Raw genomic sequence first — 66,575 nt, 5'->3', positions numbered from 1 at the left:
CCCCACAGACCGGCTGGCTTGCTCCGGCCTGACCCTGGCTTGCCTGAGCCCACTTGCTCCCGATGCCAGCCAGTGCTGCTGCAGCTCGGTCTGGGGTTAGCCGTGACTGGTGCTGGGGGAGGGCAGCACAAGGGGTGCCATCGGAGAGACTGTGGGGCACCCCGAAACGTTCAGTGCCTCTTTGCCAAAGTCCCGTTCTGACGGGACAACCCGGGCTGTGCTGCCTGTCCCGGCTGTCTCCTCTGGCACGTCGTGTGGGAGCTGGCAGGAGAAACCTGCCGGCAGAGTCGTGTGTGCTGTGCCCATCGCTGGAGTGTCTCCGACCCGGCTTTGGGAGTGAGGTCCCAGGGCCATGCCCATGACCCCACGGTGCAGCTGGCACAAGAGCTGCCCCCTCCATCGCCTCTTGGGCTGTATCTGGGAATGGTGGGGGCTTGGGGGGGGCAGGTAGTGGAGGGACCAGCTCTGCAGCACAAGGGGACCTGCCCCAGATCATCCCAGATGCCAGTGGGCGAGCAGGGACCCAGCTTGCCCCAGTTCCCCAGCACAGGGTCCCCTGCGGGCAGAGAGCTGGATGTCCATCGGGCTCATCCCCGGAAAATGGGATCATCCTGCAGCCCTCCGTGGGAAGGTACCGGTGCCATTGCTCTGCGTGTAAAGGGCCTGTGATTTTCAAGAAAACTCATTTTGAAGCTGACTGGAGTCTGTCAGAGCAAATTAGTTGCAGTTTCAGCTAGCCACTTGTTTCTGGTTTAATCCTGGGAAAGCAACTGGGCTACAAATGTTTACCTTATGAGGTAAACCATCAATATCCTTGAAACTTTGATTAAAAAAAATACTGGACTAGAGCATCTTGTGGGTTTCTCTCTCTTTTTTTTTCCTGATTCGTTTCACAATATGCCAGAAGCATGGCTTGAGTTAGGGCTTTGGCAGGGGCTTTTATCATGATGGATATAGTGGAGGATAGAAAAGAAATTTGGTTATCAGAGGATGCCAGAACTCAACTTCCTAGCACATACATTTAATAATGCAAAAGTTCTCCTTTAAAGGTCTCCTTAGAACAAATTCTAGTCATCACAAAATCCATGGAGATAAATTAAATTACATTTTAATAGTGGAGAACTCATTCCTGGGCCAGGCGCAACAGTGAAAGTATGTTCTCTCTTAGACAAAAGTAGCCTCATCTCCCATCAAAATTCTGAATGTTACCATATGAAAAACTTAATTGGAAATGAAACCCTGAAGCTCCCAGGGCAGAGGCGCTGCGAGAGGCTGTCATGGCTGTGGTAGCTCTCTTGCCGACATACAGTCACTGCAGCGTTATTATTCTCCCTCCTTGTAAATGAAAAGGCATCTCCAAGAGAGAGCATCTAACGCAGATTTGCTGGAACTGCATCTGGAAGCAGCTGGCCACAGACAGTTTCGTCCAGCGTAACCTCAGCCCTTCCTCAGGGAGCAAAGCAGGGAGAAGCACCGCGCTGCCCGCGCGCCCCGAGCGCTTCAGAGCCCCAGCACGGCGCTGGCCCAGCCCGGCGGAGGCCTGGCCCAAGCGTTCTTGCCTTCGCCTGGGAGCGCTGTTTTCTGCTCTGCCATCTTTTAAAGCCAGGCTAAATCCCTTCTCTTCTTCACGCTGTCATCTTGAAGATATTTAAAACACATACAGACGCTTCCCGTGCAGACACGGATGTTTGAGGTGGACGGTGTGTGCAGTAAGTGCCGCAGTACGGGGTGATGCGGGGCGACGCGGGGTGATGTGGGGTCCAGGCTGGGCCAGCCTCGCCTCAAGGTCCTGCATGATGAGCACTTCCAAAAAACTGAAAGAAAGAGGGAAAAAAGGCAGAAAGAGAGAGAGGGAAGAGCGGCTGCAGCTCTTCTGCTCATCCCTCCTGCCGAGCTGTGGGCCAGTGGCTGGGGCTGGGCTTGCTCCGGCATGACGGGACATCCTGCCCTTCCCTTCCTCGTCTTCCCCTCATCCTCCCCAGCTCGGCCGCCCCCTTCCCCTCACCCCAGCTCCAGGAGCCCTCGTCCCCGCTCTCTGCCCTGCATCCTCCATCCCTGAAAGCAGGGCCCGGCCCCCCGCGCTGCCTGGCCTCCTCCCTGCAGCTCCCCACAGCGCGCGGGGCTGGGCCTTGCTCCACTCAATGTCTGTACAATTACCAAAATCCCTCGGCAGAATTAGCTCCTCGCAGAGCACTGCATTCAATTAATTATATAGTTTAAAACACAATACGTAGACGTATCCCATCCACACCAGCAAAGCTTTTTGGCTCCACTGGAAATCTCTGCAAAGCCGCAGCGCGGCGGAAGGCGAGTTGTGCGCGCAGGCCTGGCCCTGCTCCTCCAGCGCAGTCACGGGAGATGGATAGTCTTTAATTGTAATTGCACTAATTGTAGGTGTACTGCAAATGTCTCAAAGAACGCAGCGGAACAGGCACATTTCTACAGCTTTTGCTGCACAAGAATCCCCTCAACATGTGTTTTCAGCTGATTTATTGAGGTTGGTCTCAGTACAGATATTCCTGTCTGCCTGCCTGCGCCTGGACCTCCCCCGGCCCTTAGTGGGGACATGGGGACAGGCACTATTGACCCTTCAGTGCCACTTTGGTCCCACCTGCAGCACCAGGGTCAGTGCTGCAGCCCTTGGCGGGTCAGCGGGAACCTCCAGCTTGTGCCTGCAGGGTTCCCAAATCGCCCCAGGATCCCAAAACCGCCCCAGGGCCCCAAAACCACCCAAGGGTGCCCAAAGCACTGCAGGGTCCCTCCTGCCGGCAGCCTGCTCTCTGCCAAGGCACAGCTGGGGCAGCAAGGAGCCGAGCCAGCGGCTCAGCCTGTGCCGGCCCCCGAGCCAGCCCAGCCGGCCGTGGCACTGCTCTCGCTGCTGCAGGTTACTGACGGGGGGACTCGGGACTCCCGAGGTCACCAGCCCGTGTCCCCATGCAGGGATCGGAGCCCACAACAATTACAAGCTTCCTGCGTGTCCTTCCTCTGGGGTTTTGTCACACATGATGTCTCACATCTGGGATTCGACCGGTTGGTGGGGATGGTAGTGCTATTTCCATGTCAAGCTGTAGCTTTTTTACCCCCAGCCGTTTCAGGGCTTACAGCTATTGTGTGGTTTTTTTAATGTTGCAAGAATTTATATTGGGAAAAAAGTGCCTTTTTTTTTCTTTTCTCAATGCCTTGGGAAATGTCATCCAGCAGGAATGTTCCCAAGAGTTGCTCGTGGCTGAGAGGAGGATGGGCCTGAGCAGGGCCCCGCATGCCCAGTTCCTGTCCCCGTGCCCAGCCTCCCGGGACCGGCTCCTTTGGGCTGTGGCTCCCTCGGGCGCCCCATCCCTGCTCCCCAAACTCTGCCCCGTGCTCCCGGGGAAGTGGGACCAGCCTGGCTCCACAGCAGCACCAGCTCCTGCTCTGCTGCTGCTTGGCACAACAGCAGTGGAGGCAGAAGGGAGGGGACAGAAGCCTGGAGAGGGACAAACTGTTCACGGAGCTGCTCCTGCTGCAGAGCCTCTCAGTTTCGTGTCTTCTTGGCTGTGCCAGTGGCCTCTTGCACTTCCAGCTCTGGACGGAGTTACAAGAAACGCTGGAAGTCCCAGCCCTGTGGTGTGTCATCATTTAAACTTGTCTTTAATAGCGTCCCAAAGCAATTTACTTTTCCCGAACATCAAAGCCCCCGGAGCAATGCTGGGAGAGGCAGGGCTTCCCCGCGACTCCTGGTGGCTCCTGTGCCCACCTGCCCTGCCCCGCTCAGACCCCTCCTTGGCTGTGGCCGGCAGACAGGGCTGGTCGCCCCCTCACATACTGGCCCACAGAGAAGCCCCTGCTTCAGCCTGAGTGAGAAGTGCGATGTGTTTTGGAAATGGATTAGTGCTGTGCGATGGACTCGGGCTTTGCCTGGGTTTGGTGAAGGGCTGGACTTTCATCCTGGGGAGAGCAATGCACCTCGGGCGGGGCTGTGAGAGCAAGGGGAGGAAGAGCTGAGGCACTGCATGCAGGATGAGAAGGCAGATCTTCCCCACGAAAATACAAGTGAGGTTTCTATTGATTGCCCCACTGTGAAGGTGCTGGATGCCTCTTTCCAGGCTCAGCATCACATCACAGACCACTTCCCACGGCTCGTTATGGGACAGAAAAGGTTGCAGCACTGGGGGGATGGCTCTCAGATGGTGGCCTGTCCAAGGACCGACACAGGAACAGGGCAGGCGCCGGCTGATGGGAGCAGGCACAGCCTGGCTGCGACTGTCATGTATGGCCTGATGGCAACACACCTCAGAAATCCAGCCCCAGGAGCAGGCACCAAGGGAAAAAGAATAATGAGGGAAAAGTACTAGTGAGGAGATGCCAGTCTGCGTTTCCTTCTCTCCTGCCAGGATCCAGAGTGACCCTCCACCCTCTTGTGCGCCAGGGGAAGCCGGGGGATGCAAGTGGAGCAGCTCCTCAGTGGGACCCCACACCCAGGGTGCTCCCACCGTCCTCCCCAGATGCAGAAGTTTTGTAGAAGAAATCTTATAGAAAAAATTGTAGCAACTCCTGTCTCTACAAACACAGTGTCCTGCTGTCCCTGCCAGAGCTCAGTGCTGGTTTGCCTCAAGGAATCTGTGAGATCCGTCCTGCTGTGATCTGTAACAATATTGGGATTAAATTAGCTTCCCTGAGCTGCAGAGGGGTCAGTGTGTGAGGCCCCCTGGTTAATCCAGCAGGCCAAAGAGAACAGAAGCCTCCCTGCATTGGGAAAGGAAAACAACGGGGTCTGTTTGCAATCCGTGGAGCTAATTCAAACAGCATTCCTCAAACAACAGGGGAAAAGGGCCTTCGAAGCAAATGAGAAAGGAGCATTTTCCAACATGCGCATAATGTGGCTCCTTGGAAAGAGGTGAAATGTCCAGCCTGCACGGGGCACGGTGTCAGAAAACCTGGCAGGCATGGAAGAGATCCTGAAAAGCAGGGCAGCTCACCGGGGCGCACCGGAGAACTCTGCCTCCCTGCCCCGTGCTGGGTGGGCACGAAGCTATTTGGTGCTGCGGACCCCTCCTGACCTGTCCCCGGGGGCACGGGGGGGGCGGGCAGGCACCCAGCAGGCTGCCCGTGCCACGTCTGGGGTGGGATGGGGCGTGCTGATCTTGCTCTTTCTTCACCCACAAACAGTTTTACGCAGAAGTCATTTTCACGCTGCGCAGCTTGTGGCTGCTCAGCACCGAACCGGGGTGACCTCCCCGGCGACGCTCCGGGACGGGCACACGCTTCCCGGCACGGGCCGCTGCCCGGCTGCCCCCGCCGAGCAGAGCCGGCGATCAGCGCTGCCTGGCCGAGAGCCCAGGCGCGTTGCTCTGCCCTGGAAGAAGAGGCATGCCTGGGTGATCCTATCAGAAAGTCAGCTCCTCTTCCTCTGGCTCCTGCATCCCCCCGTGGAAGGCACGATCCTGCGTGCCCCTGCGCCTGACCCCCAGCGCGGCTTCTGCGGCCTGTGTCAGGAACTTGAGAGTTGTCTTTGCAACCAGAGCAGTTGTTTATGCAGTAAGTTAGGCACTTGGGATAACTGTATTACTGGGGACTGAGGACTGCAGGTGTTCAGATATTATTAAAAACAATCGCCCAGGCTATCAATCATTCTGCAGGAGATAAGCCTTCTGAGAAGCAGACCCCTGTGTCGAAGCAGGGTGCAGAGAAGCAGCACACCGCAGGTCGAGGCTAGGAGCGTCAGAGACAACTTCAGGACGTTCTTGCTTTCCTTCTGCTTCCTCGGCGAGCGTCTTTTTTGCTTTTTGCTTATGCTGAGATATTATCAAAAGCTGATGAGGCACCAGGGATGAGTAATGCACCCTCTGTGCCAGCTGAGAACTTGTAGGCACTGGTACCTGCCTCAGCACACAGGGTTAACGTCGAGGGCGCAGAGCCCTGGGTCTGACAGAAGCTGCGGTGCTCAGTGCCGGAGCTGTGGGGTGCAGACCTGCCGCCTGCATCCCAGGGCCCTCCCCACACCCCCCTGCCCTCAGCTGCACCCAGGGGCTGCGGGATGCAGCTCCTGGCAGGAGGCAGCTCAGCCCCAGCCTGGATGTCCCTGTGGTTCCTGGACAGGGTGGGCTTTCCATGGAGGAGAGGACTTTGCCCTGGCCAGGAGAGGCAGAGGGGGATGCAGGGTGGGAATCGGAGAGGGATGAACTCAGACAAAAAATGGCAGGTTTTTAATGGGGAGGGGAACCATGTGCTTGAACAGTGGGCTGGGGGATGCCAGGGAGTCGGCACTTCTTCTGCAGAAATGGGGGGGTGAGGCTCTGCCCTCGGCTTCGTGCAGAGCAGGACACGGCGCCTGGCTGGGGAAAGGCTGGAGCCGAACGGGCAGGGTCACCCAGGCCAGGTGCTGCGTAGTGCAGGATTGGCCCTGCCACTTGCTGTCCCACCTAAAGCGACCCAAACTCGTGAATTCAGGCGGCCTTTGTCTGCTTCAAGAACATCCTGATGCCCCTTTCCCCCCACAGTGCGTTCCCGAGGACGTGCCGCAGCACGGGACGATGCTCCCCTGGTGCTGGAGGAGCCCCGGCTGCCGGGCACCTGCTCGGTGAGGACTTCTGTGGGCAGCAGGGAAAATCTCCCAAGTCAGCAACTCTGCTTTCAATCTGGAGCCACTTGGTGTTTTTACCCTGCTAAAACGTGGAATTTCATGTCCTTTTGTACAAGAGAGAAACAGACTGTTTAGGATTAATTTAGGATCAGCCTCAACAGCCATTAGCTAAAGAAAACCAAAATGGTAAATTAGCTGTCTGTCAGAAGGGGAAGAAATGTGGGACTTGATGCTGGATTTATTGTGGAGAGTGTTAAGGCAGGATTTGGTGTGATTTACTGTCCTCTGCAGTGATACCTTCTAACACCAGGGAGCTGGCAAGCACGTCTCCTTCGCCTTCACTCAGATATGCCGCTCTGCTCGCTGGTTATTGACGTGTCCGGCAGCCCTGTTCTTGCAGCTGGGTTTGTCAGCGTTCCCATTAGAGAGCTCTGTCGTCGGGGTTTATTGCTCCGTTATAAACATTTGCTCCAGACTGAAACTTGATCTACAGCTGTCAACTGGAGTTGCAGTGCTCTGAGATTAGAAAGAAAAAGGTTTGGTTATTCAATGCAAGCATAAAACACAAGATCTTTGGTTCACTGCATTTTTCACTCTTACAGTCAACTAAGGGATTTTGTCCCAGAGCAACATTTGATGGTAGTTCAGAATTTCCTAGAATATAAAGTAAAAAAGCTCCAAATATAAATAGAAAAGGTCTTTAATATGGAGACTTGCAACAGCGACCACTTAGCATCTGCCCACCATTCAAACCACGTTCACTAGTGCTCCTGTGAGAGAGCGGGGATTTCCGAGGGTAACGTTAAAAGTAGGAAACCAGCGATGTTTAATGAGGTGCTAAAGAAAATTCAGGATGAATAAAACTTCCATGTACACGTCATTAACACAAACACAACGCAAAGGAAAAGCTGTGTAAAGGGTGAATTTTCCTTCTTGCCTGTTTTGGGTTATTTTGCACCTCTGTGTTCACACCTGCCCCCACACGAGCACTGTGCTGAGCAGATTGCAGCATGTGAAGACCACGGATCCGTGAGCCTCTCCAAACCCCCAGGTGTTGGGGGGCTGCTCTGTGCCTCATCCCATACCCTTGCCCTCCTCTTCCTCAGGACTGCCAGTTCCGTACCGAGTCCCACAAAGCGCTCTGGGGCTCGTGCCAGCGACCGCTGGGGATGCTCCAAGACCCGTCTTCAGTGGGGGCTCGTGGGTGGTGGAGTATTGAAGGGGACCTGCCCTGGCCCCCAGTGAGGGACCTGAGGGGGGCTCAGGAGCCACCGTAGGGCCTGTCACAGCCTTTGGAAGAGCCTGTGCCCTCTGGCTTCCAGCAAGGAGCCTGCAAGCTTGGGGAGGATCAAGTGAAGATACTGCTGCTCCTTGTTGCTTCAAGACTTTTATAAGCACCAGCATGTTGTCCTGTGATGCCTCTAGGAAGCTAAGGCAGAACTTTACTCATTACAGAAGAATTACGGCATCTGCTCGAGTGGATCTTACACCTAAAACAAATACTGAAACGTGTTCAGATGATTGGAGAAGTTGACCCTCAAAAGGGGGAAGGTAAAGATGGAGCATTCAGTGCATCTCCTTCTGCAGCTCCCTGGCTGCTGCCCATCGCAGGTCACTGGTTTGGCTTTATGGCCAAATAACCTTCATGGAGAGAGCTTAGAAGATATTGCCATTGATTTTGGCAGCACCCTGCAAATTACCTTCAGCCAGAGCAAGCCAGAGGTTATTGGACAAGGAAAGCGTTAGAGAGAGCCAAGCTTTCCGTCTGAGATTCCCAAGAGAGGGCAGGTGACTGTGAGGAAGCAGCAGCCTCCTCCCCAGCGGCAGAGGCCGAGAGCACCGGTGGCTCAGCAAAACAGGGAGACGACGTCCTACAACCCCGTGCCCTGAGGATGATGGTCTTAAATGGTGGGGAAGGGAGGATGGGGCAGACGTTGCCATTCTCCCCGCTGCACCCTTGTGTCCTCCCAAGCCCACCCTTGGGTGGGAGCGGGCCCCAGCCCCACAAAGCAGGAATGTGCCACCTGCCCGTGCTCCCCTGAGCCCCTGGGGCACCGAAGGGAAGCAACAACCCTCGCCAGGAGGCTTCCAGGGTGTGAGGGGTACGGCACACCAAGGGGCTGGCCACACTGCCGTGCCCCTGGGACGACCCACCGGGGCACCGGGGCTCTCGGCAGAGCCCCACGGCCACGGGCACCGCATCAGCCCTGCGAGAGCTGAGTCAGTCACGCATGGGGACCCACTGCTGCCCACCACATGGCACCGACGGCCGCTTGGGAAGCAGGCAGACACCCATTCCTGTTTATGGCTTGTGCAGAGAGACGCTGGTGCGGCGTCCAGCACCAGCCCCCCCCCCCGCTGAGCGCCAGGGGCACAAGAGGGGATGGGGGGCCCCTGCGCCTCCCCCTGGGCTCCCCTGGGGCTGGGGCACTTCTGCCACCTCCATGGGGGACGAGGAGGTTGGCACTGCCGAGTGCAGCTGGGTTGGACGGCTGGTGAGGGCGAGTTGCCGGATGCTGCCCAGGCCAGATCCTGCTCATCCCGGCAGGCGCGGTGGATCTCGGGGAAGGTGCCCCTGTGCACACACACGAAGCAGAGCTCTGTCCCGCGTCCCTCCTGGCCACCGCGGTTAAGGCGGAGAAGGGAAGGGGAGCTGCCGGGGGCACGGGGAGGGTCGCTCCGGGCTGCTCAGGTGTGATGGGGGCAGGTATCCCCGCACAGCCTCACCACAGCCGCGCCGTTCTCCTGAGCGAGAGCCTTCCCTCCTGCTGCACAGCCAGAGATGGAAAATCAACCAGGCTTTGGAGCTCTTCGCCTTAGTGCCTTCCCCCTCCAGAGGATAATAAGCTGCTTTTAATATTTGACATGTTTATTAACAGATGCAGTTGTGACAGCTGATGACTTCATATGCCAGTTACCACTGAAATGTTAGTAATAACTCGGAATTAACTGTCATAAATAAAAAAGACTACAAAGACAACTAGATGGTGTGTCACTCTGCAGTAATTTACTGAGACCCCGTTGGCTCTGGATGCAACGCTGGAAGGTCCTTTGTGGAGCTCCAGTCCGGGTTTTGCAACAGTCACAATATTTTGGCTGGATATTGTCTTAGGAGGTGGTACTAGTGGGGTGGAATTCCCTCATGCAGGAGTTTGCACTAGATGCCTTTACAAAGCTGGATACTCTGGTAATAATAATAATAAAAAGCCCCTACCCAGTGGATGGGGATGGAGTCTACGGCACTGAGACCAGGATTTATTAATGTGCAAATTGCTCTGATATGATCACATACTTTCTGCTTTGCATACGCAGGGAGCAGCGTGGGCTGATGGAGTATGAACTAGCCTGGGCGATCTTTACGAGCTGAAATCCTGCACATCACAGAAGGGTTTGTTTCTCTGCGCAAAACCTGGGAAGCTGTTAGAAACCTGCTTTAAAAAACAAGTGAACAAAATACCCAGACCCAAACGCACCAGACTTCTCCATGAACTCGCCATGAATATATTTTTCATTTTTTTTGACAGAAACGTTCATGTAACTTTCTCTGGAGGAACCGAGGATTTTTGTAGTTGGTCTTGTAGTATTTTAAAACTGAGAAACCAGTAGAGTCTTTTCAGCAGTGATGAGGGAGTGACAAGTCAGAGGTAAGGGTTTCAGAATGCATGTTTGTTTAGATGAAGCTTTTGCAATGTGGGCTGCTAATGAGGAACGCAAGCCTTGTCAGCATCCGACTTGCGGGTTTGCCTTGTGCAATGTGGATAATGAGTTCAGACAATGAAAGCTGTGAGAAATCACAGCACGATCTGTTGGGATCCCCGTCTCCCCCACCCCCAAGGTGCGTGGGGCTTTGCAGGGAAGCTGGGCTGCTGTGCGCGGTCCCCTGCCACTCTTTTACCTTCCCAGACCCGGGAAGCAGAGCTAGTCGCAATATTGATCCATTCGCTGGAGCTTGTTGCTGATACTGGAGCAGCCCCGGGGTCCCACCGGCCGCAGCGCAGACGCCGAGTGCTGCGCAGCGGGCTGCAGTGCCCTGCCTGCTTTCCCACTGACTTCCAGAGACAGGAGCGTGCCCGAGCTGAGCGATGAGGGGACGAGGCAGTTAAGCAGTTGCTGTCTCAGTATTGTGGTGGCTGTGCCTAACCCAGCCTCCTGCGGAGGACGGCACCCATGGGGGCACGGCAGACACCCGGAGGGCGCGGGGTAAGTACGTACTCCCTGGGTTTTCGGACAGGGGATCAGTGGGGAAATGGTTAACAGCAATCATGGTAATAATTAAAGGTCCGTGTTAACACCCAGTGCTGATGCACAGGGGAAGTGCTGCTGGATCTCGGAGCTGGGCTGCCGAGCCTGGGGGTTAGCGAGGGCTCGGTGCTCGCCGCAGCGTGCTCCCTTGGCCGGGCAGGGACGCGGCTCTCCAGCGAGGGTGAGGGTCAAGGTGACACTCCAGCCTCCGTCCTCCCGGTCCTCCGCACAGATTGAGCCGGGGTGCTGGGAGACGGGGGTGCAAGCAACTGGGGAACGGCCACCCCTGGACTGCTGGGATTTCTTGTAGGTTGAGGCACGTGCGTTCCCTTGAATGGCCCTGGGAATGCATTGGGGGGGGTTCAGGTGATGCGCTTTGGGTTTGAAGGGGTGTCTTACAGTAAGAGGCATTAAAACAGGGTAATACCGGCAGAAGCAAAACTTGCACGGCATGGCAGGCATGGAGCCTTCACTCTCCTCCACAGGGGTCAGTGGGTACCAGTGCAAAAAACCCTGTTACCTGAAGGTCTGTGAACCTGGGGCAGTGCTTACGGCGTTGTTTGTGGGGGCCAGATTTGTGCTGAGATCCCACGGGGACCCAGCACTTCCAGTAAAACATCTGCGTGGAGCGTTCTCCAGTTGGAATGATTTTGTCTGAAGGCCACCCACGACCCTGGAGCAGGTGAGCTCCTGACTGCCCGACCACCTCATCCCCGCTGCAGGGCCAGGGCCGCAGAGGCTGGGTGGGAGGACAGCGGCAGCGCTGCGGGCCTGGGAACGCCGGCGCTGCGACATGCCTGGAAACCACCCTGGAAAAAAGGCTCGTTTCAGCTGGATCAGCTCCCTGGCCCCAGTGCGGCTGCTGTGAGAGCAGCAGCACCACCCTGAGGGACACGGCAGGGAGCGAGCTGGGGTGCAGGGGCACCCACTCCCGGACTGCCAGGGCACCGATGTGACCCCCTGAGAGCAGCCGAAATAAACTGGCCATGCCGGTGTGCGTGGGCAGCAGCAAAGCAGAGCATAAACCCAACGTTTCCATCGCCTAAGCTAGACCTGAGCTGGCAGAGCACCTCTCTGCCTGCACTACAGGGCCATAAGACTGCACTGAACGCCAGAGCTGGGGGCCAGCTCAGCCCCCCGGCCTGTGGGGATGGCCCTGGAGAGGGAAAGCGGGGACCACGCAGCCGGGAGCGGCGGGGACTGGTTGGCAGAGACACCTTCCCCGGGGCTGCGTGAGGGCGACCTGTCGACTCCCTGAGGATGGAAGTGCCCATATTTGCCTGAGACTCTGGCACACACAGAGGCAGCCTTCCAGCCGCGCCCACCACCAACCTGCCTCCGAGGATGATCCTCTGGGGTTGCAGCTTCCCCCCACGCTCGCAAGGGCCGGCTGCAGGATGTCCTTTGCTGCAAACCACCCCAGACGGTGCCAGGCTCCGCAGAGCTCAGAGCTGGGTCCCCCTGTCCTGGTGGTGCAGGTTGCTGGCACCCCTCGAAAGGACAGAACTCACACGTGCTTGCACCGGGCTTGCAGCAACGCGGGTCTGGAGGCAGCTCAGGCCGCCCTCCCCGCTGCCTCCCGCCAGGCGAGCGCCCTGTCCTGCCCCATGGCCAAAGCCAAGGCTGCTGGTTCTTTCCCCCAGTTGTGTTTCCTTGTGCTGCTGAGGTCAGTGCTGCTCCTGGCTCTGCAGGGCTCAGGTTTCCCAGGCAGTGACGTTTCGGTGGGAGAGTCTGTGCACCGGGAATCCCTGCAGGAAGGTCACGCTTGGCAGATGCTTCCTTCGCACACGCCGAGCAGAAAACCCCAGGTGCTGTTTAGGGTCTTTGCCCCGGGCTTCGGCTCTGCAGTTGCCTGGAGAAGCTGATGAGCACAGCGGCTTGTGCCTCACTGGGCTCCTGTAAGCTCTGGGAATTGCTTTTAAAAAGCCTGCATTTAGAGTCAGTTGTGGAAGGTTGCTGGAAGCCTTTGTTTGGACACATTTACACTGAAATGAGGGGAACTGGGTATGGGCTGAACCTGTGCTGGCTGTGGAGGCTGAGAGCCTTCGCAGCCCTGGCTGTGCTTCCCGTTTTGCATCAGACCCCCCGCTCCCTGCTTGCTCCGGGTCTCCGGGAGCGGGGGCTGTACGCTAACACGGTGTGTGTCCGCCCTGCACCTCCCGGGGAATCTGCTGAGCACGTCCCTGCATGGCAATAGGGCCTTTAGTGTTGCTGAGGAGCCCTTTTGATGGAAGAGTGAGGTTTTCAGTGCCCTGGTCTGCGTTGCTCTGAAATGGACTGTTTTGCAATTCCTCATCTGAAATTTGCTTTGGTTGCTGCTGTTCTAGTGCCTTTTGTCCCTGGTTGGCATTTGCTAAGTGAGTTACTGAGCTGTAAAAGGTTTAAACCTACCTGAAGTTGTACCTCAGAGAAACAGATTTGCTTTTTCAGTGACCGCAGCTAAATCCCCGGCAGCTTCCCGGCCTGCGGTACCGGAGCTCTGCCTGCCGGGACGACTCCAGTGCATTTTCAGATGCTGCTCTGTTTTTGTGGAAAGCAGCACACACCGAGCCTGCAGTCGGCTTCAGGGCTTCACTGCTTCCTTCTCCTCCAGACCATGCCGCCTCTCTGTGCGAGCAAGAGGATAATGGAAATCCCCCAGTAAAAAATTTCCTGATGTTTTACAATGCTGAAGCACAAGCGCTCCTGGAGAGAGGCCTGTGGCACTGTTAGTCGCAGCATTACTTGGAGCAGCTACTGTGCCGGGCACTGCACGGGCGGGCGAGGACCAGGCGCGAGCGGAGCCGGGGGCTGGAGCTGGCGGGGAGGTTGGGGGGCTGCTGCGGCCAAGCCCCGGAGCAACCCCTCCGCCCGGCCGGGGCAAGGGGCGGCCGCGGGCAGGAGCCTCTCCTCGGCGTATTCCCCATTAGCGGGTCACAGCACGGCTCCGCAGATCCGGGGAATGCAGTGCAGAAGCTGGTGGAAGGAGTCAGACCTCAACAATGCTGTGGAGAACTCTGCTGCCAGATTGGTTTTTATTATTTTATTTTTTCAGTGAAGTTTATGGGTTAGGGATTTTACAGAACTTGGCACTCGGATATAATATCAAATGAAGACCTTCTGGTTCGGAAATTTGACTTAATGCAGCCTTCTTTTATTGCTTCAAGGATTAAGCAGAACAAAGTGGCTCTGCATGTGCATGTGCAGGGATGTTTGCTGGCTGGAGGCGCGTGAGACACCCTGTGGCAGTGGCGATGGCCAAGCCTGCGTGTGTGGGACCTTCCTCCATGGAGGGTTTCACCATGCTGCCCACGCGGCGTTAGCACGGCTCTGCCTTGCTGGCAGGAAAACACCCCTCGGGAGGACGGAGAGAGACTTTCCCAAAGAGAACAGGGGTCCCCAACCCCGCTGCCTGCAGCACCGCGCTGCCTCTCTTCTGCTGTGGGGCTGGCAGAGCAGGCAGGGAGCTCCGGCCGTGGGGGTCACCCAGCGCAGGCAGGACGGTGCGGGCAGAGCAGAGACATCGGGTTTGGGGAGCCCCAGCACCGTGGACACATCTCTGTGTGCCTGGAAAAATGCTACCGCAGGGCCAAACGAGCTGCCTGGAGTGCCCGGGCAGACGGGGTGTCTGGTCTTGCTGGTCCTGCAGCACCCCAGCTTGTGGGTGCTCTGCGGGTGCTCCTTGCAGCCCTCACCCACTGCCTCCTGCCCGGAGGGTGCCTGTGCAGAGGCAGCTGGCGCGGGGCAGGCGGCCGGCACCGAGCCGCTCTCCAGTGCTCCCCTCTTGGCCCCTTTCCTTGCTGCTGCCCGCCAAGGCCGGTGCTGGTGCTGGTCTGTGACCGTGCCTGGATGAGGCACTCGCCTCCCCGGGGCTGGTTCCTGCCACCCGCGTCTCCTGGCAGGCGCTGGGGCAGCGAGGGATGATTTGCACCTCAGAGCCCGCTGGCTCGGCCGCCTCGCCAGGCCGGGGAACTGCACAGCCACAGTGGGGACCCAGGGAAGGAGCCTTTGGCCAAGGGAGGATCAACGCGCCCGTGCGCTTCTTGTTTGAACGATGCTTCCTCCCCAGCTGGCGACACCCACCCGCAGAGGCTCAGCCGTGCCCAGGAGCAGCTCGGCCGCTCTCCAGGGCAGGGCTGGACCGGGGAGGGGGTGGCGGGCTCATGGTGGTGTCAGTGTCTCTGGGTGCAGGGTGCTGCGCCAGCATCGCCCCATCCTACCGCTGCTTGACGCTGGCCCCGGGGCTTGGGTGGGTGCCAGGGAGCGGTGCCACCCCCGGACGGGACGGCTGGTCCTGCTGCTGGTCTGCAGGAGCATGTCCCCTCACCCCGGCGTAGCCTCCTCTGTCTCCCCTCCGGTACCCACGGGGGTTTGTCACCCTGCAGCCTGGCTCTGGCTGGCTCCGATGCCAGGCAGCAGCTCATCGTGCCGGGAGCGACCACCGCACGCCCCACAGGCCCCACCTCGCGTGTGGCCCTGCTCTCCTTAGCAGCCCGCTCTCATCTCCTCCTCCTCTTCCTCCTCCCGCTCCCCTCCTGGTGCCTCCAATATCCGGGTGCCATTATCATTATTTGATGGGCTTGTTGAACCTTTACACAAAGGCAGGTTGGGGAATCTGCCAGCACTGTGGGGCTGGCTGCTGCCATAAACACCCCCCGCCCCGAGCTGACCTTTGCCTGCCCGGGGGCTGGGGAGAGCTCGGGGCGATTCACCCCCTGCACCTGAGCCTGCCGGGTGCGGGGCTGGGAGAGAAACCCAGGTGAAACCCTGCAAAACCGAGACTCTTCTTCCAGGCAAAGACATTCTGAAACCCGGTCTCCTTGCGTTATTGCCCCCCAGAACAGACTACCGAGGTGAAACGCAAATTCTCTGTCCAGCTGCAGCACCTGGACACCCACGTTCCCCGCGCTCATAGCTGGTGTCCAGCTGGCGGTTCCCGGGGGTTCGTTACTGCTGCCGCTGGAATCGCGCTTTGTCCTGCCTCCAGCCCTCGCACAAGCATCTGGTCCTTCTCTCCCAGGCTCAGTAAACCTTCGGAGAGCCCGTTTACATTACGGATAGCCTGATTCCTTCAGCAAGAGGCAATATATCAGCAATTTAGTTATTGTGCATTAGGTCTCGAATATCCCAGGGATATAACGTTGGTCTTTCTCACCTTGTGTGTAGGAGGACTAATGGTAAATTATCTGGATGGTTTACATTTTCTGGCTTGTATTGGAGCTCCCAAGGACCAATTTATCCTGACGGAATTGCAAACAAGGCTTACTGTCATCTCAGATGCAGGGGCCAGGTCTCTCCATAAATGAATTCAGAGCAATTCAGGTTACCCCAAATTCTTCCTGTCGATGGGATAATGGCATAAATCCTGCTAATGTTTAGACTGGAAATTGTTTGCAGCAACCTGAGCTTGACTGATGGCTGCAATAGCAGAAAGAATCATAATTTGTGTCCTGAGGTGAGGGTGGGCAGAGCTGGAAGCCCGGCGCTGCCGCTGCAGCCGCTGTGCCTGCGGGGAGGTTTGGAAACACGGGGATCGTGCCTGCGACCCACCTCGGCACCGGCCTTTCAGCACCCGGGATCCTGGTGGGTTTTCTGCACCGAGCGGGCAGCTGTAGCTGGAGGCCCAGGCTCTCTTTGGGCTAAAAAGCAAGGAAACGAGGAGGAAAAAGTGTCTGCTAGTCTGGTTTGTGTTGTGGCCTCACGGTTTCCCATGGCACTTCCCTGCCCTTGCACGGAACGAGCCCTGAGAGAAGGGGAGTGTGGCGGCGGCATGAGCTTCACGCTGGCTCTTGGCACGCCGGGGCTGTGTCTGCTCCCTCCCAACATCCCTGCTGCCGTCCCCGCACCGAGGGGACTTTGCCTAAATTGTGAGTGTTGTGTAAACACGGCGGGACGCAGAGCGGGTTCAGCGTGTACTTCCTGCGAACGCGCTTCACCTGCAAAGCCGCTGTAATTAAAAACAAGGGGCAGCCAGGCCGGGGCGGTGGCACTGTGCCCCCTCCGGCGCAGCTGGTGCTCAGCACTAATTTGGGGAGAGTTTGGGCCACGCTGTACCACCACTCACACCAGCTGCCATCCCCAGGGTGCTCCGGCGCGCCAGGCTGGGCCGTGCCGACTGTCTGGAGGGTCCCCCCTTGCCCAGCAGCCCGCGCTGCCTCACCCCGCGCAGGGCAGCCCCGTGCCGTGCCCAGGTCCCTGCCCACGAGCGCGGTGTGGAGGGGGGCTGCGGGGCCGGGGTGGGACCCCCGCTCTGCACAGCTCTCCGCTCTGGTAAACACTCCCAACAGCCCAGCTTAAGCACTTGACAGTGTTTATAAAGCAGCTTGCAGCAAACAGACTTGGAAGTGCAGAACAAGTTGGTGTTTACACAAGCGACTAATTATTTATTTGAAAATCCTGTGGATGAGCTGTGGGCTGTAACGACAAGCACATGGGGAGCGCTGTGCTCCTGCCCCAGCAGCGCTCGGCAGAGTCGCAGCAGGGACACGGTGAAAAGTTCAAAGCCATCGGGGTGGGAGGACGACGGCAGCGCTCGGCAGTGCCCGACGGCCCCCAGGCACGCGTGAGCCAAAGCTGCCCACGCCGGGGCACGTCTTGGTGTCGAGGCACGTGCTGCCGCGAGGCCCAGCAGTACCCGGCTCATGGCCGCTGGCTCAAGATGCTGCCAGGCCGCTGCCGCTGCTGTGGGCAGCCCTCTCCGCTCAGGTATTTTGCTGCCGTAGCCGTAACCACCCTACAGCTGGGCTGGAGTTGGGGGGCTGCTCTGGCCGGGGGCCCCTCGGCAGGTCCCCCACTCCACGGTGGGCATGGGGCCCCCCGGGGCCGTGTCCGTCCCACAGGCAGCGCACGGGCTGCGGCCGGGCTTCGTTCCAGCACCGTTGCCACTGGCCATTTGGGGCATCGGCGATTGCGCAGTTATTATAAAGGGATTAAAACCATTTTCTGTTTCATTTGACTTCACAGGGTGAATGTTGTCGCCTTTATTCCCACACAATGGCAGCCGTTGGCGGGGCTTCGCTCTGCCAGCTGCGGAGAGAAGAGCGTGGCCCTGGCAGTGCCAGAGCTCTTGGTGCAGCCCGGAGACCGCCCTTCCTGCACGCAGAAAACCACCTCCTGGGTCCCTTTGCTCTGCACAGCCCTGCCCGCGCCGCCTCTCCCCCGGAGCTGGGCCGGAGCAAGATGCTCTAGGGAGAGGATGGGGCATGTGGCAGCTCCCAGGCTGGTTGTGCCCGGGGCCCTGCACTGGGCTGCCATCCGGCAATTCCCTGCTGCACTGGGCTTCCCTTTGCTCTCCAAGTTCACGTAGAGCAATTGGTTTTGAGCCCAGTCCTGCCGGCATCGCTGTCTCGTCGCCCTGTCCTGCCACACACACTGGGCTTGGCGAGGGCAGCGCGGCCCTTACTGCCGCGCCCGCTGCCCAACGCTGGGCTTCCTCCAGTGGTGGGGCCGTGCGGGGACCCATGAGCCCTTCTTGGCACTGCCTCTGCCTGCGCAGGCAGCGCTGACCCTTCCCTGCCACTCTGGGCGAACTGGAGCTGGGAGGTTTGGAAATTCCCTCCGAGCAGAAACGCGGCGTTTTGGGCAGCTCGCAGGATGATCCCGCCCCGTCCCCAGACAGCCCCGTCTCCAGCTTGGGACTGCAGGCTCGCTTTCTGCTTGGCTCGACTACCAGCCCCAGAGGTGCCCACTTGATGGGAAACATCTTGTGCGCCTGGCAGCCCGCAGAGCCCATCTGCTACTCGAGGAGGGGCGGCCGAGGGGGACTGGCACTATTTTAAACAAGTTAGAGCTATAACCGTACGCAGCATCAGCAGATGGCAAAGCTGCGTTAGGCGTTTCTCTGTGCTAACTGTTATTAATCAATGCAGTGACTGGTGGATGAGGTTGGAGGTTGCCCCATGCCACCCCGGCTGCTGCTGGCTGCCTGCACCCCTGCTCAATTCGCCCCATGGCTTCCGCGCTCGCCCGCCGCGGTGCCGAGCCCAGCTGTTACGGGAGCCATGTCAACTGTCGAGTTAATCTGCTCTCCTCTTCCTTTGCAGTTCCTGCGAGTGCACTTGGAAGCTGCAAGCAGCTAACGCTCGCTGCCAGAGCCCCCCGATGGGACTAGAGCCAAGCTCCTGCGCTCCTCACGGGGATGAAGGTAGAGCCATGTTACCTGCTACCTAAGCTCGCTGTGGCTGATGTAGTTTGTGGATATGGTCCCGTACCAGGCTCCGCGCACAGACTCTCAGCTCTGATCCCGCCCGAGACGTTTTAGCGGCAGCAGAGAGACCCCCGGCTGTGGAGCGGGCTCCTCCGACCACCCTGCGACAGAGGGGCTGCAGCGCTGGAGAGTTACTATGCAGCTTGGACTGTTTGTGGTGGTGGTTTTTCTAAGCTCGATGGATCTAACAGGCAGCAGCAAAGTGGTGAAGGGCAAGAGGCAAAGACGAAGTATGTATGAAACGCTTTTCTTCTCTACTTCTCGTGATGCTGTACGGTTTGTGCAGATGGTGAATGTGTTTGCCAGCACAGAGAGCGGGACAGAGCCGGGGGTGCCCTGTGACGAGCACTGCCCTGTCCCTCTGGACCTGCCACAGCCCTGAGCCGCAGGCAGCTGCCCCCAGTAACCCTGCAGACAGCGCCGGGCAGGGACGGGGAGAGGCTGGGTGGGGGAAGATGGGCAGGGACCGGCCAGCCAGGGCTGCAGCCCTCGGGTAACCGGTGCCCACGGCAGCGCACGCGGCCGGAGGATTCCGCTGTGCGGAGCAGGACAGGGTCGGCCTCCCCCTGTCCCACAGCGCCTCGATGGCCGAGGCCCCTGCCCGCCTTCCCCCGCAGGCACCCAGCTGGTGTCCTGCCCTGCGCCCCGCAGCCCCCCGCCATCCCCTGCCGGGAGAAGGGAGCGGGCGAAGGAGGGGATGGGAGCATGCGGCTCCCACCCCACCGTCCTTCCCCCTGCAGCCGCCCTGTCCCACAGGACCCCTGGCAGGCTCTGCCCCGGGCAGCTGCTGCGGGGGTGCTGGGCCACGGGGCGACCCGAGGTGTGCAGGGTTTTAATTATCCCCCCGGCCCCGATGGTCCCCGGCCGCTCCCAGCTCGGGGCACACGCAGGGCAACCGGGCTGAGCTGGCACAAGAGCAGCCACATGGGTTTGCCCTCATTTATATAAGCTAGTTTTAGAACTGTTTTACATTAAAACTGTTTTAAATTAAATTATATAAAAATTATTTTTTATTAAAATTGGCACTGCTGAGCTCTGTGAGAACAAGGAAAACTTGATGTCATGGCTAATGCTACAAAGTGCAATTTCCAGCCAGGGCCCAGGTTACACCTTTGCCGTAGAGGCAGAGCTTGGCACCGCGGCCCAGCGCTGCCGGAGAGATGTGGTCGGATCCCCCCGGGCATCCCCAAAATGCCGAGGGGAGGTCCCAGTCCAGACCCAGCAAACCCTCCTGGCAGCTGGGCACTGAGGGTTCGCGGGGCTGGGGACCCCTCTGCTTCTGTTTCATTTTCTGTGGCAGTGCCCGTGGACCCAGCGATGGGGCTGGGACAGGCAGCCGGGGAGCTGCCGGGGTCTCGGGTCACTGTGAAGGGAGAGGAAAGTTTTCTTACCTCTGGGTCTGGCATGTGAACACTGTGGTGCTCTGTGCTTGCTTTTGAAGTGTAGTAAAGACAGTATTTAAAAGAATACATTTTTTAAATACACAGCTTTTCTATAAACAAGGACACTGCTTGCATAATAAACTAATAAAAATAACCTGCATTCTAGCCTGCAAAGAATGCTATTGGTTTCAAAACAAGCAGCATTTTATATGATAATTAAAAGCAGAAAACTCTCAAGACATGGGATTGAGTATTTTTCTTGGACTGAATTTAGGAGTTGAGAACACATCTCTATTTTGGGGGCAGTGAAATCTCCTGCACTGCCAGATATCGTTAACATAAGCGGGGTCAGAGCAAGATCTAGCTTGGGACGCAGCCTGGCTCAAGGCGCAGCGCAGAATCAGTCAGGTTTTGCTCCAGCACCACACAGCTCCGGTCCCCGCTTGCCCCGCAGCGTGGCTGTAGCTCGGCGGTGCGGCACCACCAGTGCCAGGAGGGGACACGGAGGGGCTGCCCCGGCCCACCCAGGCCTGTGTCTCTCGTGGGTGTCTGCCCAGTGCCGACGGACGGGGCAGGGGTGCTGGGGGCTGCTGGGGAGACGGGGCTGGGACTGGGTGCAGGGTTGGTGGGGGCTGCGACATCGGGCACGGGGCCACAACGCCCGGCCGGAGCGGTGCTGGGAGCCGCCGCCAGCGCGTCGGCTGGTCCCTGCCCTTCCTGCCGGTGCTGCCGGGGTCTGGGGCCGAAGCTGGTGCAGGCAGAGCCCGGCCATGCACACCAGCACTGACCGCTGCCTCTCTCCTGCTCTTCCAGTTAGCACCGAGCTGAGTCAGGGCTGTGCCAGAGGCTGTGACCTGTGCTCCGAGTTCAACGGGTGCCTGAGATGTTCCCCCAAACTCTTCATCCTTCTGGAGAGGAATGATATCCGGCAAATCGGGATCTGCCTACCATCTTGTCCGCTGGGATACTTCGGCCTTCGCAATACAGACATGAACAAGTGCATCAGTGAGTCCGTGGGGAGGGAGCGGGCGACGCGCGGGAGGGCGGCGGCGCTTGGTGGTGCTTGGCAGGCGATGGTGCCGCCTCCAGCCAGGCGAGAGGAGATGCTGTGGTTGCATCGAGGGGAGACGGCAGAGCTGAGCAGAGCAGCGACCTACCCAGGGAATAACCCTGTAATTTATGCTGCTGGTGGCTAACACACCTTGAGCACCCAGGCCGAGATGCTCCTTCCCTTGGAACAGCCACTAGATACTGCCCCAACAGCACCCTGAGAGGGTGGGTAAGCATCCAGTGCCCCCACACCAGCCCTTCCAGGCTGGTTTTGACTTGAGTTTTGGCCTTCCCGGTCTTTGAGAGCCTCTGCGGGTCTCTCGGTGCTGCGGGCAGGTGGTGGTAATGGACCAGTGGTCCCCTGAGGGCTGGGTTACCCCGTCACTGCATGCTCAGTGCCGCGTAACTTTGCTGTGGATGTGGCATCTTGTGGGACGTTTGGGAAGCTGTTACCTGGGCTGCCAGGCTGGGAGGAAGGAGGGGAAGGGAGATCCTTTTGGCTTTTAGGCACTGCTCACACGAGTGCCTTTTCTTTTCTCCTCTGCCGCTCACTGTAGCCAAGCAGGTCTCTGAACGAGATCCTTGGTCTGGGGCTGCCTCTTTCAGCCAGAGCACCAGAAAGAAGCTGGACATGGAAAAATGTGATCACTTCCCTGGCAGTTTCATGCAAACCACCCCCATGGCCAGATTTCTGTCTAACCCCGTTTCTTTGCAGCCCGTGCTGTAGCTGCAGCTGGAGCGGTTGATACGGGACTTTATTCCTTGCACTGTCCCACTTTGGCTGCCTGACGCTCAAGCTGAGCACCAGCCCAAACCTTTCGCACCCTGCGTGTGAGAGCTGCAGCACAGCGGCTCTGTCCTGTACCAGGGAACAGTGCAAAGACATCTGACTTCTGTCTAGCTGAGTAGCAGCTCCAGGCCGGGCAGAACATTCAGAGACTTGCCTTGGCTGTTGGCAGAGCCCTTGGAGCCAGGTGTGAACTTCAGTTAGCAGTGAAGCGCTTCCTGAGCCTTCTGCTCACGTCAGACTACATGACGGCTTTGTGTTTTTTTTTCCCCAGAATGCAAAATTGAGAACTGTGAGTCCTGTTTCAGTCGAAACTTTTGCACAAAATGTAAGGAAGGTTTGTATTTGCACAAAGGGAGATGTTACGTCACATGCCCCGAAGGCTACTCTGCTGCCAACGGCACCATGGAGTGCAGCAGTCCTGGTAAGCCACGCGCGGGCACCTTTCACTGAGCTGTTTGTGTGTCTGTCGGGTCCGGGCGCCTGTATTGCTGCAGTTTGGTTTAGAGGATAAAACAAACCCCTCAGATATGATGCCTCATCGTACCCGTGTCGAGTGGGTGACGGTGCAGGCCAGACCCAGCCCTTCAGAGGGCAGAGCCCTCTGGAAACCAGCCCAGACGGGGAGCAGCACCCCAGTGCTGCTGCTGCACGTTTGTGAAGTGTGAGTCAGTGCGCGGCATGGCCAGGAAGGAGGTGCCCTGAAAACTCAGGGAGCTGCTGGGGAAACGCAGGTACCCTTCAAGCCTAAAGTGGGGGAGAGGTGCGATGGGATGCAAGGGCTCTGTGAAGTCCTGAGGCAGCAACAGAGAAACAAGAATTACTGCTGGCCTCTCTCGTTATCTGGCAGCACAATGTGAAATGAGTGAGTGGGGGCCCTGGGGGCCCTGCTCCAAGAAGAGGAAGCTCTGTGGCTTCAAGAAGGGCAACGAAGACCGAACGCGGCGGATTCTGCAGGCTCCCTCCGGAGACGTGTCCCTGTGTCCTGCCACCACAGAGGTGCGGCGATGCACTGTGCAGAAGAGCCAGTGCCCTGAAGGTGAGCAGACCCGCAATGCCTTGCCCCCCAGCACCCTTTATTTGCCAGGCACAAGCATTCAGCCAAGTGTCCGGTACCACAAACGCGCCGCACATCTCACCACCCCTCTGCGGTGCAGGGGGCACGACGTGATGGCAGCTACCCTGGGGGGAAGCGGTACAGCCCCCCGGGGGGGTGGTGCTCCCCACAGCTCGCCGAGTGTCCCACGAGTTTCAGGCTTTTTAGCTTCTCTGGCCAGAGAGCAGCCGGGCAGCCGACGGTGCACACCCGTGTGTTGTGGCAGTGGGAGTCACCGTCGCCTCTACCAGAATGCTTAGGTCTGTGATTTTCCCAGGAATTCGAGTGTGTTCAGGATGAATGGTGGTTTGGTTATCCTCTGATGGGATGGACAAGGATTGCAGCTGGGTTGAGTGTTTTGAGCGAAACCGGTTCTGAGTGGTGACTAAGAGCGCAGGGATTAATCGGCCGGGCAGGGGGAGGCAGACAGGGCTGATCTGTTCCTCTGATGCACACAGCAGCCTGCGTTAGCTAAGGGGCTTGGTATGCAGCCGCCGAGAAATGCAAGTGTTAACACTTCTGCTGGAGACCGACAGCGACAAAGCTAAATCCAGATTTGAACCTTCTTCTCTGTTTATATTTAGGCAACAGCTCTCAGCGCGAAGCCCGTCCTGGCAGAGAGGGCAGCTCTCGGGCACCCCTGTGCGTGGGGAGGGGCACAGGCCCTTCAGGCCACCCCGGGGAGCAGCGGGCCGCGGGCCAGCTCGCTCTGCCGGAGAGCCTCACGGTGCCCCTTTGCTTTACTGCAGGGAAAAAGAAGAAAAAGGAAGAGCAAGGAAAGCAAGACAATGCGAATGGGAACAGAAATCAGAAAGACACCAAAGACGCTAAGTCTGGCACCAAGAAGAGGAAGAGCAAACAGAGAGGGGCCGCGGTCCCTGCGACGTCCGCTAGCCCTGCCCAGTAGCTGCCCCTTTACGTCACCTGAAGGCAAGACTTCATTGCTGCTATGTATATGAAAGCTTTATTGAACCAGAGCACTGCTACTCAACACATACACATGTCCAAAAAGACAGACATATACTCCCAGACTGACCCACAGACCCGACAGAAACCACATACACAATATTTAAGGAGGCTGCACACACACGCACCGCCCAGGATCGCAGAAGGACGCTGCCGAGAAGAGGAGCAGGAGCGCACATGGAGGGGAGCCCACCTCCCCAGGGCTCCGCGGGGGACCCTGCGGGGAGGAGAGGGGGAGTACGAGTCAGCAAAGGACCCAGACACGAGACTTCATGACCAAAGGCCTCAACCCGAGACCAGGTGCATGGCCCCAGCGCAGCACAGCTGCGGCCAGAGGGACGAGACCGGACCCGCATGGCCGCTTGCCCCGACCTGGGACCCGGACTCACACAAAGGCAGTGGCCTCTTTCTCTTCCCCCCACCCTTTATTTTGTGTTTTAAGCTGTATGACTTTATCATTGCGAATACATGTTAAACGTTTGTGGTAAGAGGTCAGTGGTATCTGCCCTGAATCTGCTTCAAAGAGTTATTTCAAATTAAAAAACAAAAAACAAAATGACAACCAGCTTCCTGAGTGTGTGGTTCATGCCTTGGCCCCTATGGAGGCTGGTGTCCCACAGGACAGAGACTCACTTGTGGAAGGGAAACTCACCAAAGCTTTAAGAAAATCCCAGAAAATGTTGCCAGCTGCACTGCAGCCACAAATCAGCTGTCCTGTGCTCACAGGACCCCAGCTGTGCTCTGCAGAGCCCCCGAGGAATTTCCCACTGAAGGATCCAGTTAACATGCAGCAGACTGAGAAAATGAGAGGTTACAACAAACCGCAGGTTGCCGAAACGTTGTGACTCCGCTCGTACAGTCACAGCTGCGGGACTCCATCCCGGGCCAGGGACACGCTCGTCCGTCCGCCCGGACGCTGCTCAGGCGCGTAGCAGGAGGGAAGGCAGGAGGGAGGGGGAAGGCACAGTTCGGGCTCTGCAGAAGAGAAGCAAACTTTTAAGTTTGGTAGAAACTACTGGTCTGCATGGCACCAACTGGAATTCCCCGGATTCAGCACGAGCCGACACCTGGGCGGAGGGACCAGGACAAGGACCGTGCGGGACGAGGACCCGGGGAGACCCACGCGGGGCACACGTGAGCGCTGCCTTCTCTGCACGGAGAGCTCTGCCCTCGGCAGCGTCACGAAGTGGCACACCCTCGGTGTCCCTTATATTTTAAAATGTGCGTCCTTGATATAAGTACGTGCAGACATTTAATTCCTCTAGAGTTCAGCAAAAGCCCCTGGTCCTGAGGGGCCAGGGGAGGTGCCGCGGCTCCCAGAGACATGCCCGGGGCCGATCAGCGACGTGCTGCTGAAGCCCGTAGCTCCCTGGTAAGGTGATGGGCAGGGAAAGGCTCACCCCAGAGCTAAACCTGGCGAATACGGTCTCTGCTGCGCTCGCTTTCGTTCCACCTTCCGTGCTCGGCGGTTTTGGCGGGCAGAGCGAGCCCGCGAGCGTGCGGGGACACCGCGGCAGAGCCCCCGGCTGCTCTGGTCCTCTCCTGCGAAGAGCCAGCGGCTCGCGGCACCCGCCCAGGACTCGGCTCCGCAGCGGAGACCTAAACCCTCCCCTCGCCCCGTCCGCTGGGGCTGCTGGGCCCAGCGCAGGACGTGGGAGCTGCACGGTTGTTCCAGCTCCGGGGCTGTACCAAGCTCTCCATGACTGCTCTGCTGGCAGCAAAACCTTTCAGCCCATCATCCACTTTGTGTTTAAGTAAACAAGAAGCCGTTACATCTTTTAAAGGGGATTCCATTTCAGCACAATGATAAATGACCAGCATACCAAGCAGAGAGAGAAAGAGGTTCTTAAAAGTCATCCTTCGAGTTGTTTATGGATCATGTTCAGACGATTCCTGAAAGCCTCCCAGCTGAAAGATCCGATCTCACTTTATTTTCTAGCCCCAGCTAGTCTGTGAGATAAGCACGTTGTTTGTGCCATGGCGTTGCATGTAAGCAGAACCGTTTTTCCCTTCCGCTTTTTAGCAGCAATAATCAGTAACCCTTTCGTGAACCTCAGCTTGCTAATTCATAAACGACTCCTTCCTCCCTCCTGCTGCAGTATCTCAGTCCAGTTCTCAACAAGGATTAGAGAAGAGAGAGAGTGCATTAGGAAGGTTTTCTACACGGAGGCTCCGTTAACTGACTGGATTCCCTACAGTAACTCACGGCAATATTAGCACAACTATTTCAAAACTAAACTGCATATAATAAATCAACACAACCTATTTTATAGAGCTCTCTAGAGTTTTTTAGAAAAACTGACAAACTTTTCTGTTGTAGCTTTTTCCCTTCTTTCTTCCTTTTCCATAGCAAAATGGAAGAAAAAGGGAGAAAGGCAAAGGCAAGTTTAAAATGCATGTTAAGAAAATCCAAGATTTTTCAGTATGGGTGATTTTAAAATTAAATTGTTTTAGAAAAATTAGGAGGAAAATATAAAAAAATAAATCCAATTTCTTTTCTTTTTTAAATCAGCTCGAGAACTGTGCTTATTCCCACTTCCAGAGAGCTGGTTCATTTATGAATTTAGAAACATTTTGCCTTTGACCAACGAGATTTGCATGCTGAGCTCAACCGTCCAGGCCGGAGATTTCCTTAGATAGGTTGCTGTCGTCCTCACTCACGTGCAGGTGAACGCTCTCTTTCAGCCCACCCAGTAACACCTGTTGTGGTGTTCGCTCCATGGCATCACTGTAAAATATGCTTCTTTAAACAAATAAACAAATAAATAAATGGGTTTGCTGAACAAGCTCTGTCTGCTTTATTCATGGGAACTGCAGTCAAATCCCAACTGACCCAAACTGTCGGGACCCCCCGAGCCTCTCCCCAGGAGCCCGACGGAGCCGGGTCGGGGCAGGAAACGCTGCGGCTGCAGCCCCTGCGCACATCCAGGTGCTGGGCTCCGACCTCCCAGCTGCTGGACGGACAGACAGACCGACCGAGCCTTGTCAGAAACTCCGCTGCATAGAGAACAGCTTCATTTTCACTGTTGGACAAACCGGTGGTTATTGTACTCAAAACCTGCAGGATAGTTTCTAGGCAGTTTACTCAGCTTTGGGGCAATTCATCCCACGTAATGGGGAACAAAGGGGAAGGAATAATGTATTAACAGCTTACAGTCGTCGGCTTGGAACTGTTTAATTTCGATCTCATTTGCTGAGATTTAGGAGCTAAAGCAGACAAATTTCACCAAACCCAGGTCGGTTGTATGATGTTCTTACCCCCTCTGTGTAATATAAATCTGTATTTTTCACCAGCCACAGGCAAGTTCAATGTGTGCACGCATACTCCTCAAACAATAATTTACTAGCTTTCTACCCCCGTGGAGATGGAGGCAATGTATATACTTTTTAGTTCATGTTTATGTTAAAATGATTTCTCACTCAGAAGAAATCTTAGCTTTGATTAAAGGAAATAGAGTAGGATGGTGAAACAGGTTATCCCTAATACTATCATTTGGATTACACTGTTTGAGAACACTAATAGGGATATTTTATATATATTTACAGATTTTTATTAAGTCAATAGTCTTTACAGAGAAAGATGTTAGGCATAACATTTTAAAAAAAACCCTCTATTAAAATTACAGAAATACCAGCTGTATTTACCCAGTCCCCATAAATAAATCACGCCGATGGCATTTATATACATGATAATATATTATACCCAAGTGAATGCCAAACCATAGGTTAGATGGAGCTGCTTGCCCGAATCTCCATGATTTTTGAAGAGCAGCAGGATCTTAGTGGAAAAGAGGCAGCCAGTAGATAATACACTGTTATTTACAGCACAGGCTAAAACGCCTGGTTAGAGCCTCATCCACCGTTCGCCACAGCCACGGCTGGCGACAAGCCCCGGCAGCTCCTGCGCCGCGCGGGACTAACACACCCGGCAGCACCTGCTGCTTTCCAGAGAAGTCACTTTCCACGACTATTCAAATCAAACCACAAAAGTAAAATGTCTGTACGCGACGCTTTAGCTCCCCGATTGCCAGCGAACACCCGACTCCTGCGAGGGAGCCCAGCGGGCGAAGCAGAGGCTGGCGAGGCCACGAGAGCGGCGCAGGGCCGAGGGCTCAGCGCTCCGGGCACGGCACGGCCCGCGCTCTCCCAGTCCCGTTTCACCTTTTTGCCTTTTTTGCCTGACTTCGATCTTCTCCTCCCTCCAGCTTTCCCCTGTTGCTTTCCGTCGCCATTTTGGGAACTCCAGATCCAAGGCACCGAGATCTGGGATCGCTTTGTTTTCTCCTGTTCAGGAGCCATCAAACCTGGAGCCTTTTGCCAAGGAGCCCTGCCTGCCTCTCTTGAAAGCTGGATCCCTGAACACCCACCCCTGAGGAACAGAGCTGGGAAAACTACCGGGTGATCAACCATCTACGGTATCTTCTGGCCGTGCCTGGGATGGTTTTGAAGGCCAGCTAAAAACCCACTGCTGTCCCTGTGCTCTGCAGGGAATTGCTGCAACGAGGAGAGTCAGATGGCTGATGTTGCCTTTATCCTGTCAAATAAAACAAAGTAGCTCAATACCGCACCGAAAAAGTGCTCTGAGTACAAGTCCAGTCTTGTTCTGAAGTCTTGGAAATCTATTTTTCCTTCATTTAATTGACAAAATCTGTAGATCATACAAGGAAGACAATCCCTGCCAAAAATCAAACATCACTAGTTTTTAATAATACAATGGGAATAACCCCTCAGAACATATGTAATTATGGCAATGAGTCATTCTGATGGCATCACGTAACCACATTCACTGGGATTTTGACAAGGAAGAGGCCACATAAAATTCAGAATGATTTCATTGCAGCAATGGTCAGGTTAGTCGTGTCGATGAAGCCGGGGCCATCTGGGGACGGGCCTGGCATCTGTCACCAACCCCCCTGTCCCGTCTGGTACACAGTATGGACAGCGGCCCGCTGCAGCCAATTTAAAAAGAAGGAATAAAGCTAAAAATTGAAACAGGAGGATGCATCAATAGCAGATGAAAAGCTTGTGAGTCATACAGAAACAAAAAATTAGTAGAATAAAAAATCTGAGTCGTATGTTATCAGATACACAAGTAAACAACCACAGCTACAGAGATACTGCAAGTTAAATACCAACCGTTAGCCCCAGTCATGTAATTTTGGTCAGGGAAAACATGAGAGAGAGGAGAGTGCAGCTGCAGGGATGAATCTGTTCCAGTGCGAATGCAATTCCCATATGTTATCAGCATAATCTTTTCTTACACAGGCTTGTAGCCGGCTCCGACTGGGACACCAGGGCTCCCCGTAAGCAAGGCCGGGGAAAGTGGTGCTGAGACCTCCCTGCTAAAGCTTTCGACGTGGGAATTCAACAATTAACTCTGAGGCATTACCAATAAAAGTTCTCCACGACATAACCTCATCTCTAAAGCTAGCTATTTCTATTCTTCCACAGAAAGAGGCAGCAATTTTCTGGACGCACTCCAAGGTATCTTGCTAACAATAAAAAGGGTGTTTTCTTAAGGAAAAGGAAGAAAGAGTGGGGGAGAGCAGAGCAAGTATTACTCAACTATTTAGTCTAAAAACTTGAAAATCAAAAGGATCTTCTGACAGATTGATATCAACCCTAATAGAAAACACACTTGTCCTGGGAAAACTCTTCTCCACAAGCCTCAAGTCTGATAGCTTAAACAATTATCTACAATTTGGGATTAATTTTTTATGCCCACATCAATGTGTATTTTTTAAATGCCCAAGGCATAGGTAATTCTATTAAGAGAAAAAACAGAAATCGTAGGCTTAGCCAAAACAGACTGAAAATTCAAGACCGCCTGCCATCTTACAAAACATCTCACCAGTCTTGACTCCTTAGGACATCGTTGTACAACAGGAACTCTGCACCACCTAAAAGCAAAATGCTGAAAATCATTAAAAGAGCAAAATCTCAGCAGCTCTGTTATTGTTCTGGGTTTAGAAGAGCATTAGCAGAACTAGAAGGAAACTGAACCAGCCGTGGAGACTCTGCTGCTAACGAGTCGTTAGAAACGATGGGCCAGATCTTTGTTCCCCAACGTGCTGACCAGTTTGGCCCCAGCCCAATCTCTGGTATCAATTAACACCGTTTCAGTGGAGCTTTGTTAATTCCCCCTAGGTGAGGATCCTTCCAATTTCTGTTAAAATCTGGCAATAACATGAACACAGGCTTAGTCTTTAGACATGTAATTTGCCTAAATTTGATTTAAGTTACTGCACTGTCCATGCAATTCTTTACATGCATATAAAAAAGCCAGTGTTGTTATTTCTAATTTTAAAAAGCCATTGCCAGTAACCCAGAAAAAACAACCCTGTGTGCCCGTGAAGGTCCCCCCAGCCCTGCCCCGCCGCACGGAGGACGCTCGGCAGCGCCGGTCCCCCGCCAGCAGCCCCGCGCCACCGGACCCGTGTGCTGAGCGCCCGCGTCCCTCTGCGGGTGGGACCCAGCGCCGCTGCCCAGCGCCCAGGGACTCCCATGATGTTCCTGTGAACAAACACCATTGCACAAACAATGCGGGCCCCTGTGCCAGCGCCCGCCCCGTGACAGCCTTCTCCTCCTTTGAACCGGGCTGCGGGCCCCGCGCGGCCCCGGGCGGCGGCCCCGTCCAGACACCGCCGGCTCGGGGCGGAGCGGGCGGCAGCGCGGTGGCCCGGGGGCAGGGGCCTGGCGGGGCCGGGCGCGCCCCGCGGCACAGGCCGCCCCGGCGGCGGCTCAGGGCGAGGCCCCGGGAGGCCCCGCGGGCGGGGGGGGCGGACCGGGGCGGCGGGGCCGGGCCAGCCCCGCGCGTTGCCATGGCGACTGGGGACGCGCGCGGGTGTCGAGGCAACCTGCTGCGCCTGCGCGGCCGGAAGCGGCTCAGAGGAAGTGCGTCACGCGCTGACCTCGCGCGCCGGAAGTACTTGTGCCGTCGCTTCCGGCCCGGCGTGCGGCGTGTGGTGGAGAGGCCTCTCGGCTCCTCCCGGTTCCTCCCGGCTCGCCCCGCGCAGGGGCCTCCGTTCGGCACGATGGTGAAGCCGCGCTACAAGGGCCGCAGCACCATCAACCCCTCCCGCGCCAGCACCAACCCCGGTACGTGCGAGGGCCGCGGGCCGGGCCGGGCCGGGCCGTAACGTGTCGGACCGGGCCGGGCCTGACGCTCTCTTGTCTCCGCAGATCGCGTGGGGGGCGCGGGAGGAAACAACATGCGGGACCGGGCCACCATCCGGCGCCTCAACATGTACCGGCAGAAGGAGCGGAGGTGAGCGCGGCTCGGCCCGCGGGAGGCGGCGGGGTCCCGGCCTGGCCGCGCCGTTACCGGTGCCGGCGGTGGCTCCGTGCGCCCGCCCGGGCGGAGGCGCTGGGTGGTTTCCCGCTGGCCAGGCCGGGATCGCGCCGGGCCGTGCCTGGGGAGACCCCGGAGCCCCGCGGCGCGGGGAGCCCGTTGGTCGGTGCAGGCCGGCAGCGTGGCCTCCGGTACCAGCGCGTTCAGCCTGCGGCAGGTGGCACCGCGCCGAGGGTAGCGGCCCTCGCTTTGGTGACGAAACGCCCGTTTATCGGCACGGAGCCGCGCTGTGCCTGTCCCCGGTACCACCGGGAGCTGGGCACCTTCCCCCGAGCTCCCAGCAGCCCAGCGTGGTGTAGCGGGGAGGGCAGCTGGAACACATGTGATGCAGAACAGCTCACGTGAGCTCCCTGGAATGCCGTGAACCCCAAAATGCCCAGAATTCCTTCATGTCCCACAACAGCATAACTCAAAAGCTCACCTCAATGTCTGAAGAACCCGACCTCCATGCAGCTTCTTCGCTGAGGGACACCCCTTCGCTCGCTCGAGGATCGCTGTGGAGCAGCTCCCACCTTGTAGACATCTGTCTCTGCCATGTTGTGGATGCCGCAGGGGTTTCTGAGAGTTCTGGTTCAGATTAGCAGTTTGGTTTTGTTTTGCCAGATTTCCCTTTGTTTTGAGAGCAGACTGGAGAATATGTATTTTGAAAAATTACTAAATTTAAGCCAGGTCTCAACTTGGAAATTACCTTCTGATGAGTGTTCTGCACCAACTGATGGGTAGAGCTGATTAAAAAGTTCCACGTGAACCCATGAGAGAAGAAGATGTTTGCAAGGAACTTGTACTTTGGTGCTTTTTGCACCCTGATAAGCCGTTCCTGGTCTGACATAGGCAGCCTTCGTCAGGGGCCTGGACAGGCTGGAATGAGATTGAGGAGTGTGCGCTGCCTGACAGCACTTCTGTTCCCGTGTTTCATTAATTAGTCGTTACAGGCAGTACTGTCGCTGGTAGCAATCTCAGGACACCAGTTCTAGGCGAAGGGTCTTTCTGGATTTTGTGTAGTGATCAAAAGTGCTAGAGGGGTGTGCGCTGCCCTTCTGTATTTACACGTGTCCTCATTTTCCACTTAGAAACAAGCATGGTAAAGTGATTAAGCCTCTACAGTATCAGTCAACGGTGGCACCAGGCACAGTTGCAAGAGTGGAACCAAATATTAAATGGTTTGGTGAGTTTTTCTTCAACTTTCAGTCTCAGCAAGCTTAGAAACTGTTGAACTTTGTGTATCTCTGGAGGGTGTTTATTTCAGAATTATGGTCTCAGATGCTGAAAATGAGGGTGAAGGACCCCAACCGTAGGCTCTGGGCTCGCCCTTCACACCTGCCTGTACTTTGGGTGTTTGCTTTCCGCACACTCCTCTAAGTGTGGTTATTCTGTCTCCTTTGGCCATTGCCTGGGGTTTGCCCATGTGCGCGTATGTTGTAGCCTATGTATGTTAAGTATCCTAGGGATACTTTTAAACTTTTCCTTAAGTGATGGGAAAGAAAGGGATTGGCTTGTTTATGCTAATTGGAGGTTTATCTCTAGTAAAATCCACTATTCTCTGTTACTGGTATTTTTGATTCTGGATGGAGTATTAATATTTTATTGGGGTACCCGGGGTGTTTGAAGCAGTTGAGATGAGGAATGGTTGGGCGCAGCATTTATTTTTACGTACAGGAAATACTCGTGTGATCAAGCAATCATCCCTACAGAAGTTTCAAGAAGAGATGGAAACTGTCATGAAAGATCCTTACAGAGTGGTCATGAAGCAAAGAAAGTTGCCGATGTCCCTTTTCTACGACCGGATTAAACCACACGTGGGTACCGCTGGCCCGTGCCGGGTGCAGGCCGGGTGCTGTGAATGTCGTTGACCCGCGGGCGGTCGCGCCGTTGCTGTCAGTCTGGTGAAATGTGTTCTAGAAGCATTGGGAGGGGCAGAAATTCTCATTTTCCCATAGGAAACTTACCCTAAAACGTCCCAGGTTAGCGTGCTGGCCTGGGATGACTGCAGCAGCTTGCCACCGTGTGTTCTAATGCTTCTGAGAGCTCGGGTGACAGAGGGACCTTTCTTGAGGACACCTCACACTGCAGACACTCGTGTGATGAATTTGAACTCAAATCTGTGCTTTTTATCTTGAATAATTAGTTCTTGTGCGTGCAGCCTGCATTTCTAGTACATCAAATTTTAGTTATTACCAGGTTTCTTTCATGATGTCTGAACTATTATTTTGGACTCTTGGTAGCTATTTCTTCATGTGGAAACTTCCCGGGTTTATGTCATAAAAATGTTACCTAAATTAAGGAAAAAGTTATAAGAAACATAAATGTGCACTACAAAAACAAATTACTTCTTTCAGCAATGAATTGTGTGCCGTTCCAAGAAAAGTTGGCATTCATTACAGGCTTTAAAATCTACAATTTTGATTATAATTACCCCTGACAAAAATCTGTGAATTTGGCGAGATTTGTTTACTTGTTAGAAAAATAAGAAATGATCAAAGATAGAAGCTAAATTTTCATCATTGTAGCTTTAATTACATTTGACATAATTTATGGTGAAGGAACTGAAGCATAGTTCTTTGGCAAGTGCAATGTGTTCTGTTGCTTATTAAATATCCACTCTCATGTTTCTCAAAGATTAAGCTGGAAAACTCAAACATTGTTAGGAAAGTGCCTGTAACTCTTGTCACAGGTTGCAGGGTTGTGTTGAGCTGAGCTCCTGCTCACTGCGTGCCATGAGAAATGGAAAAAACAGTGCTTGTGGGTTTTTTTACCATCCTGTTTTCCTTAGACCTCCAGAGTTCACATTCTTGACACAGAAACATTTGAAACAACATTTGGCCCCAAAGCACAGAGGAAGAGACCAAATCTTTCTGCAAGTGATGTGCAGGCTCTGGTGGAGAATGCTGAAGCCTCGTCAGAGTCGTATGATCAGGGCAAGGACCGAGACCTGGTGACAGAAGACACCGGTGTAAGGTAAATTATTCATTGTTTACATTTCTGAAAAGCCAGCTTTATTCTTAAAGAAGTATCTAGTACATTCATCAATGCTGTTACTGCATGAGGAGTAAGGAAAGTGAAATTAGCTGAATTTGGGATTTTTTAATCCTGTTTTGTCCCTATATATTTAACCAAGCTGCTGCTTCCATGAGACTCTTCTGTCTTTATTCATAATTTTGTTTTCTGTTGCACGTCAGAATATCTCCAAACTCGGGTTTTGGGTCAGATAAGGAGCTGGCCAGAGGGCAGATGGGAATCTTTGAAAGACCACCTGTTTGTAGGATCTTTCTGCAAATGGGTAGATTGAGGCAGAGGATGGGGCGGGGGCTAAATCCAAGCTCTCTGCTACTTGGGCCTCATCTCTCTTGTCTGTGAAGGGCTTAGAGATGACAGCACTGTAACCCTCTTGTGGTGGTTGCTGATGTCTCTGGTAATCCACTTCCAGGGATGAAGCACAAGAGGAAATATATAAGAAAGGACAGTCCAGAAGAATCTGGGGTGAGCTCTACAAGGTGAGCAACGTTTATAATTTACAGCAGAGTCGTGTCTGTCTGTCAGCCTTTACAGAGTGAGGTGCTTCAGCACAGCATTGCAAATCCTATGCAGCAACAATCAGAAAAGCGCTGAGAACCATTTATCGCTCTGTTAGGGAAGCTTTGATACAACTGAATTTGCTGTAGAGTTTCTAAGAAAATGTTAAGACAGTGACTTTCTTCTGCAGAGATGTCCCGAGTTTGTCACTCCGTTGCCTGCTCTCCTGTCAGCCTAATTGCACTGGCTGGCTTGAAACCACCCACCCTGTTTGTGGTACTGATACAGTACATAAACACAAGCAGAAAAAGCCAGCTGGAGGAGAGAGCAGAGATTCATTATCAAATCTCTGCCTGACTGAGCTCGATTCTTGAGCTCTTGTCCCAGCAGAGCAAACATTAAAATACATGATCTGGAGATGGACTGGCAGAGCAAAGGTATTTGCTTCTCTTAGAGTCCTGGGCTTCACCACAAATAAACTAGTCACATGCCCTTAAGTTTCTTCAGGCTGAAAACATCTGGCGTGTTGATAGAATCGTCTTTGGAGGGCTCTGACCCTCAGTTCCCTGTGAGCCACCTTGACTGCCAGAGAAATGGAGACTGCGAGTGAGTTAGGGTTGTAAGAGCAGTCTGTCTGCTTCCAGTGACACTTAGGTGTGAAATTGCTTGACTTTCTGCTCTGAATTTCTGAATGTAGCTTAAAACCTCTTCATTTAGATCTAAAAGCACTGGGAACGATGGAGCAAAACAGATTTCAGTAAGACGCTGCCAAAAATGCAGGAAATAGCTGTGAAACAAATTCACTTGGCTTGAAACAAGTCACAAAATGACAGCTCCCTGCTGTAGATGCTTAGTGGACTAACAGCAGGTTCCTACTTGGTTGTGTGTTTCATATTGATCCAGAAAACATACTTTATATCCTGATCCTTTATGAAATGGCAGAACTGAATTGCTGCAGAATGGATGGCAAACATTGGTTTTGTCTACCAAAGCAATTAATTTTCCCGTTTGGGTGCAGAGTTTTTCTTTCCCAAGTGCTACAAGCATCTTCCTGGTGCATAAGAGCAGATGAAAGCTGTTCAGCTGTCCCGCCTGAGTTTGGAGGGGAGCTAGGGGAAGAGAGAGTGGGGGATCGATTAGTCTGAGCTTCACTAGTCTATGGGCAGGTAACAGTTGTTTGTGAAGGATACAAGGTTTTTAAATTAATGACGTAGCTTAGAAAATCACCAGTTCTCATTTTTCTGTAAAATCTTTTCCTTCTGTGTGATTTTTTTTTTTTTTTTTTTTTTTTCCAGGTGATAGACTCATCAGATGTTGTTGTTCAAGTTCTTGATGCCAGGGATCCCATGGGTACTCGCTCCCCTCATGTGGAATCTTACCTTAAAAAGGAGAAACACTGGAAACATCTCATTTTTGTCCTGAACAAATGTGATCTTGTTCCTACCTGGGCTACTGTAAGCACAGTCCTGCCTGTTACTCCCTGGACCTTCTTTGTTCCTTTTGCAGCCTCTGCTTTAATTCTGTGGCCAGTCCTCATGCTGGTCTCAAAGGGCGTAATGTAACTGGGTCAATGGGAACTCTCTGCTTGCCTGCTGTAAAAGTAACAATTACAATGTAAATCTGTCCAAGTTCGGCTGAGTTGAGCAACACTCACCAGCCACAAATTCTCTACTTCCTCTGTCTGGATTTAACAGTTCAGCTGATGTCTCCAGAGTATGCTAAATGTTAGTCGGCTTAAGATCCATATCCACTACAGCTGGTTTGCTTTATATTGTTAAACTAATTAGTTTTAGCTAGCAGTGAAGGCGTTTTTGGGAAATTGTTTGTCTTTTATAAAAACAATACTCGGTCCTTTTAGCTGTTGGGTTGGTGAAATGCTTCAAAGGTTCTTACACAGCCATTTTTCATAGACAGTTCCATTTGTGACCCCAGTGAAGAAGCCGTGTGCTTCTGCTCATAAGCAGATTGTTCCACCACCTCCGCGGCGCGGGATCCCTAACCCAGTGTCCTTTTCCTCATCAGAAGCGCTGGGTTGCTGTCCTTTCCCAGGAGTATCCAACGCTTGCTTTTCATGCCAGCCTCACAAACCCTTTTGGCAAAGGTGCCTTCATACAGCTTTTGAGGCAGTTTGGGAAGGTACAGAACAATTTGGGGGATTTGTATTGTTGTTCGGGGGGGTGGGGGTGTTTAATGTGGAGTCTTCTGTTTTATTAGCACTTGGGGTTCAATACACTTTCCTGTGGCCATTCTGTCAGCAAATGGCTCCATCAGTAAAGCTCCCTTTGGAGAGAAGATGGAAAATATTCCTTCAAATATGTTCAAAATGTTTGTCAGACTGAGGAGATCCAGAAAGAGTGGGTTTGACCATCAGTCTCTGGACCAGGTTTCTTGTAGGCAGAGTATCCCATTGACACTCCTAGGTCTCATTTGAATGTGTAGAGCCTATTTCACACCTGTTTATGCCCCGCCTGTATGAATGTTCTATTAAGGTATTCTCCTTTTAAGTGTCTTCATCTTTCCAAGAAAGGCACCTTCTGTTGCCTTTAGATTAGTTACCATCACTTCAAGCCACGTCTCTATTCTGTCCCCAGCTACTGTTTGTATTTGCTTGGTTTCTCAGCCTAAATGGTTTCTAAATAAGATGTTCAAAAGTAATTTTAATGCCACAAGGAATGCAAGGGGTTCACATCTTCCTTTTGAAGTAGCAGATATTTTCTTCAGGGCTTGGAGTTCCTGGATGGCAAGTTGGTTGTGCCCTTACATGTTTCTCCTGACAGCAAAGAGCTGATCTCATTTTTTGATCTGGTACTTTGGAGTCCCCTTTGCTTTCCAATACAGTGAGAACAGTAGCTGCTCAGATGTTCAGAACTGTAGCAGTAATTGTGGCTTTCCCTGTGAGGTGTTAAAGAGGTGTGTTATTTCTTAACAGTTACACTCTGACAAGAAACAGATCAGCGTGGGTTTCATTGGATACCCGAACGTTGGCAAAAGCTCGGTGATCAATACGTTACGGTCTAAGAAAGTCTGCAACGTGGCCCCTATTGCAGGTGAAACAAAGGTAGGAAGAGATCTCTACATTATAAGTAAAAATTAATTATGTAAGTGCATTGTCAAAGGCAGAATTCATGTAAAGTCAGCTCAGTGACATTTTCAAGTCTAGCGCTTGAGCTGTACAGGCTCTGTGACCCCGAGAGTGAGGAGCGGCGGGTCGAGGGCCGTTGTGCTGAAGCCCCACTGCTGGGGGCACGCGGGGGCTCCCGCCTGCGCTGCAGCGCCGTGACCCGAGCGCCCGGCTGCCCTCACTCATGTCTGTGCTCTCCTCAGTGAGGTGCCTGGGTGTGTTTGTGCTGCCAGGCTTTGCTAGGGCTGCGTTTGTAATTCTGTTCTTCAAGAGCGTGACAATGAACAAGAAGACAAAGTTACAGGAATCTTCTTTGCTAGCCTGTTCCTTTTGCTCCTAAATATCACTAAAGTCAAGGTTCGTGGAAGAGGAGAACCACAGAATGTTGGAGTTTGTTGTGATTGTAGTTTCCTTACCTTGTCCTGTGTAGTTTGATGCTAAACTGTAGGGCTGGCATGGGCTGATACGGGGGGAGCGAGGGGCAGCACATCCTGGGAGCTGACAAAAATGCCAAGGGATGCTCTGTTCCTGCGTGTTCATACCAAGTTCCTAAGATGACTCCTGTGTATTAAAACAGCGCATTTACAAAGCAGGAGAGAGGGCTGTGTGGAAGGAGGTAACGTGGGGAACTACTGGTCTTCCAGGTGTGGCAATACATTACCTTGATGCGGCGGATTTTTCTCATCGACTGCCCAGGTGTGGTTTATCCATCTGGAGACACAGAAACGGACGTTGTGCTGAAGGGGGTGGTACGTATCTGCACAAAGTGCTGCAGAGTCTTCGCTGTTGTCAGTGTGGTGGGTTCCAGGAAATGAATGCACACTGTCCACAGGGTTGATGTTCTACCACTCGTTTGCAGGTTCAAGTTGAAAAGATTAAGAGCCCTGAAGATCATATTAGTGCCGTGCTGGAAAGAGCCAAACCAGAGTACATCAGAAAGACGTACAAAATCGATTCCTGGAAGGATACAGAAGAATTCCTTGAGAAGCTTGCTGCTAGGACTGGGAAACTGCTAAAGGTGTGACAGCTTTCTGCATTTGCAGGCCAGAAGAGCGTGTGGCCTGTTAGTGAACATGGGAAGTACGACTGTTCCTGTGCTGTGCCCTGCAAACGTGGACATAACCATTACCCGGTTCTTTCAGGGTGGGGAGCCTGACATGCAGACTGTGAGCAAGATGGTTCTCAACGACTGGCAGAGGGGCAGAATTCCATTCTTTGTGAAGCCACCGAATGCAGAAACACATCCCCAGGTGAGAATGTGATGCTTGTGCCTCTTCTCACACATGACTCAGTTTTCTAATGATATTTTCACTGTTGTTTTTCCCACAGTGCCATGTCACTTGGGCAGTGCGTGTCTCGGGCTCTGCCCCAGTCTCATGATCCAGGTGACACTCACTTGAGCTTGTTGAGGAGCAGGTAGCGATGCTCTTTAGAGAGGTCTGAGCCAATTTACAATCATCTGACTACCAGAAATGTCAGTAACTAACACACTGTTAGCCTGTCATCTTAGGCTTTTTCCGAAGAGATAAAATGGACATTCCTCTCAGAGATGGTGGGATGGACTTTGTTGTTAATATATCCATTACACTTTCTTGTAGCCTCCTGCGTTGAAAGTAGCTGTGACGTCAAGTCAAGATAATAATGAGGAGAAAACGCCTGAGTCAGTAGCATCGAGTGCGGAGCCAGCAGAAGAGATGAATAATGCAGACACTGAAATTAAGCAACTCATGTCCCATGTTCGGCAGAACTTTGGGAGGATTAATGTGGCACCTCAGTTCTCAGAAGAAGACCTGGTTCCCGTAGATGTGCCAGGCTTTGAGGAAACAGACAGTGATGCTTCTGGAGAGGAGGAGGAGGAAGAGGAGAAAGAGAAAGATGAGCAACATCAAGATTTGGTAGAGGAGGAATCGCAGCTGGCTGTACCAGGTGCCAGCGAGAGCTCGAAGGCCGTTCTTAAGGCTTTGGATGAGAAGATTGCAAAATACAAAAAGTTTCTGGATAAAGCCAAAGCCAAGAGATTCTCTGCAATAAGGTACTAAATCTGTTCAGTGACTCGAATATTTCATGGAGGGGGAAAAGGGTTAATGGGATTCTGCTGTAGTTTCACTCCATTCCTGACTTGCTTGACTGGTTCCTCTGTTGCCACACACAAGTTGCCAGAGCTTATCTAGTTTAGCCATACTTAAACTTTTGCTAAGCAGCAGTTTGGTTTTGAAAGATTATTCCAAGAAGTCCTATTTACCAGCATGACTAAAAATGTTCTCACTTTTGGAAAGCTACCTCTTAAGCTTTGGATTAGAGATCTGTTGGTACGCTGGCTGGCAGTCTCTCCTTGACGTTGGGCTCTTTCTCGAGCAGTACCAAGGCTAATGTCCTACCCGGATAGGCCAGCTGGGTCTCCATGCATGTACAAAAATATCATAGCTCATACAGCAGGCCCAGCTTTAGCAAAGCTCATCCACCAGCTTTGTGAGGACTAAGATTTCAAGGTTAAGTGTTATATTTTGTGGCTTTGCTGCCAAGAGGCTACTGGGATCTAGTGGAGACTGATCACTTGTTGGAGGTGATTACATTTGGTGTTACGACATTCTTTTATTGCTTATTTTATCTTTTGTAGAATACCTAAGCAGCTGAGTGAAAAAGTGTTTGCAAAATCCATGCAGAAGTCTGAGGAACCCAAAGAAACTGAAGGCACAGGTAAAACAAGATTAGATGTTCTTAATCTACGTTTGGAAATCCTGTAAGCAAGAGAAGAGAGGGAGTTAAGGGGGGAAGCGTTCATTAGCTCCTGATGGCAAGTTCTTTTTCCCCTGAAGCTATTTAAACCTTTCCATAGCTTACTCAAGGGCTGCCTGATGACCTTGCTGTAGCCTTTCTGTAGAACACCTCTCTGTATCGTAAGATACGTCCCTCTAGTAGTGGATGAGGCTGAAGAGAAACGTTGCATTTCCAGAGGAGGGTCTGAGCATCGTCCGTTCCTGGGGTGTGATGTTACGCAGAAGGGAGCAGAGGGGGTTTATGGCACTGTGAGAGCACAGAGGTACTACAGGCTGTAGGTTTTACTGTGGTGACTCCAAGAGTCTGTGGCTTCAGTTTCCATATAAGTTTGATTAAAGGCAAAATCATGTGGGAGAACCCTCTTCTGACAAGACTATGGAATTCTTCTGGGTGTGCATGGGGCTTTGAGCAATCTGCTTCTCACGAGCAGTTTTCTTGGTAATAGCGAGTGATTCTCTGGTAAGGAACACACACGTTGTTCTGGTAGAAGCTATTAAAATACAACCAGAGGAATGCTTTGAGAAGTACAGGGGATGGTGACCCCGGTCTTAGGTTCTGCAAACAGATGGGTGTTTTGGAAGATGCCCGAGCTTGTGATCTCTGCTCTTCACAGGCAGCACAGAGAAGAAAAGAAAAAGGAAAGCAGAAGAGGAAGATGACGATGACCACTTGGGTGAACAGCCTTGCAAAAAACTTACATCCAAAGAAGTAAGTGTGTTTTCTTGCAGTACAGCAAATGAGCGGGGTAAGAGGTGGCTTTTTCGTACGTAGAGTGTCCGTTACCACTTAAGAGCGTTGAGACGGGGCGTGCGTAGGAGGGAGCGAGCGCAGGGACTGCAGCTGAGGGGGGGTGACTCGCTGCTGGCGTCAGATGGGACGGTGGCGTGTTCCGGCCGCACACGGACCGTGAAAGGCTCCGGCAGGTAACAGAGTGTAGAAGGGGGGATCCCCGGGGATCACTGCTCCGCTCCCTGCGTTAGCCGGCCGAGAGAGTGGGCTCCGTGCTGGAGATGGGAGGGTTTGGGACTAGACGGGCAGTGTTGTTCTGTCTTCAGAGAGAGCTGCTGCTGCTATTTTCTGTTCATGTTAGTCAAGTCTAAACAATTCTTCTAGAATAACTTAAATACCAAGGGAAATCGTCTGCCTGTAGGACTCTGAAAGTGATTTGTAAGCAAACTGGTACAGCAGGGGCTGTTTGGGGCGTTGCTGTGGGCTCTCGGGCTGTCAGAGGGGAGCAGACAGTTCTGTTTGTGAATGTTCTGCCACGTCTTCTGTGAAAGAGCTCCTGGGTGACTGTGCACATCAGGTTGCTGCTTGTATCTCATTTACTGCTTTTGTAAAGATTAAAATGTATCTTCCTTCAACATTTTAAGGGCGTGGGTGGGTGGATTCCATATAGACATCCATATATTCGCATCAGTAATGGGGATTTTGTTTGACATTATTTGACATAAGGCATGTGGAATGCAAAGTGAACAACACTTGAAAGAATGCAAACAAATTCAGGCTATGGATACTGGGGGTTTGCTAATGTGTTTTGTGTGTATTTGCAGAGAAGACGAGCTGAGAGGCAGCAGCGCTCCAAGAAAGTTGGAGTCCGGTATTATGAAACTCACAACGTGAAAAATAAGAATAAGAACAAGAAAAAAACTGGCTTGGAGGGACAAAGATCAAAGCACAAAAAACACAAACATAAGCAATAACTGCTTATTCTATTAAATTTTACATAAAACAGCTCTAGTATGCAGTGGCTTTTTTTAATATGAAACTTGCAGTTCCCATTCAAAGCCCAGTTTGACTTGTCTCTCTCGTTCCCAGGAGTAGCCTCTCGCTCTTTGTTTCTGCATCGTCTGAAAGTTCTCTGTGCAGTTGGGGATGGTGGTATTTCCACATCACCATCGCAGGCCAGTAAACACTGCATTGGCAAAACATATCCTGAAGTGTTATTCAGTGGCGGTGGTTTGGGTTTTGGTTTGGTTTGTTGGGATTTTTTTTCTGGAAACCAGCTTTATGGAGGTTTTCATACAACTAAGGTGAATCGTCTTTCCCCCGTCTCTTGCTGTGTGTAACCAGGTAGTTGCACGGGTACCTCAAAGGTTGTGTTTGCTTCCACTGAGGAGCGATGCTTGGAATGGTGCTGTACCCCTCTGCTCGTTAGAAATGACCCTGTAGAGAGTCTGGTATTGCTCTTCCTGGGTCACTACTAACGGTTCTGACAAGGGATTTTGATGTACAATTGACACCAACTCACACGTACTCGAGGAAACACCCTCCAAGCACCTGTCCGAGAGTTCCCTGCCGTTTGATTCTTAGTGAATGGGACTTAGAGTTATTGTAGACACTTCATGAAATGTTTCTGAATTTTCTACAACGTTTTGAAAGTAATAATGTTACAGAGATGCTTGCATACAAGACTGTTGATCAGTTTATTGCTTTGAAGGTCATCTAGCGTATTACCAACGGCGATTCCTAGACAGGTTCACTCTTCAAGGAGCTGAGTGCTGAGATGGCATTGAAAGAGGGTGCAGTAATTAATGAAGCTCTTAAATTTCAACTCTTCAAGAGAAAAAGACAAAAATACAATTACGCTGCCTTCAGTTACCGGTAAGTGAAAACTCAGACAAATCTTTGTCAGTAATTGCAGACTGCTTGCTCTCTGAGCACTGCCTGGCGGACAACAAAAACATCTACTTGTTTGGTGCAGTGATGCTTTCAAGTTGGGCCTGAAAAACAGATGAGACAGTAAGTCAAATTAGATTCAACCTAAAAAATAAACCCGCATGGCTGTAAAGTGATAAATTGTTAGATATTCAAAGTGAGGAGCTGAGGGATGCTGCAATACTGCGAGAGAAGCACGCCAGGGTTTTTTCCCTAGTTATTCCATTCCTTACTACATGTTTTATAAATTAGCTTTTCATTCTTGGCATACACACTTGTTGCGTTCTGAGAAGAAAAGAGCTGGCCTTGGTTCCATACAATGAAAGACTCATAATGTAAAGCATTGAAGAGGAAATTAAATAAAAGCTGTTGAAACAGTGGTCTGAATTCTCTGATTTCAGGCTGGGCTACGTTAGCTGAATTAAATATTTGGCTCTCTAGTATTTGGAACACAAACTGTCTCTGGGACAAAAGTAGCTGGGAACAGCAAGTTTTTCAGTTACTGAGACAACTTGACGCCCAATTAGCAGATTGATGGGAGAGCTCCCCGTGCCTGGGCGCGTGCAGCGCAAGGCTTCCAGGGCTCCGGCCGTGCTCTTCGGAGCTGCAGCAGCCGTACGCACGCAGCCCTTGGGATCCGGGGACTTCGGGCAAGGAACAGGGATTCAGTGGCGATGCACGTTTGATCTAACGGTGATTCCATTTTGTGCCCTAAAACACGTGGGGATGGCCTGAAGGTGTTAATGAGAAAGGAGGAGCTGTAGGACCAGCGAAGGTGAGGAGAGCAGCTCGGCGTAAAGGAAGTGTCTCGCCAGAAACATTTAACGTTGCTTATGGCAACATTTTTTCGTTACTCAAAAGATGTGAGATTTTTTTCGTTTCAAAAGCAACGTAATGAGCAGAAGCTCTTTTCACCAAAGCAGCATGCACAAAATCCCTCCTGTAATCATGCAGTCCCTTCGGGGTTTCTTACTTCTGCGGCTCTTGCCAGGTAATCTTTAATGTTAAGTGGTGTGTCTTGTTACCAGGGAGTCAGCTTCAGTGGCCAACAGCAGAGAAACAAAACATCTTCATTTGCCTTCACCAGAGAAGAGGTGCTATTACAGCCTTGCAGCCGAGTTATGCAGAAATAGATTCCTGGGTACTGATCAGCTTTGAGGCCTCTGCATTCGGGGTTCAGCTGCATGTGTCTGCTCTTCTCCAGCTGACTGTAACAATTTATCATTTTCTGAACAAATTCTGATCCTTCCCTGGCAAATGTGTGTATGACTGGAATCCAGTAAATCTGACCTGCTGTTTGCATCATCAGGTTTACTGGCAACGACCAGCTGCTGACTGAGCAAGGAAGTAAACAATGCAAAAGCACTATTTTCCCATTTCTTTGAGAATTTAAAGAAAGTGGAACATGAATACAAATGCATCATAAATGCAACACTTCTCAAACTATAAGGAGAAAGTTATTTTTATATCTTCTCAATTACAGAATGAGAAGTTTTACCATTACTATTTGGAATTGCAGTTTTTTACTAACCTTCAGCTGTTGATTTGTTCGCTTCAGGAACTGAACCTCTTCAGCATGTTTCTTTTCTTGTATCTGTTGCCTTTCATTTTCACGTTTTTCAATAGCTTCACATTTAGCTTTCTGTTCGCTCACTTGTCTTTCCAGCTCCCGCTTTTCCTCTTCCAGCTCTGCAATCTTGGAAAAGAGCACAGATGTCTCAAGTTTTGTTTGTTAATAATCAATTTTCAGTTACGATGGGGCAAAGTTGTATGTTGTACCATTTTTAAAGTGTCCCAGATAAAATAGCACACAATTATGAAGTGCTGTTAAGCCCTAGGAAAACAGTATTTTGATGATCTTTACTGCCATCCAGTGGAAATAGAAATAACTGATTTTGAGTAAAATTCTACAGGCAGTATCCTTACACTGTATCACGTGCAGAAAACAACATTACAGGGTTAACAGCCCAACTTACTCTTTTTTCCATGTTGGATTTGCCTTCCTCAGCTTGCAGTGCCTTCCGCATGCCAAACGCGACGCTGCTCTCGTACAAGGTCTGATACGCAGCGATTGTCATTTGGATTTCATCCCTGACTCGAAGCAGCAACAGCCCTCGCTCCGCACAGTTAATTGTAACTTCACGGATCAATTCATCTTTAAAGAGAGGGCACAACAACCAAGTTAAAGTAGCTACTGCACCTTTATCAGGGAACGCTGCATACACGCAGGGTGCAGAGTCTCTTACCTGTTCTCTGCACCGCAAAAGTGACATGGATTTACTAGTCTCTTTTTTTCTGTTATGTTACAGCTCTAGCATCAAGTGCTAGCAAATAAAAGCAGAGTGGTGGTACAGGACCTATAGTGACAACAGCGATACAGATCTACTAACACTACAACAGCAAACATCTAAAAACTTGTAATGGTTTTTTGCAGTTATGGGGAAGCCTGCAGAAGAGTCAAGAGCTACCAGAAGAATCCTGCTCCAAGCACTGGCCCTCTCCTGCATTGGGAAGACCAGCAGCAGGTCATCAGTGTGTGAGTGCACTCAACAGTTACACAGTGTTTTAAGTTATTTTAAATTAGGTGTTGGGTTAAGAGCCAAATTTTAAGCTTCTTTGCATCTTTTACTGTAATGTAAGTGTAGGCATTCCTTTACAACACGGGATTTGAGTGTCAGCTTTGTGAATAAGGGAGTCGCTGTTGAAATGCTCTCTGTAAATGTCAGCTCTGGTGGGTGTTACTGGTCCCAGCCCTCCGCCCCGCAGCGGGTGTTACTGGTCCCAGCCCTCCGCCCCGCAGGGCGCCGAGGCTGGGGGGAAGGCAAGGGCAGGGCGGCTGCTGGCAGAGCACCCCTTGCCCTGCGCCAGCCCTGCCCTGGGGGGCCCGAGGCTCTGTTAAACCTCCTGCAAGGGGAAGGCTCCGTGGCTGTGGGCGCTGACCGAAGCACTGGCCGTAGAGCTCCCTACGGACGGGGCACACGCCGGTCTCCCGCGCCTGCCGCTGCAGCAGCCGCAGGTCCAGCTGCTCCTGGAGGTGGACGACGTCCAGGCGGGTGCTGGGCGCGCTGGACACCTCCTGCACCCACCGCTGGTTCTCCTCCTCCCACTCCCTGTCACGAAAAGCACCGGGCGTCACAGGGCGCCCCGCAGGACCCCCCCCCTCCCCGCCCCGGGGCGCTGCCAGGCGCGGGTGGGCCCGGCCCCCTCACCGCGGCGGCAGGATGGCGTTGAGGAGCTCCTGCGGCTGCTGGGCGGAGGCGGCGGCCGCCGAGCGGGGCGGCGGCGGGACGGGCCCTGTGGCGGCGCGTGGCGGCGGGGTCCCCTTCGGCGGGCGGGCCTGCGGACAGAGAGCGGAGCGCGGTAGCGGCGGGCGGCGTTGGTCCGCGGGCGCCCCGGTCCGCCCGGCGCCGCTCACCCCCGGGGGGCGCTTCTCGGGGCGACGGGCGACGAGCACCGGCGGGTTGTACCGCAGCAGCGAGTCCGGCGGCGGGATCATGGCGGCGCTTGTCGCCATGGCGACGGCCGCCGCGCGGGGCAGGGCGCGGGCGGGGGCGGGGCCGCGCAGGCGCGGGAGCGCGCGGGGGGCGGGGCCGGGCGCGTCCCCGGCGGAAGCGCTTCCGGGTGGCGGCGCGCGAGGCCGGAAGCGGCGCGCGCGTCCCTTTGTGGCGGCCGGCGGCGCCATGGAGGCGGTGGGCGAGCGGCGGCGGGAGCGGCGGCGGCGGGAGGTGGCGGTGAAGGCCGAGAAGCGCAGCCCCCGGCGCTCCGCCTCCCGCTCGGCGCGGGGCAGCCAGTCGCCGCCGGCCGAGGAGCGGCGGGGCCCGGCCGGGCCGCGCCAGGGCAGCCGCGGCAGGAGCTGCAGGTAGGGCCGCCGGCGGCCGCGGGCCCCGCGCTGCGCCCGGCCCGGCCCGGCCCGGCCCCGCCGCTCACCCTCCTCTCGTTGTTTTCAAGATCGCCCAAGAGGAAGAGCAAGTCCGGGCGCAGGAGCCGGTCCCCGCGCGGCAGGAGGAGCCGCAGCCCGCACCACGCCGCCGTGAAGGTGAAGCAGGTAAATCGCGCCGTCGGTGGCAGCGAGGCCCGGTCCTGCCCGCGGAGGCGTTAGCGGGGCCTTGCGCGCTTCCCGGCTCCGCAGCGACGGCTCTTCCCGTGAGACTCGGCCGTGCGAGGTACCACAGTCGGCTTCTGACCTGTCAGTTATTTTCTTTTAGTCCTTGGAGCGGGTCGCGTCAGGAAAAGGCGGGTCTTGGCGGCTTAACAGCTCGTGCTGCTGACCGCGGGCTCTGCCGGGAGTGCCGGGGGTGTGAGCCCAGCCCTGCCACCGCCCGGGCTGTCCCTGCCCGCTGCTCCCTGCGCCCAGAGCAGGTGACACATCGCACCATCTCTTGATTCAGTGCAAATTGCGGGAATCTGAATGGTTTGGCAAAGAAATGACTTTCTCTTGCTTTGTTTAGATCTGTGCACAGCACGTCCGAGTGTGCGTTTTCCACGTGTGGGAGTGTGATTTTCCTGAAAAGCTCCAGTAGATTCGCTGCTCTTCCATTCTAATTCTGAATGCATCACTATGAGCGATTCTTCGTTACAGGAGCGAGATGACCATTGTCGTAGAGGAAACGAGGAGCGAAAGCAGAGGTACCCATCAGAACAGGAACACAGGAGAGAGAGAAGTGGTGACAGAGATAGACACAGGGACCACTCGGACAGAAGGAAGAATCCGAACGAAAGGCCCGGAGTTCGAGGCCACGAGCGAGAGAGGGATGTTCAGAACATCCGTGAGCAGCAAGCAGAGAGGGAGTTTTATAACGAGAGAAGACGAGAGCATCGGCAAAATAACGAAGGTGGTGGTGTTGACCAGAATCCAGAACTTGGGCAGTCTGATAACAAACCTAAAGAAAAGGCTGCTGTGAACAAAGAGAAGCCGAGCTTTGAACTGTCGGGCGCGCTCCTAGAGGATACCAACACTTTCCGAGGTGTTGTGATTAAGTACAGCGAGCCCCCCGAAGCTCGGATTCCCAAGAAGAGGTGGCGCCTCTATCCTTTCAAAAACGACGAGTTCCTCCCTGTCATGTACATTCACAGGCAGAGCGCTTACCTCCTGGGCAGGCACCGCAGGATCGCAGACATTCCCATCGACCACCCCTCCTGCTCCAAGCAGCACGCTGTGTTCCAGTACCGGTAAGTGTTCCTCTGCCTGCGGGTGAGACGGGATTATTCAGGAGCTTCTGAAGAAAACAAAACAAACCAAAACCCCCCTGGGTCTGCACAGTTGAGAGGTACGAGTTTGCTGTAAGTATGTTAGAGAGAGATGGAATTTACATTTGACTGCGGCGTATCATCCTAGCAGTAATCAAAAATATCTGTAATTCCTCTTGCTTAACCACAAGCAGCGTTTTAGTGAGACAAATAACACAGCAGGTGTAAACGCAGAACTGTGCGTGTGTCTGCACTGGAATAAACTGTAGGTGTAATTGGCAGGGAGAGTATTTCAGAGAGAGGTTTTATTCATTTGGTCTTTCACAACAAAGTCTGCTCGGAAGCAGCAGGGGTTGCTGCTGCTGGAGACAGAGACGCTCGCTCAGGGAACAGCCATCTGTTCCCTTGTGGGAATTGCTGTGTTCTGTCACCAGAAGTTTTAGAAGGGGACGCAGCCTATCAGGATCTGCTGGGTCTCGCACAGTTTCTCGTTGCTCAGATAACCATTAACCGCGCTGGGGCTCGTGTCTTGGAAACCCATCTGCTCTTGGAGGATGTTTTCCGCCTGGCTGTTGTGGTTGAGTCGCTGTTTTTGTTTTGCTAGGCTCGTGGAGTACACGCGCGCCGATGGCACTGTGGGCCGCAGGGTGAGGCCCTACATCATCGACCTGGGCTCTGGGAACGGCACGTTTCTGAATAACCAGCGGATCGAACCTCAGCGCTATTACGAACTAAAGGAAAAGGATGTACTGAAGTTTGGGTTCAGTAGCAGGGAATATGTTCTTCTCCACGAGTCTTCAGACAAATCTGAGGCCAACACAAAGGACGATGATGAGGAGGAGGAGAAAGAGGAAGAGTCTGACAGTTAACAGATGAGGAGGAAATGGGGGGCAGGGGAGAGAAGTTCTTTGCAGTTGAACGTGCATTGGGATGTAAACATTGGAGCATCGCAGCACTGATGCCTCTTACTGCCTTAAAGTCCTTTTTCTGTTGCTGATCTCATAGTTTATTTTGGGGGACTCACTGATTGTTCATCTTTGATAGTTCTGCATATCAGGAAATACAGCTTTTTTTTTTTTTTTCTGCTTTTTTTCCCTGCAACAAGCAAAAGAGCACGTGGATGTGAAAGCTCTGATGCTGGAAATATTCAGCAGATGTGGAAAGACTGTCCTCTTCTAGGAAACCATGTAAACCACAGCTGGCATATTTAAAATTGTTTTTATTAACTGTTTTGTCATAGCCCTTTGAAAATGCTACTTAATTGAAGTATTAGTTAGAAAGTAACCCTATGCACTTTGTAACACGTCTTGTTTGGTAGAGTTTGCCAAATTCCTCTGCCTGTCAGGATTTCTAGACAGCAGGATTTACCAGGCTTGCTACTAAAAAGGCAGAAATGTTGCAAAGCCCCCCTTGTATTTCTGTTTTGGGTAGTTAGTTTGCCCTGGGATAACTTTCTGGGAGGGGCATTTCACTGGAAAACACTGCCTGAAAATTACAGGGGAATCTGAACCAGAAGTTAAAGGCTTCCTGGGATTCCAGGTGATGATGGGGTGAGGTGGGGGCTGAGGTCAGTGTTGGGACAAACGATGCTGAAACTGTCCCTGGCGGCGAGTGTCCGGGTCCAAAGCTGGGGCCTTTCTTTCCGACACCACCCCGGCCCCGTGAGTAACCCCTCCTTGGTTTTGTTTGTATTACGCATAAACCTTGTAGGTGGTGACATGTTTAACCAGAGTTTGCACTATTTAAGTTTTATAAAAAGTTATACAAGTCACTTGTTTAAAGTAGTCTTCTCCCCTGTAAAAGAAAACAGTGCTTTAGCAAGAGAAACACCAGTCCCCCTCACTGAACGTACTTGCCTCTTGTGTATTTTTGGGTGTCTCCCCACTGCTCCATGGTGTAAGAAGTGTCGATTTTCCACACTGTTCATTAACTTGCCGCGTGTTTGTTCTGTGGTCACGAGCCCCTCGGCCCTGCCGCTGCGTGCGCGGGCTGGGGCGTTGGGGGTGTAAATACGGGGACTGACGGAGGTTTTCAAACTGCACAGAATGAGTTTTGGCTGGGAGGATCTCCTTTATATATACTCTAGGGGTTTTTAAATAAAGAATTTGTAAATTTAGCCCTAATTACTTTTAAGTTGTAATATTTTTCTAGTGTCCCTATTTTTTCCCCTTTATGTTCCTTGAAATAGATGAACTCATTTCAGTATTAAGGACACCAAATACGTTTAAAAATAAAAAAGCACGCTTGGTACACATGAGAGGCTGTGACCCTCCCCTCGGACCCCTCTTCCCCGGGGGGCCCGTTCCCGGCTGCCGCAGGTTCGGTTTCAGCCGGAGGGACCGGGACCGGGAAGGGCCGACCCGCCCCTGCGGCCACTGACGTCACTTGGGAGGAGCCTGGATCCAGCTGAAAAATTTTGATGGAATTGGACAAACGTGTGTGGAGCCGAGCCCGGGCTGGGGGAGGAGGTGGGAGCTGGGGCACTGCCAGCGCGGTGGGAAAGGGAGGCTGAGTGACGCCACCAGGGGCTCGGAGTGACGTCACCCAGCAGCCGACGGGCCGTGCCCGGTGTGCGCCTCCCCCCGCCCGGAGCCGCGGCCTCCAGTCGCGCCCCGTTTGCCCGTTACCGGCCGGGACCCGCGGGCCGAGGCCGCCGCCGAACCGGGGCCTCGAGATTTGTGGGTTCGGGGTCGCGGGGCCGGGGCCGCCGTCCCCGCCGCGGGGTGCCCGAGCGGTGCTGCGGGGCGGCGGGGGGGAGGGAGGAGGAGGAGGAGGAGACGGCGGCCCCGCGGGGCCGGGCGGGGCGGGGCGGAGCGGAGCGGAGCGGCGGGGCCGGGCCGGGCTCGGCGCTGCCCCCGGCGGCCCCTCCCGGCAGCGCAGCCGCCGCCCCGCCCCGCCCGGCCCGCGCAGGCCGCAGCCGCCATGGCCGCGCTGCACGCCAAGGCCGGCGGCCCCCCGCAGATCCCCGACACCCGCCGGGAACTGGCCGAGCTGGTGAAGCGCAAACAGGAGCTGGCGGTGAGCGCGGGGCCGGGGCGGCGGGGCCGGGGCCGGGCCGGGGCCGGGCGGCGGGGCCTGGGCCGCGGGGCGGGCGCGGGGCCGGGCCCGCTCCATGCGCTGGCTGTGCCCGGCAGGAGACGCTGGCCAACCTGGAGCGGCAGATCTACGCCTTCGAGGGCAGCTACCTGGAGGACACGCAGATGTACGGGAACATCATCCGCGGCTGGGACCGCTACCTCACCAACCAGAAGTGCGTGAGTCCCCGGCCGGCCCCGCCCCGCGCGCCCGCCCGCCGGGCCCCCGCCATGTTCTTTCTGCCTCTTTCAGGAACTCCAACAGCAAAAACGACCGGAGGAACCGCAAGTTCAAGGAGGCCGAGCGGCTCTTCAGCAAGTCCTCGGTCACCTCGGCAGCGGTGAGTGCCGGGCCGGGCCCCCGCGGGGCCGAGCGGACATCCGTGTTCCGCGTCCCCTGTGCGCCATCCCCTGTCCCTGTCCCTGTGCCCCATCCCTGTCCCCCATCCCCTGTCCCTGTGCCCAGTCCCTGTCCCCATCTCTCAGTTCTCGGGGCAGCTGGTCCCATGGTGGTCGCCCGGGCTGTGGCAGACCAATTTTCCATTTCAGCTCCTGTACCTGCCCTATTCCCCCCATCACAGCATCTTTCAGAAACCCTTTTCCTAGTGCCCAGAGAGGCCACAGGGAACCACAGTCAAGAACCACTCGTGCCCCACGCTGGTCGCTGCCATCCATATCTTTATTTTTGTGCCTAACCCCGCTCTGCTGTGCTGCTGTTAGGCCGTGAGCTCTTGCAGGCGAAGGCCTGATGGGTGTTTCTCAGCGAGGTGATCTCTGTGTCTCCGAGCATTTGAAAAGTGGTAAGTGAATCCCTGCTTTCATTAACCTCCCTTTCGGTTTTCTAGGCGGTCAGTGCATTGGCTGGAGTTCAGGACCAGCTCATTGAGAAGCGTAAGTCAGTTTTTCATTTCTCACGGAATTTGGGAAGAATTGTCCATCTCCGCACGTTCTGCTCTGCCTCCGCTTGCCTGGACCCCGCAGGGCTCCCGCCCGGGGACCCGCAGCTGCTCTTGGGCTGGCTCCTGGGTGCTCCCAGCGCAGCCTCTGGCCACGCAGCAGCAAAGTGGCACTGGGAGAAACACAAGTAAAGTTGAGCTTTCTTTCTCGAGTAAGCTTTTATGCTCAGTAAGAGTTTATTGTGCATAAAACTTGTTTAAATGGGTTTGGTGCTCTCTGGAGGAGGTTAGACGAGCTGAAGCTGAAGCAAGGCTTTTCTGTTCGTGTGTCTGTGGGTCAGTTGCAGGTAACATGGAGAGGAGCCACTTATGTTCATGACTTTTAAAAATGGTTTTGTAATCAATACCAAATCTGATGCAATTCTAGCCTGCTCCAGTTGCGGAGGAGGTAACTTGCTGTCCTTCAGAAATATTTTTCAGGTTCTTCTATCAGCCTCCTGGCCGTAAGCGTGTCTCTGTTGCTGGGGGTCGTTTCCTCCCCGCGGGGCTTTGCCAGGGCCGTGGGCTGTGGGGGGGTGACCCTTGTGCTCGTCTCTTTGTCACGCTTCAGGGGAGCCGGGCAGTGGCACGGAAAGTGACACTTCTCCAGACTTCCACAACCAAGAGAATGAGCCCAGCCAGGAGGATGCTGAAGAGCTGGATGGGTCTGTGCAGGGGGTGAAACCCCAGAAAGCTGCTTCCTCCACTTCTTCTGGGAGCCACCACAGCAGCCACAAAAAACGGAAGAACAAAAATCGGCACAGGTTAGTGGTACCAGCAGCCTTCTTGTCGTGCCTCTGAATTGGCTGTTGGTGAATTTGCTTTATTACGTGAAAGGAACTAGTCACTTGTTACAATAATGGGCAGCTCAGGTCGTTTGTTCTGGTAATTCTTCTGGTTTTTATTTGTACGCACCCTGTAGCGTTCACCAGGACCCCGTTGCCCCCGTTGTGTCAGGGAGGGGAAATGATGCTGAAGGAGTTACCCAGGTAGCACAGGGTGCTGAGTCCAGGGCAGCTGTGCTTGTGACCGGGCTGGTCAGTGCTCCTGTCCGTCCGGGAGAACCGAGCTGTCTTCCTGCTGTCCTGGCCTCCGGAGCTTGCTTCTTGGCTTCTGCAGAGCCAAGTAAGAAGGAAAGTCAGTACGTGCTTTGGAGATGGGGTGAAAAAGAAAACTGGAATGTTCTGGGACTTGTGAACACTCCCAGTCTCTTCACTAAGATTTCCACTCCAAGCCCTTCCAGCCGTCGTGTCCCAAACTGAGTTGATCGTGGCATAGAAGAGTTGCTTTGCCACGTTAACCTCAAAGCGCTTGTTATTAAACTGACCTGAAATTCCTGTGAAACAAAGCTTTCCCCAACTCCTTAGGGCTGAGTTCAGGTGAGCAGTTCTGCCCCTCCAGGTGTGCCCGAGGCCTGGTGCAGCGTGGCGGGCTGACGGCTCAGAAATCTGAAATAAACTCCCTGCCTTGCAGCGCCACTCGCCACGGGCCAGCGTGACCTGCTGCTTGCCTGGGTCTCGGGGCCCCTCAGCTGAGCTCGCCCAAGGCTTTCTGCAGAGCCTGGCAGTGCACTGTGGAGTCAGGCCCTGAGGGGCAAGCCCCAGAAATCCGAGCTCTTGGAAAGAGGAGACATTTACTGCAGAACTGCACCTCTCTGTACCCAGAGATTATTAGAAGTAAAGGACCTTTTAAAAATCGTGTTCATGCTGGATTTGTGTATGGATGGGCTTTCCCCCTTAAGGGACCTTCCCATACAATTGCAAAAGAGAAATGTTTTAAAGAAAAGTGGTAAAAATTTCCAAAGATTGCTGGGGAAGGTTGGTTTGGGAGATACGGAGGTAGGTATAGCGCTTGAAGAATGCTTAACTGCCTTTTCTCCTTCATTAGGTTTTGAGTCGTTAGCATGCCTTTAATTCTTAGGTCAGAATTTTCTTCCTACAGCAGTCTTAATTGGGCAGATCCTAAAGCACTGGATGTCCCTTTGGTTCCTCATCAGCTGGGAATCCAGAGCAGTTCAAAACTTTTTTTGCCTGTAGACAATTGGAAAGAAGCTCAGGAATAACACAAGAAACTACATCTGTAAACAAGTTCAGAGAAAGTCTGTAAAACTGAAGTACAGCTTAAGAAAATTGCTATTTCAAACAAATTATGAGGTATTCTACTTAGCACTTAGACAGTGAGCCAAGCCACTGCAGACGCAGCGGGGTGCAATACGAATGCTGTAATTAATATAAATCCTTTTGCTCCGTTACGTAACCCGAACTTTAGCGACAGGAGTTAGGAAGAAACTGCCCTACTGACAGGTTGTGTTGCTTTGGGGTTTCTTCTACTTCCCTTCCACGGAAGCAGCTGGTGCTGGCTACTGTTGGGGACAGAGTGTTGGACATGAGGAGCCCTGTCTGATCTGGTACGGCAATTCTCATCCTCCTAAGAGATACGGGACACACCTGCAGTATGGAAAGCCTTAGTAAGTTAGTCCTTGACTACTCTGTAATGCTTAGACTGGCCAGATAGGTAATTAAAAGAAGAAGATAACTTAGTTTGTCTGTAATAAAAACTCTGTTAAAATTGCTATTGTCATTATTGACTATGCCCTAAATTTTGGCAGAAAAGACCAAACAATTTTCAAATATACCTAGGTGTAAAAAAACCCAACAACAAAACAGCCCTGGTCTGTTGAAAGTGCAGTGAAGGGCTTTAAAACGCAGGGCAGCCCAGAGTGCGCTTTCGGAAGGGACCCACGTGTCTGTTTCTTGAGTGTCACGGAATGAAAAACAGGAAAATAAAAAGAATATTGGCGTTTCTTTTTGCTCAGAAGCTCTTCCACGTGCCAGCGTACGTCTGAGTTCTGCTCACGTGTTCCTGACGAGCTGGGAGCCGTTGGGAACAGGCACCTGAAGGTGCACTGACTCCCTGGGTTTTCTGCCACCCAGAGCAGCGTGGGAAGTTGGATTCGGACTGGGCAGAACTGGTGGGAATAGGTGGTTTGACTTCGAACAGTCAAAAATGGGGAATCAGGTGGAAGTTACAGTGTCTTTACTGAAGTCCTCTGTTCCCTCTGAGACCACAGGAAGGCCAAGATGATTGTTTTCTGAGCGCTCAGCAATCTCCATGACTAACGGGTCTTTCGGGAGAAAGCAGCACTCTTTGCTCTTAGCCCTGCAGTGCTGGAACTGCTGGGACGGAGCTGGTTTGATGATCAGCCCTTTCCACACGCAGAGTCGTTGGCTGTGGGGCAGAACCGCTGCTGGAGGCGGCGTCGGTGCGAGCGCCGAGGCGGGGGGGGGGGCACCAAACTGCCGTTAGCTTTGGCCAGCTGACCCTGTTCTCTTGTAGCTCCCTGACGGACGCGGGTGCACGAGGACGTGTGTGTGCGTTGTGGGAGCGCTCGAGGGCAGAGCTGGCCACTAGTTGTGTGTCTGCGCCTCTGCCTGAACACGCTTTGCTTTGCCGTAAGAATCTAGACAAGGCCCCCGCTGCTGACCACCCGCTCCTGTGGGCTCGCCAGCAAATCCCTTCTGCTCTGCCCACTCACGGATCTGAGAGCTTCCTTCAGCACCTAAAATCCCCTCCGTGAAACCACTCTGCTTCTGTTCTAACACCTCTTTTTCCCAGAAATCCGATTGGGGAGGGGGACTCTGGATTGCCAAATCTGGAGTGCTTTTTGTGCCCAATTCTGGTTAAGATATCTTTCTTAAGAACTTTATGGCATTTGAACACTGGATTTATAATTTATTTTATTTTATTTTATTTTTTAGTAATCTCACTAGGGTGGCTAATCAACTAATTTATTTAATTCATTAGTATATTAATTTCTATTGCTTTCTTCCTTTCAAATGCTGCCCCTCAGCCCGTCTGGCATGTTTGATTATGACTTTGAGTAAGTTTGACTTGAATTAGTACTTGTGCTGTGTTGTTAGTGTGTAGACACCAATGTGCCTTTTGAGACCTTTCTAACCCATAGTTTATCTGTTTAATTGTAGGTATGTATATTAGGTTAGGCTGGGAAGTTTTTTTTAAAAACAGAAAAGCGTGATGGAGGTAACATTTTATTTAATAACTTCAGCAAAATTAAATTAACTTCACTCTTCTTTACCTTTCTATTTCATTTTAAAATAGATAAACTGTTTAACTTAAAAACTTAGTTTAAAAACTGATTCTTCTGGCTTTGCTTCTTAAGGAGATTAGTGTAGACTTGGATATTTCCTTCTGGAAAAATGTAATAAACTCAGTACCTTTGACTCATATCATCCCTGTCATCTTAAACTCCTATCTCTATTCCAAGTAAATAACCATTACCACTATGTCTGAATAATGACTTGTGGCATAGTTACACATCTAACAAATTAACATAGAGCATGCATATTTAACCTTATTTCTTTATGCTGCATAACTTCCCTGTGATTTTTATTATGAATCTTTATTAATTCTTTTTCTGAATGGACGGAATTTACCTTTTGGCAAATAATAAAGAATCCACTCTCCGTCTCTTTGCTGCTCTCTTGTCCAGTAACACTGGGACACTGATTTGGCTCAGCCGAATTGAGAATGTGGATTGAATTAACCAAATAGTCTTTGTTGTAGCCTGTGCCATATGCAGTAGCTGGTTCTTTGAACTCTAGTGTTGGTTTAATGTATTGAAATGGACGTTTCTCTTATCTTTCCAACCACAGGATTGATCTCAAGTTAAACAAAAAGCCAAGAGCCGTAAGTATCAGTGCTCTGTCATTGTTTTCATTGCTCATCTGTAGACTTGAGTGGCTGACTGACTCCTAAGCTTAAAAAGCCTCCCTCTGCTGTGACTTAAGACCTTATTTTCATGGTTGAGGAGTATCGTGGTATGAAATAAGGATTGTCTTGTGGATTTAACAGTAAATAAGTGCAGGCAGGCTCGTTATGAGGCTAGGTCACAGTTAAGTCCTGTGCACTTTTTATGAAAAAAGCTGGTTTGCATCCTGTTGTCACGATCTGGAACGTTAGAAGCATCCGATTTTGGTTGTTGTGTTCTTGACCTAAGGTTTTGAAGGGTCCTTTCTTTTCAATGTTTAGCTACAAGAAAAAAAAAAATCTCTTTTCTGTTTTGCCTGCAACTAATGGTATGTAGAAATGAGAGAAGGCTGAGTCCCAGCTCTGCAAGCAGAATTGAAGGCAGAAAGGTCTTAATGTGCCTGTCCTTTGCTTTCTCTGCAGGACTACTAGACTCATCAGTGCTGATGCTCCTGGGATTTAGGTCTCCATGAATCCCCACTGAGAAAAATGCCAGTCGACGAACGAGCACGATGGCAGCTCTGGCCAAGTGTCTGCAGATGCGAGTGGCTCACTAAAGAACTTAGATGGGGGCAGAAAATCTTGGACCATGTACTTTGCATCATTTTTAAATCACCTGAGTTGCAGGAAGACTAAGGTGTAGTCGTAGTGGTAGTCCTGAATTCCTGACTGCTCCGTGCTTCCACCTCAGTCGGGAACTTCCCAAAATCAGCTGATCTTGCTGCTGCCACCCCTGTCATCTGCAAACCCACGGAGAGGGGTTTCTTTTTCCACTGGAACTGGGGTAGGATTCGGTATGTCCCATCCATGTTGTAAGACTTAGATTATTTCTGTTGCTGATACTTAGCTTTGTAGTTTTATTTTTGTTTTGAGGGGGTTTTTGTTGTTTTTTTAAACCAAAGTGTATAGTTAACAAATCAACTTTTGGTTTCTTTTAATCCATGTAGAGTGGAAGGTTCTTCATTTTGTGGAACAGCTCGTTTTGATTCTTACTCAGAGAAGAAGGGGGTTAACCCTTTTCTCTAACATTAATTGTAAACACCATCCCCTAAAATCTACGCAGTGCTTTTAGATGCAGGGAAGGCTGGAGCTCGAAGCCATCTTGCTCTTTGCTGTCTTTGAGGTGGGGTGGATTCTCTTTTTAATACACATTTCTGTCATTTGTACATAAACAATAAAGTTACATGTTTGTCTCTCTTCTCATGTCTTGTTCAGTCCAAAATTTGACTCCTGGTGCTTTTTATTCTCCTCCTGCTTTATGAGGACTGTGCTGGAATTCTTCCACTTTGGCACAGTGGCTGTTCTTGTCTTGTAACCCTTAGGAGGTTCCTTGGTGCCTTCTTTCCTCTGGCAGAGGTAACGCTGGGTGCTGGAGAGGATCACCAGGCACTGATCTCCAGCTGTGATCTCTCACCCTGGCAGCCACCCCTGTGCCCAGGCAGCCTCCTGGGGCCAGCGGCTCTGTGACAGGCAGAAAATGTAAGTGAGGGTGTCAGCGGGGTGTCGGCAAGACGGGACGGAGCCACGTGTCCTGCCCTGCCCAGGCACCGCAGGACACAGGCCAGGATGGCGCAGTCCTGCTTGTGTTCCATGTCCCTGTGCGTGATTCCATCCCTCGGTGCCAGCCAGGCCCTGCCCCTGCAGCTCAGGGGTCACCCCCAGGGGCTGACTGTGCCCTGGGCACGTTGTCTCCGGTGGAGCCCAGCAAGGAGCATCTTCCTGATCTGCAGCAACTTGTTGGGAGCTTCCAGGAATGAGGGGTAAGGTCTCCTGGTCACCTTGCACGAGTTGGAGATACTGGAGCCACGGCCGGATTGCAAAACCCAAGTGCTGCCCCATTTACTTCCTTGTTGGCCAGATGAGGCCCCTCCGTCAGCCGCTCCGCACACGTGTCGCAACACTCAGCCGACTCCTTGCGACAGCCCTCGGGGGGGACCGGCTCCTCCTGGGGTCGCCAAGGGGTCCCTGGCCCCAGAGATGGGCTCAGCCGGGGATGCTGTGCCACTGTGGCACCGACTGCTCGGGGCACACCTGAGGAAATCCACCTCTGCCCCCTCTGAAGGGCCAGGCGGGGTCAGTCAGCCCCAGCCAAGGGTGAGGAAGTGGCTGGGGGAGGGTGCTGAGCCTCCCACCTACCCCTGAGAGGGCAGATCTGGCTCAGCCCCAGTCCCCACATGCAGCAGGATCAGCCTTGGGCTCCCCAGCAAGGTGTGGGGGCAAAAGGCTGCCCTGTGCCCAAGCCCTGGTCCAGCCTCAGGACCCTGATCCAGCTCCCACCCTGCCACGGGCTCTCCCTGCAGCTGCAGCTGTGAAGCACAGGCGGCCGGTTCCCTTGTCGGTGTGTGCTTGGTCCAAGATGAGAGGGGCCGGGTGCCCACCCCCAGTGACGCCACGCTGATGGGAGCGTGTGGCAGTGGCACCTCCCTCCCGGGAGCTAATCCTGCCCTGCACGAAGGCTCAAACCAGCCGCTCGGCAAACACTTTTCCCGGCCGTTCCCACCACTCCCAGCGAGTCTCACCAGCCCCATGTGCACAGCCCTCGCCCGCGGGCCTGGCACCGCGCTGTGCCACTGTCAGCTGCCTCCACCCTTGGCAGCAGCGACCCTGCAAGTGTCTGGCACAGCCCAAGAGCACCAGGTAAGGGGGGGGTGAAGCTGCTCACTGGCAAGGGGCCTGTTCCAGAGGCTGTGGCTGCCCCCAGGAGGAGGCAGCCACTAATCCAGGGGCATCCGCCCCCCGGCACGAGCAGCACCAGGGTCCCGCTGTCCCTGCCTGCGGGCACTGCTCATGTACACCTGGCCTGGGCGTTAGGCAGGGACCAACGTGCTGCACAAGTCTGGGCCTAGAACTGGCTCCCAGGCAGGGGGGCTGTGCTGAGCCACCACACAGGCATCGTCCTCTGGGGCAGACCAGAGCGAACTCCCACTTCTCCCCCCTTCTCTGCAGCTGGTGCTGGCTCTGGGCTGGGGGTGAGCGGGGAGAGCCCGTGGCACACGGCTGAGCCCGCGTCCCGGCTCCTCCTGGCCCTGCAGATCTGAGCACTGGCCTCCAGCACAGAGGCTTTTCTGGGAATATTTTCAGTCTGGTTCTGTTGCCAGCACCAGGCAGACTCGTCCGATGGTGCCTGGGCACTAACCCCGCAGTGCTGCGGAACAGCCACCCTCACCAGGGAACGTCCCCGCAGCCCCGAGCGCAGCCTCGGCCCCGCTGCAGGGATGGGGCCAGGGGCAGGGCCAAGGGCCGCAGGAATCGCAGCAGCACCGGCCACACCAGGCAGCCACTCTGCAACGAGGTCCGGCCCTGCTGCGGCTGTGGGTCAGCGCTCCTGAGGCAAAGCCCCCGCCAGCCCTGCTCCGAGAGCGACTGCTGGGGACGGGGTTTAGGAGGTGGAGGGGGAGATGAAGCAGCATCAGCCACACTCACCAGCTCAGCCCCCACCGCAGCTCCCAGGGAGTGAGGCAACAGCTGCCTCCAGCCTGCTGAAACCTTTCCCCGGGGCCAACGTGCCATGCGAATCCTCCTGACCTATTGCTCAACCAGACGCTGTATTTACTGCAAAACACTTGTGCAAGGCAGGGGGAGGCCTGGGGGAGCTCAGCGCTGCTGCTCAGCCCTGGTTTTGCCAGGAGGCCCAGCTGGCTGCTGCACCCCCAACTGCTGCACCCCGGGGCTGAGCTTTGCTCCGGGCAGTCTGCTTAAGGAGAAACTGGGGCAGCGAGAGGGCGCTTGTGCTGCCCTCCTGCAGCTCCTTAAGGGAAAACTTCCCAGCCAGCAAAGCCTGGCCTTAGGGCTATTACAGGCCCAAACCCAAGGCACCCACAGAGGCTGGTGAGAGGCAAGCTGAAAAATGGGTGGCTGGAGGGTGAGCCCTGGCAGTACTGGCACAGGCAGCACGGCCATCCCAGCACAGCACCAGCCTTCCAGCCCCTGCCCACTTTCCTGTCCCCCAGCACAACCCAGACCCTCCCCAGCTCCTGCACTTCTCTGTTCGCTTTGGTGCAACATTTGATCTGCAGTTACTCGCTTCCTGCATCTCTGTCTTACAGCAGGACTGTGCCCCACACTGCCTCAAACGCCCAGGGCAGAGCCACTGCTGTGCTCACGACCCCTCGTCCCATCCGCAGGGAGGAACAGCCCCGCAGCCTCGGGGTCAGGTAAAACCAGCGGTTTGATGCTGAACCTGCTTCCCTGGCGAGTGGCCTGCCCCAGACGGGGTATCGCTGCGGCCCCCACACACACGCGCTTCCATTGCATCACAGCCCCTTTCCCACGGCCCCTTCAGGAGCCTTGGGTCAGATTTCTGCCTCTGGAAATGCCTTAAAATGTTCGAGCCGAGCTAGCCACATCCTGGAAATCCCCCGATGGGAGGGACCTAGCTGGGTTCAAACCAGAGTTCAGCAAGGAAGAGGGGCACGAGGCTGGTGCAGGGGAGAGGCGAGCAAATGCCGGGGAGGGGGCTGGGGCCCCGCAGACCCCCACAGCCTGATCCCCCTGGGCTGGGGGGCTGCGTCCACCCCCCAGGGTCCTTCCTGGGTCACCGCCCGGCCCAGGGGAAGAGAGATGAGAATCCAGCAACCCCAGCCTGACCTCTGCCACAGCACAGCTGCCCATTTCTTCCTTCCCTCTTCTGAGTATTGATTTTAAAAGAAACGAAGTCAAGATATCCTGCAGCACTGACTTCTGGAGGAGGCTCTTCCCCTGCCCGTTCATCCTTTCATTGTGCAGTGGGAGCAAAGCCTTTCCTTTGATGATATTTAATTACCTTTTCCATCTATTTCTAGCACAAATGGAGACTCTTCTTCTTACCCCAAAACACACTAGTGGACCCCCCACTCCTCTTTACAAGCCCCCTCACTTCCTCTCCTCACCTTCACACCTAAGTTTTTCCTGCCCCAACCCCTCCCTCCCGGGTTCCCTTTACACCGCCGTGCACTTTGGGGAGGACGCGGCCACAGCAACGGCCTCACGCTGAGAGCGGGCACCTGCCTCGAGCAGGAAGGAACACAACAAGGGAGAAGGAGGGTGAGGGTGGGCACGCTTGATTCAGAAGGAAGCGCTGGTGAAGGACGGGCTCACCGGCTGCTCAGCTGGGTCCCGCTGGCCCCACTGTCCCACGGGAACAGCCCTGGGTCACCTCAGCCATTCCCCTGCTCTTGCCCATGGTTGTGCCCCGACACTTTTCAGGAGCCTCCTGCACCCTCTTCTCCAGCTCAGCCCCGGGGCTCCCCCTTTCAAAGGGAACAGCAGCAATTCCTCACCCTGACGGGGTAATGAAAAGCTGCTGGGGGGGATCCAGCCCCTGCAGGGCTCAGCACAACAGGACGGAGGCAGGGCAGCCCCGCTCAGGTGCAGGAAGCCTTCATCAGGGTGCCTGCATGTGACCTCCCTCACGTTAACAGATCTCTAAGCTAACAAGGTCGAACCATTTCAGATGGGTAAGGAGCACAAGGCAAGCGCCCAGCAGTCACCACAGGTCCTCCCCATCGATGTGCCCCGAGGAAGCGGTGAGCCACAGGAAGCGTCTTGAAAGTTCTACAACAGCAGCAGAGCGAGCGGCCCCGGCGGCGTGGGGGTAGGCAGCTGCTCCGGCTCCGCGCTGACAACTGGGACAACTGCACAGCGGGAACAACAGGCTGGAGCCACAGTTCTGAGCAGCATCCCCCACGCTTCCCGAGGGGAACGGGCCCACGAGAAGGTGGCAGGTACACGGGAACAGGCTGCACTGGGAGGTGCAGGATCACTCACGCAGAATCCTTGTGTGAGAGAATGGGAGTTCAGAGGGACAGCAGCGGGATCGCGGCTGCGCTTCCTGGGTGGCACTTGGTGGGAATCATTTTAAGCAGATTTGTGTCTGACTCTCCCAAATTGCTCCATGGGGCACCAGCACTGTCACTGCAATAGAAAAGGGCCCTTAACATCATAACTGAAGTGGCCACCAGCTCTCTCTGTCCTGCTTACGGTAACAAACCTCCATCCTCCTGCACTGGTTCCTTCGTTGTACCAGTCCAGCTGTAAGAGAAGTGAAAATAAACATTCCCCCTCACACCTACAAAACTAAAACGATCTATTAAGGTATCCTACAGGAAGACCAGCCTTAAAATCCTGCAGCATTTTTCAACCACAGACCCCACTACAAACAGCAGAAAACTCTTCACCTGGTTAACAGGTCTGAGCCACCCGTCCCCACGCAGGGAGCCACAGGAGCTTTCGCCGTCCCTTCGGACGGCCCCTCGGGAGGGCTCCTCTCCCCCAGCCAGGAAGCGACCTTCCAGACTGTGAGGTTTCAGATTGGTTTTTGAAACACAGCACTGTTTCCAGGAGCACCCAATTTCCTTGTTTTTCATTAACTAGAAACAGTCATTGCCCTGTATTAATCTGAATAAAGACTATAAAGTTATTTAACAAGTCAGATAAGAACATGCTGTGCTGCAGCACAGCAGGTCGGAGGGGAGACTCACACAGAAACACGAGCACTGGCATTCCTGCTGCACTCCCTTCCCAGTTCATAACAAAACTTTAGAGCAAAGTCTTGACATGTTACAGTTAATTATTGTATCATCATCTGACACAGATGTGCTACACAAACTGGATAAAGCACGTATTTATTTTCAGACTGCCCATAAAACCGAAGCACAGCCCGCGCTGTTTACCCCGCAGCAGCTCCGAGTGTGCTGTCCTGCACCCGCCCATCCACCACCGCGGGGCTGCTGCAATGCTGAACACACACTGGACACGCTATTATCTGCTACAGCAGTTCGGAGCAATTTGATTTTTTTGACCTGTCACACCGCACCAATTAACAAGCCCATCGATATCCAGCCATCAGACTGCGTACAGAGATCGAAGGTTGTCAGGGAACCCCAGGGAGGAAGGATCATTTCTGACCTTCCTGGAAAGCCAGCCAAAATGTGGAATGGTCTTCCAAAATGCCACCAGTGACCAAATAATTCAACTCAGTAGTTTTTATTTATGTAACACAAGTTCTTACTTTGCCATGGCTTTCACACGGCTGCCTCCATTCAGTACATAAACTATACACTGCATAATAATACAGAAAGTTCAGTAAAATGTCAGCTTGTGAGTATAAAATGTTAATCTTCTGATTGCAAGAGAAGCAGCATATATCAGCCTTCCACCAGAAAAACAAAACACACCACGCCAAGTAACACAATGGCTGAGTCAAGAATAGTACTAATTAAAAACAGCATCAAGCAGCAAGTTGCTGGACAATAACATTAAAAACCATTTTTCCTGTAATTTACAAATATGCAAAGTATCAGGTTACTTAAAATTAAGAAGCATTTTGCTTACTAACATGAAACATTACTAATTTGTAATGTATCATAATTAACCAGGATACAGGTTTCTGTGTCCCTGTGGTTTTCATGGCACATGGTGCCAGTCTGGGCAAGTCACTCCTTGGACAGTCAGAGGGAAGAACAGCAACAGACAAAACCCTTCCTGAGGAGGGTTCTCCGACAGCTGTGTTCCACGCTCCCCTTCATAAGTTGCCACTCAACAACCTTGGTTTAACCACAAGATGGACATATTTAAAAAAACATAACGAAAAACACAGATACAATGTGTATCAACAAATCAACTGCTTCTGGCCTGCAAGTGCAAGAAACACCTTTGTGTCCTGAGCACAATGAAATTCCAGGACCAGAACCAATTACTACAGCAATTGGTTTTGCATATTTAAAATCTGTTACAGTATCTACAGTAAAAAACATCTTACTGAGTAAGAGGGAAAAGGGGAACAGTCTTGCCAAGTAAGTCTTACTCTACATTTTTGGATGCTGCTATAGTCTGAGGAAGCTGAAGGGGACAGGGAAACATTAGTAAAGAAGATGAAGCAACAGCTTTACAGAGAAAAATATTAAGGATTCCTCAGGAACAGTACTGGCAGCAGTCCAGACAGGACTGCAGCTGTTTTACTGAATGCTCAGAGCTATTGCTGTTGGAAAACAAAAGGCACAAACAACATCCTAAGTCCTCCTGGGCAGCGCTGTGCAGAGACACCCAAGACAGTCACCAGGCAGGGGCAGTGCTTTGGAGCCCATCGAGAGCGGCACCCACACGCTCCAACAACAGCATTTTCCAAACACAACTCGCACGTAGCTTGGGAGCAGCATCAGGCCTCATCCCAGGACAGGACTGCACCCCTAGCTCCTCTTATCTCTGGGAGCTGAGCAGCTGGCTAAGCACTTGTGGTACGGACTGGAGAATGACCATCTCAGGAGGGGGAGCTTAAGCGGGAGGGGTATGGCAAGCATCGTTACAGAAGTGCACCAATAAAACCAAACTGAAGTCAGCTAACCCTAGCTTTGTACTAGATCTATAATCTGATGTTTTCCACAGATCTGCATGGCAGGGTTTAGCAAAGAGGCCTAGTTAAGAGCTAGGAACAGCCCTGACAATGCACTTCAGTCTTCACAAACAAGCCTCACGCCACTGCAGAGGCAGCTCCCCCTGCTCTTCCCCAAGCCCCCCAGAGTCCCCCCGCCACACGCCTGGTAACACACTAAGCCATCTCAAAACAGTCGAATGAGGGGAGTAAGGTCACGTTTGGTTCTCAACAACTGCAGGAGTTTAGGGTGTGCCTGACTCACCACACAAGCCCAAAGGAAAAATCCTGCTCCGAAGCTGCAGCCTCTTCTGTTCAGCACCCGGAACCTCTTCAACAGCCTCTGGGGCAGAGGGGACCCCAGGGTGCTCTCACCTCTCCGAGGGACACATGTCTAGACCAGAATTTGCTGCGAGCCCACCATATCTGGTATCCAGCCTCCAGCCGGAGCCTGGTATTTCCAAGGAATAAGGAGGAGCCCTCAGAAGGCATCTATGGTGCAAACACCGCGCCTCTCCCACACCCGGCCGCCCTCGCACCCGCCTCAGACCCCAGGGTTCTGAGACTTGTACGTCAGAAT

General features: G+C 53.5%; 6 protein-coding genes and 2 long non-coding RNA genes across 14 annotated transcripts in view; 4 read left to right on the top strand and 4 right to left on the bottom strand.

Moving 5' to 3' along the window:
* Positions 1-19,052: 19,052 nt before the first annotated feature.
* On the top strand, positions 19,053-24,829 carry RSPO1 (R-spondin 1). The gene is made up of 5 exons (XM_074894295.1): positions 19,053-19,216; positions 21,182-21,373; positions 22,480-22,629; positions 23,056-23,244; positions 24,051-24,829. Exons 1-5 carry the CDS (start codon positions 19,123-19,125, stop codon positions 24,206-24,208), a joined length of 783 nt encoding a protein of 260 aa, XP_074750396.1. The 5' UTR covers positions 19,053-19,122; the 3' UTR covers positions 24,209-24,829.
* On the bottom strand, positions 24,247-26,236 carry LOC141954611 (uncharacterized). Its single transcript, XR_012632215.1, has 3 exons — positions 26,091-26,236; positions 25,090-25,242; positions 24,247-24,484 (listed from the first exon to the last, which is right to left on the bottom strand). It is a non-coding gene; the product is annotated as an uncharacterized LOC141954611 (long non-coding RNA).
* A 1,570-nt stretch (positions 26,237-27,806) lies between these two features.
* Positions 27,807-30,860, bottom strand: LOC141954584 (uncharacterized). The gene is made up of 2 exons (XR_012632211.1): positions 29,404-30,860; positions 27,807-28,801 (listed from the first exon to the last, which is right to left on the bottom strand). It is a non-coding gene; the product is annotated as an uncharacterized LOC141954584 (long non-coding RNA).
* Positions 30,861-31,191: 331 nt separating this feature from the next.
* GNL2 (G protein nucleolar 2) lies at positions 31,192-42,761 on the top strand. The gene is made up of 16 exons (XM_074894113.1): positions 31,192-31,365; positions 31,450-31,534; positions 32,689-32,783; positions 33,275-33,414; positions 34,389-34,573; positions 35,043-35,109; positions 36,424-36,582; positions 37,151-37,264; positions 38,058-38,186; positions 38,894-38,998; positions 39,109-39,267; positions 39,392-39,499; positions 39,848-40,281; positions 40,867-40,946; positions 41,641-41,735; positions 42,581-42,761. Exons 1-16 carry the CDS (start codon positions 31,302-31,304, stop codon positions 42,728-42,730), a joined length of 2,169 nt encoding a protein of 722 aa, XP_074750214.1. The 5' UTR covers positions 31,192-31,301; the 3' UTR covers positions 42,731-42,761.
* Positions 42,762-43,429: 668 nt separating this feature from the next.
* On the bottom strand, positions 43,430-47,199 carry DNALI1 (dynein axonemal light intermediate chain 1). The gene is made up of 6 exons (XM_074894116.1): positions 47,101-47,199; positions 46,895-47,022; positions 46,626-46,795; positions 45,662-45,840; positions 45,217-45,381; positions 43,430-43,750 (listed from the first exon to the last, which is right to left on the bottom strand). Exons 1-6 carry the CDS (start codon positions 47,197-47,199, stop codon positions 43,715-43,717), a joined length of 777 nt encoding a protein of 258 aa, XP_074750217.1. The 3' UTR covers positions 43,430-43,714.
* On the top strand, positions 43,514-50,995 carry SNIP1 (Smad nuclear interacting protein 1). Of its 2 annotated transcripts, XM_074894114.1 has the most exons (5): positions 43,514-43,631; positions 46,120-46,221; positions 47,634-47,730; positions 48,265-48,854; positions 49,477-50,995. In XM_074894114.1, exons 1-5 carry the CDS (start codon positions 43,534-43,536, stop codon positions 49,739-49,741), a joined length of 1,152 nt encoding a protein of 383 aa, XP_074750215.1. In that variant the 5' UTR covers positions 43,514-43,533; the 3' UTR covers positions 49,742-50,995. The 2 variants fall into 2 exon arrangements, with proteins under 2 accessions (XP_074750215.1, XP_074750216.1); XM_074894115.1 differs by lacking the exons at positions 43,514-43,631; positions 46,120-46,221 and adding an exon at positions 47,331-47,544.
* A 744-nt stretch (positions 50,996-51,739) lies between these two features.
* Positions 51,740-58,846, top strand: MEAF6 (MYST/Esa1 associated factor 6). Of its 6 annotated transcripts, XR_012632239.1 has the most exons (9): positions 51,740-51,890; positions 52,007-52,122; positions 52,200-52,287; positions 52,792-52,837; positions 53,453-53,645; positions 56,732-56,761; positions 56,865-56,922; positions 57,555-57,588; positions 58,072-58,846. XR_012632239.1 is itself a non-coding variant. In XM_074894593.1 (8 exons), exons 1-8 carry the CDS (start codon positions 51,795-51,797, stop codon positions 58,078-58,080), a joined length of 612 nt encoding a protein of 203 aa, XP_074750694.1. In that variant the 5' UTR covers positions 51,740-51,794; the 3' UTR covers positions 58,081-58,846. The 6 variants fall into 6 exon arrangements, 4 of the variants coding, with proteins under 4 accessions (XP_074750694.1, XP_074750696.1, XP_074750697.1 ...); XR_012632240.1 differs by lacking the exon at positions 56,732-56,761; XM_074894593.1 differs by lacking the exon at positions 56,865-56,922.
* Positions 58,847-64,595: 5,749 nt separating this feature from the next.
* ZC3H12A (zinc finger CCCH-type containing 12A) overlaps positions 64,596-66,575 on the bottom strand; it is an 8,494-nt gene continuing 6,514 nt past the window's right edge. The window contains exon 5 of the mRNA XM_074894592.1: positions 64,596-66,575. This exon is cut by the window's right edge and continues 986 nt beyond it. Coding sequence (XP_074750693.1) covers positions 66,540-66,575 — 36 coding nt within the window. The 3' untranslated portion in view covers positions 64,596-66,539.

This window comes from Strix uralensis, chromosome 25, assembly GCF_047716275.1.
Source record: "Strix uralensis isolate ZFMK-TIS-50842 chromosome 25, bStrUra1, whole genome shotgun sequence".
In the NCBI taxonomy this organism is placed as follows: Eukaryota; Metazoa; Chordata; class Aves; order Strigiformes; family Strigidae; genus Strix; species Strix uralensis.
This window is presented reverse-complemented; position numbering and strand designations above follow the sequence as displayed.

Bases quoted from the DNA above. Each gene is read 5' to 3' on its own strand.
- RSPO1 (XM_074894295.1), top strand. From the start codon at position 19,123: ATGCAGCTTGGACTGTTTGTGGTGGTGGTTTTTCTAAGCTCGATGGAT. The intron at 19,217-21,181 runs GTATGTATGAAA...CTGCTCTTCCAG, and splicing joins GGGCAAGAGGCAAAGACGAA to TTAGCACCGAGCTGAGTCAG. The intron at 21,374-22,479 runs GTGAGTCCGTGG...TTTTTTCCCCAG, and splicing joins AGACATGAACAAGTGCATCA to AATGCAAAATTGAGAACTGT.
- GNL2 (XM_074894113.1), top strand. From the start codon at position 31,302: ATGGTGAAGCCGCGCTACAAGGGCCGCAGCACCATCAACCCCTCCCGC. The intron at 38,187-38,893 runs GTAGGAAGAGAT...CTGGTCTTCCAG, and splicing joins CTATTGCAGGTGAAACAAAG to GTGTGGCAATACATTACCTT. The intron at 40,282-40,866 runs GTACTAAATCTG...TATCTTTTGTAG, and splicing joins AAGAGATTCTCTGCAATAAG to AATACCTAAGCAGCTGAGTG.
- SNIP1 (XM_074894114.1), top strand. From the start codon at position 43,534: ATGGCATTGAAAGAGGGTGCAGTAATTAATGAAGCTCTTAAATTTCAA. The intron at 43,632-46,119 runs GTAAGTGAAAAC...GGTTTTTTGCAG, and splicing joins TACGCTGCCTTCAGTTACCG to TTATGGGGAAGCCTGCAGAA. The intron at 48,855-49,476 runs GTAAGTGTTCCT...TTGTTTTGCTAG, and splicing joins CACGCTGTGTTCCAGTACCG to GCTCGTGGAGTACACGCGCG.
- DNALI1 (XM_074894116.1), bottom strand. From the start codon at position 47,199: ATGGCGACAAGCGCCGCCATGATCCCGCCGCCGGACTCGCTGCTGCGG. The intron at 46,796-46,894 runs GTGAGGGGGCCG...TTTTCGTGACAG, and splicing joins AACGCCATCCTGCCGCCGCG to GGAGTGGGAGGAGGAGAACC. The intron at 43,751-45,216 runs GTTAGTAAAAAA...TCTGTTTTTCAG, and splicing joins GAACAAATCAACAGCTGAAG to GCCCAACTTGAAAGCATCAC.
- MEAF6 (XM_074894593.1), top strand. From the start codon at position 51,795: ATGGCCGCGCTGCACGCCAAGGCCGGCGGCCCCCCGCAGATCCCCGAC. The intron at 51,891-52,006 runs GTGAGCGCGGGG...TGTGCCCGGCAG, and splicing joins AGCGCAAACAGGAGCTGGCG to GAGACGCTGGCCAACCTGGA. The intron at 52,838-53,452 runs GTAAGTCAGTTT...GTCACGCTTCAG, and splicing joins GGACCAGCTCATTGAGAAGC to GGGAGCCGGGCAGTGGCACG.